General features: G+C 41.7%; 1 protein-coding gene and 1 pseudogene across 2 annotated transcripts; both read left to right on the top strand.

The window, feature by feature from the left end:
- The first annotated feature begins 19,881 nt into the window (after positions 1–19,881).
- On the top strand, positions 19,882–20,740 carry LOC118578506 (myosin regulatory light chain 12B-like). Of its 2 annotated transcripts, XM_036179508.1 has the most exons (2): positions 19,882–20,113; positions 20,261–20,422. In XM_036179508.1, exons 1-2 carry the CDS (start codon positions 19,901–19,903, stop codon positions 20,420–20,422), a joined length of 375 nt encoding a protein of 124 aa, XP_036035401.1. In that variant the 5' UTR covers positions 19,882–19,900. The 2 variants fall into 2 exon arrangements, with proteins under 2 accessions (XP_036035401.1, XP_036035400.1); XM_036179507.1 differs by having other exon boundaries at positions 19,882–20,740.
- Positions 20,741–23,223: 2,483 nt separating this feature from the next.
- Positions 23,224–26,444, top strand: LOC118577836 (annotated as a pseudogene).
- Positions 26,445–72,089: the final 45,645 nt, after the last annotated feature.

The following is a 72,089-nucleotide window of genomic DNA, read 5'->3' on the forward strand; positions in this document are numbered from 1 at the left end:
TGATATCGATTGAGAAAAATGTCCATTTCTTTTAGATTTTCCAGTTTTGGGGAGTACAGGTTTTTGAAGCATGACCTGATGATTCTCTGGATTTCCTCAGTGTCTGTTGTTATTTCTCCCTTTTCATTTCTGATTTTATTTATTTGGATTTTCTCCCTCTGCCTTTTAGTTAATTTGGCTAAGGGTTTGTCTATTTTGTTGATTTTCTCAAAGAACCAACTCTTGGTTTCATTGATTCTTTGTATTGTTCTTTGTTTCTATTTTATTGATTTCAGCCCTAAGTTTGATGATTTCCTGCCATTTACTCCTCTTGAGGATGTCTGCTTCTTTTTGTTCTAGATCTTTCAGGTGTGCTGTTAAGTCAATGGTGCGAGAATTCTCTAATTTATTTAAGTAGGCACTTAGTGCTATGAACTTCCCTCTTATTACCTCTATCATTGTGTTCCATAAGTTTGGGTATGTTGTACATTCATTTTCATTGGATTATAGGAAGTGTTTAATTTCTTTTTTTATTTCTTGTTTGGCCCCATGGTAATTCAGTTGAGAGTTGTTCAGTTTCCATGAGTTTGTAGGCTTTCTGCTATTTCTATTGTTGAAATCCAACTTTAATCTATGGTAGTCTGATAGGATACCAGGGGATATTTCAATTTTCTTGTATCTGTTGATATTTGCTTTATGACCAAGTATGTTGTCAATTTTGGAGAAGGTCCTGTGAGGTGCTAAGAAAAAGGTATATTCTTTTGTGTTTAGGTGAAATGTTCTAAAGATAGGTTAGGTCCATTTGAGTTACAATATCTGTTAGTTTGTTAGTTCTCTGCTTAGTTTCTGTCAAGATTACCTGTTCTTTGCTGAGAGGGGGTGTTGAGGTCTCCCACTATTAATGTGTGGGGTGTGATGTGTAATTTAAGCTTTAGTAATGTTTCTTTTACTAATGTGTGTACTCTTGCATTTGGGGCATAGATGTTCAGAAATAAGATATAATCTTGGTGAATTCTCCCTTCGATGAGTATGAAATGTCCTTCTCCCTATCTTTTGGTTAATTTTGGTTTGGGTTCTATTTTATTGGATATTCTGATAGCTACACTCCTTGCTTGTTAGATCCATTTGATTGGAAAAATCTTTTTCCAACCTTTTACTCTGAGTTAATGTTTCCCTTTGATGTTGAGGTGTGTTTTTTGTATACAGCAGAAGGATGGGTCCTGTTTTCATATCCATTCTGTTAGACTGTGTCTTTTTATTGGCAAATTGAGTCCATTGATATTGAGAGATATTAATAACCAGTGATTGTTTGTTTCTGTTATTATATTTTTGCTGGTGGTGGTGGTAGTGTGTGTGTGTGTGTGTGTGTGTGTGTGTGTGTGTGTGTGTGTGTTTCCCTTCTTTTGGTTTTGTTGTTGTGAGACTATCAATTGCCTGTGTTTTTATGGGTGTAGTTAACTTCCTTGTGTTGAAGTTTTCCTTCTAGTACCTCCTGTAGGCCTGGATTTGTAGATAGATATTGTTTAAATTTGACTTTGTCATGAAATATCTTGGTGATTGAATGTTTTGCTAGGTATATTAGTGTAGGCCAGCATCCATGGTCTCAGAGTCTGTAGTGTGTAAGCCATCTATTCAGGCTCTTCTGGCTTTTATAGTCTTCTTTGAGAAGTTGGGTGTAATTCTGATAAGTCTGCCTTTTTATGTTACTTGACATTTTTCTCTTGCAGCTATTAACATTCTTCCTTTGTTCCGTGTTTTGATTGTTAAATATCATGGCTATTTTCTTTTCTGTTTGTTGTGTAAGCTTCTTGTACCTTTATAGGCATGCACTTCTTTATGTTAGGGAAAATTTCTTCTATTATTTTGTAAATATATTTTCTGAGTTTTTGAGCTGTGATTCTTCTCCTTCTTTTATTCCTATTATTTTTAGGTTTGGTCTTTTCCTGGTGTCCAAGATTTCCTGGATGTTTTGTATTAGGAGTTTTTTGGCTCTAATACATTCTTTGACCATTGAATCTATTTCTTCTATCATATCTTCATTGCCTGAGATTCTCTCTTCCACCTCTTGAATTCTGTTGGTAATGCTTGTATCCATAGTTCCTGTTCATTTATCCAGATTTTCCATTTCCAGAATTCTCTCCATTTGTGCTTTCTTTATTGCTTCTATTTCAATTTTCATGTCTTGAATAGTTTCCTTCACTTGATTGTTTTTTTCTCAGCTTTCTTGGAGTTCTTTAAAGGATTTATTGATTTCCTCCAATTTTTTGGTTGTCTTTTCCTCAATTTCTTTAAGGGGTTTTTTCATATCCTCTTTAAGGACCTCTATCATCATCATAAAATTAATTTTAAGGCTCTTTTCTTATGCTTCCACTGTGTTGGAATATTCAGGATTTGCTGTAGTAGGGTCGGTGGCCTCTGGAGGTGACATATTGCCCTGGCTGTTATTGTGTTCTTACACTTATGTTTAGGCATCTGGATTTAGAGTGATTATAGGTCTAGTTGCCAATTTCCAGACTTATCTTTGTTGGATAGGTGGTTTCTTCCTTAGTTTCTGTTCCATCTCTAGTCTTCTGGATCCCATGGCCTGTAGTTGAGTAGAGGATCTGTACCTGGAAGTTTTCCTGGTCCTGCCCAGTTCCCATGACCAACAGCCACTCAGACCCAAATGAATACACAGAGGCTTATATTATTTATAAAGGCTTGGCCATTAGCCCAGAATTATTATTAATAGCTCTTTCACTTAAATTAGCCCATAATTATTATTTATGGTTAGCCATGTGGCTTGGTACCTTTTCTCACTCCCACCTTCACATCTTGCTTTTGCTGTGTCTGGCTGGCAACTCCTGACTCAGCTTTCCTCTTCCCAGAATTCTCCTTATCTGTTTATCCCACTTACACTTCCTGCCTGGCTACTGACCAATCAGTGTTTTACTTATCAATCAATCAGAGCAACACATATTCACAGCATACAGAACATCCCACAGCACAGGTCTCCACCCATGTTGGTGACTGGACTTCTGTTGGCCTGGATGGGTTCTGGTCTAACTGCCCAAGTTAGGAGCTGAAGTTCTGGCTATGTATGTGTGTGGCCTCTGATGTGGCTGGAGGTCCTCTGGGGTTCAGATGCTGGCCTGGCTTCTGGTAGTATAGGAGGCTTCTGCCTGGTTCTCAGAGAGTTGGCCTGGCTTCTGGAGTTCAGGATACTGGTCTGGCTTCTGGGGATCAGAACTCTAGCCTGGACTCTGATGGGGTGGAAGACTTCCACCAGAGGTGTGGGAACAGATGTGGTGCTAAGGAGAGGAAGGGCAGTTGGAGTTATGCTAGGCAAGGAAGGGAGGGAGTGCAAGTGGGGAGGGGGGTTATTACCTGGGCTTTAAGATGCTGGCCTGGCCTCTGTGGGAAGAGGAGGCTTTTGCCAGAGGTGTGGGCCTTGGGATCAGATAGAAAGGAGAGGAGGGGCATTTGGGAGTTATGCTGGGAGGGGCAGGTGGGTGTTGGGTGGGGTGGTGCTTTACCTGGTTTTTAGGAAGCTGGCCTGGCTTTTGATAGGGTAGAAAGCTTCTGCCAGAGGTCCAAAAATCAACTCTTAGGAAAATAGTTCCATGTTTCATATATATAAACTTTAAACAACATGTTAAGTTTTAAATAAAATAAAATAAAAAAAAAACCACTGTCTTTTGTCCTAGCACTCCAGCTAATGAAGAACAGGCTGCTAGAAGGTGGTCCTCTGCTTTCAGACATGTCAGCTGTTTTAAAAGCAGCTCATGACTGTATAGTTTCCTAAGAGCTTTTCTCTCCCCTAATTGCCTTTAAAAGAAGCAACAGTGAAGGCCAGGGGAGGTTCGGAAGCCCTGGGCTTCACCCCAGCACAGAGCAGCCCACACTTACTTGCATCAGCAGATCAAGTTACAGGTGAGCATGAGAATCCCTTAAGATCTGCTCCTGTGTCTTCTGACCATGCAGGGGACTGCTCCCTCCCGTTTCTCACTTACTGGCTTCATGTCTTACTTTCTGGGTCATCAAGATTAAACTCGCTCTGAGGAAGGTAGCACAAGGCCTTAGCAAGCTGTAGAGCTTCCCTTTCACAGGACTAGGTAAGTTGTTCATCGCATCTGTAAAACTGGGATAATGCTGGTGTGAAATTTAAGCAAGACCTGTTGGCACATGTCTTAACCCCAGCAATTAAAATGGATAAGAGAAGAATCGTGAGTTCAAGACCAGCCCAGGCTATGTAGTAAGATTCTGTCTCAGAATTAATAATAGTAATAATAATAATAATAATAATAATAATAATAATGGCTTATAACTCAAAGCATTTGCATGAGGGCTCAACTGATATAAAACAGGAAAACTACAAAGCTCAAAGCTGGAACATCATATGTGTTCAGAAACCACCTTATTTCTAGAATTAAACATGGCCTAAAATTTCAGTTCAATATCAAAATGTAAGGAAAATACATTTTTGATAGATGAAAGAATTTGTCAACAAGAAACTTCAGTAACAGTCCAAATTTACCCTCATTGACTTTCATGGCTCTTGTTGTCTAATTTCTTCTTCCCCTATACAGTAAAAAAAATAATGATAGAGACATCTGAGGGTCACAGAGAAGATCCAATGAAATAACATAAGGAAACCTGTTTTATAAATCCAAGAAGTATCATTTTTTCAGCATTATTAACCAAAAGGAGACTGAGACTGTACTGCACAAACTCAAAGTCTAGCTTCTGCCTGATTTGTCCAGGACCAAGCTGCAGTTACATGCACCAGTCTGGGGACCAGACTAGAGGGCCAGAGGGCTAGAGGGGCCTCCTGGAATGCCATGGGCTACACTGGCCTCTGCTTGCTATTCTGCATTTTATTCTGGTAGCTTTGAACAGGGATCTCCTCTCACAACATGGGATCTTCTGCCACCTCTCCTAGAAGGAAAATGGTCAAGAGAAGGGGGAGCTGGTATAACAGACACCTGATGCCCATAAATCCAAACAAAAGAAATATAATCACTTTCTAAAGAGATACCGTTGGTAGTATAAAGAAATGGGAATACAATGGGACCACAATGAAGATAGTAAAAACACAAATGGTTGAGTGAGATAATGAGCATAATTCAAGATATAAAAACAGGATTTAATGAAGAGGTGGGTCTCCAAAGAGAAGCCAAAATGAAATAAAACATGAAATAAGAAATTCAGGACTGCAAACAAGAAACTAGAGGAAAAACTCACCTATAGACTGGATCAAGTGAAAGAGAGAATATCAGGTCTTGAAGAAAAGGTAGAGGAATGAATCAGTCAAATAAATTATCAAATCCAAACCTATAGAATATGCAGGAACTCTGGAACACTACAAGAGAACTTCCCTAATTTGAAGAATGAGATGGCTATCAGTCAGGGAATACAAAACACCAAATATACAGGACAAGAAATGAAATTCTCCACACCATATAATAGTCAAGACACTAAATACAACAATGATATTGGAAGCTGAAAGACAGAAAGATCTAGTCACATATAAAAGACTGGCCCATCAGCCTAACAGTTGATTTTTCAAGGGAGACTACACCCTGAACAAAGGAGCACCCAATGTAATAAAAGAAAAACTACTAGAGTTAGAGCTACAAATTGACCCCAACACAGGGAGAGTGGGTAATTTCAATACCCACTCTCACCACTAAACAAACCATGTGGAAAAACACTAAATGACACCACCAATCAAATGAACCAGCAGATATCTACAGAGCATTCCACCAAAACACTAAAGAGCACACATTCTTCTCAATATCTCATAAAAAAAATTTTCAAAATTCACCACATATTAAGATATAAGTATCAACACATATAGGAAATTAAACTCACTTTTTGTATTCTATCAGACCAAAATGAATGAAAGCTGGGTATCAACAACAGAAAGCACACAAACTCTTGGAAACTAAACAATATATTACTTCATGGCAACTGGGTAAAGAAAGAAATCTAGAAAGAAACTTTTCATAATTTTTAGAATTGAATGAAAATACAACCTAACAAAATCTATGGGACACAATGAAGGCAGGCCGAAGAGGAAAATTGATAGCTCTGTGGTAGTTAGGGTCATTAGCACTGTGATAAAACACCATAACCAAAAGCAACTTGGAGAGGAAAGGATTTATGTCAGCTTACAGTTCATATCACAGTTCCACATACCAGTCCATCACTGAAAGTCAGGACAGGAACTCAGGCAGGGCAAGAAACTGGGGTTAGGAACTGAAGCAGAAGACGTGGAGGAGAGCTACTTCCTAGATTGCTTTTCCATGGCTGGCTCATCAGATTTCCTCTAAACTCCAGGACCATCAGCCCAGAGGTGGCATTGTTCACTATGGAATGGGCCCTTCACATCAATTGCTAATCAAGAAAAGAATCCATAGGATAACTCTAGCTTTGGTTAAGTTTAAAAAAAAAAAAATAGGACAAGCACCATGTGCATACATCAAAAATTGGGGAGATGGGAAGTGAATAATTTAATGATATACCTAAAGGCCTCAGGAAAAAAAAAACAACACTCAAAAAAAGGAGATGGAAGGAGATTATCAAAGTTGGGGCTGATATTAATGAAATAGAATTTTTAAAAAGTACAATGAATCAATTAAAAATAGTAGGTTCTTTGGAAAGATTAACAAGATTGCTAAACCTTTAACCAAATTAACAACAAAACAAAAAAAGGGAGTGAGAGAATCCAAATTAATAAAGTTAGAGATGAAAAAGGAGCCATACAACAGATATTGAAGAAATACAGAGAATCATAAGGACATACTTTAAAAACTATATTCCACCAAACTGGAAATTCCAAAGAAATGGATTAATATCTAGATATATGACCTAACAAAGTTAAATAAAAGTGAAGTAAATAATTTAAGTCGATCTGTAGCACCCAATGAAATAGAAGTGGTAATTTAAACGCTCCCAATTAAAACAATCCCAAGGCCAGATGACTGAGTGCAAAATTCTACCAGGCCTTCAGAGAACTAACACCCACCATCCTCAAACTATTCTGTAAAACAAACAAACAAAAAAGGAATATTTACAAATATTTTACCCTGATACCAAAACCAAAGATCAACAAAAAAGAAAATTATAGGCCAATATCTCTAATGAACCCAGATGCAAAAATTCTCATACTTAGAAACCAAATTCAAGAGCACATCGAAAAAGATTATCCACATGAACAAGTTGACTTCATACTAGAGATGCAGAGAGAGCTTAACATATGAAAATCAATAAATGTAATCCACCACATAAACAGACTACTGGGCAGAAAGAACATGATCATCTCATTAAATGAAGCAAAAGGCCTTTGACAGATCCAATATCCATTCGTGATAACAGTCCTGGAGTATCTAGGAAGACAAGAGACATGCTCTAACATAATAAAGACAGTATAGAGCAAACTCATAGCCAACATCATTCCAAACAGAAAAATTCAAAGATTTCCACTAAAACCAGGATGTCCATTTTCCACACTCCTGTTCAACATAGTACTTGAATTCTTAGTTAGAAAAATGAGATGAGTGAAGGAAATAAAATGCAAATTAGAAAGGGAGAAAATCAAAGTATCCTTATTTCTACACATGAAAGACTCTAGACTCTACCAGAAAACAACTTCACTTGTTCATCAAAGTAATAGGAAACAAAATCACACAAAATCAAAAGCACACAGAAAAGAAGCAACACCATTCACAATAGTCTCAAAAATATTTTGGAATAAATCTAACTAACCAAGGAAATAAAAGGCTTGTACAATAAAGATTTTAACAGAAGCCAGGCAGTGGTGGTGCATGCCTTTAATCCCAGCACCCAGGATTCAGAGCCAGGTGGGTCTCTGTGAGTTTGAGGCCAGCCTGGGCTACAGAGTGAGTTCCAGGAAAGGCACCAAAGCTACACAGAGAAAACCTGTCTCGAAAAACAAAACAAAACAAAAATTTTAACAGAGGAAAAGAAAGTTGAAGATACCATCATAAGATAAAAAGACCATCCACATTCATGTATTGGCAGGATTAATATCATTAAAATACCCATCACATCAAAAGCAATTTACAAATTAAATGCAATTGCCATTAAAATTCCAATACAATTCTTCACAAAATTGAAAAATAAAATTTAAATTTCATATGGAAACATAAAAGATCCAGTATAACCAGAACAATAAAAAAATAACTGGAAGTATTACCATCTGAGATTTCAAATTATACTGCAGAGCTATAGTAATAAGAACAGCATGCTACTATTTAAAAAACAGATCCATTGATCAATGGAATAGAATGGAGGACCTACATATAAGCCTACATCTTCTGCATCCACCTGATTCTTTTAAAAAGAGGCCAACAATAACACATTAGGCAAATGACAGCATCTTAAACAATGGTGCTGGTCAAACTGTTAAGAATTAAACAGGTTTCTTATCTCTCACCCTGCATATAATTCTACTCCAAATTGATCATAAATCGCAACCTAAAATCTAATTCTCTGAATCTGATGGAGCAAAAAAATAGGGAATACACTTGAATTCATGGGCGCAGGGCCACAGAGGCAGGCATGGTTCCCCTATCCGAAGCTTGGGCCCAGATGTCACCAAAGCCCTGGGTTTCAGCATATGCCACCCACATGTGTATGGCCCTGGTGACAGCATGACCCTCAGACACCAACATGACCTCAGGTGTCATCCAAGACCCCTGACATCTGCATGGTCTTCGGTGGTTAACAGGAGCCATAGATATGGACACAGCCACAAACCCAGACCCAGCCCTTGGCAGGAGCCTGGGCCCAGATGACACCACATAGCCCCTGGTGGCAGTGCAGGCCACATAGATCATCAGCCTTCTTTCTATTTTTCTTTCATTTTTCTTTATTAAAAAATTTTCTACTCACTCTACATACTATCCACAGACCCCCCTCCTCCCATCCCCAGCCCCCAGCCCTCTTTGGCAAGCCACCCCACATCCTCATATGCCCCAAATTGAGGTCTCCCATGGGGAGTCAACAGAGCCTAGCACACCAAGCCCAGGCAGGTCCAAGCCCCTTCCCACTGCACCAAGGCTGTGCAAGGTGTCATACCACAGGCACAGAAGCCTGCCCATAGACCAGGGACAGATCCCAATCCCCCTGCCTGGGTGCCCCCCAAACAGTTTGAGCCAAACAACTGTCTTCCGTATCCAGAGGAACTAGTCCAGTCCCATGGGGGCTCCACAGCCACTAGTCCACAGTTCATGGGCTTCCACTAGTGTGGCCCGTCATCTCTGCACGTCCTTCCATCATGATCTCGACTTCCCCTGCCTGCAGAATCCCTCCTCTCTCTCATCAATTGGATTCTCAGAGCTCAGCCTGGTGCCTGGCTGTGGATCTTTGTATCTGCCTCCATCTGTCACTGGACAAAGGCTCTGTGATGGCAGCTAGGTTATTTGCTAGACTGGTCACCAGAGTAGACTGGTCCAGGCACCCTCTGGTCCACTGCCAGCAGACCAAGATGGGGTCAACCTTGTGGATTCCTGAGAGCCTCCCCAGCACCCTGCCTCTTCCTATTCCCATGATGTCCTCATCTATCATGGTATCTCTCTCCCTGCCCTCCCACTCTGTCCCTGTTCCAGCTTGACCCTCCTATTTCCCTATGTTCTCATCCTCCACTCCTTGCCCTCTGCCACCACCACCCACACCCAGTCCACTCATGTATATCTCATCCACTTCTCCTTCACTGGGTCATCCATGTGTCCCTCCTAGGGTCTTCCCCTGTTAGCTAGCCTCTCTGGAGCTGTGGGTTGCAGTCTGGCCATCCCTTCCCTCCCATTTAGTATCCACTTATGAGTGAGTACATACTATGTTTGTCCTTCTGAGTCTGGGTTACCTCACTCAAGATGATATTTTCTAGATCTATCCATTTGCCTGAAAATTTCATGATATCATTGTTTTTTACTGCTGAGTACTACTCCATTGGGAATATGTGCCATATTTTCTTTGTCCATTCTTCAGTTGAGGGGCATCTAGGTTGTTTCCAGGTTCTTGCTATTATGAATAATGATCAGCCTTCTTTCTTATAGAACCCAGGACCACCAGCCCAGAGATGATCCTACCCACAATGGAATGGGCCCTCTCACATCAATCACTAATTAAGAAAATGCCCTACTGGCTTGTCTACAGCCTGATTTTATAGAGGCATTTTCTCATTTGAAGCTCTTTCCTCTCTAGTGACTCTAGCTTGTGTCAAGTTGACATAAAACTAGCCAGCACATAGATCTACCATAAGATCCGAATATACCATTCTTTGGTATATACCCAGAAGGCTCCATATCATGCTATAGAGATACCTGCTCATCTGTCAGCATTATTTCTCTATTTACAATGGTCAGGATATGGAAACAGTTTATATGTTTAAGAACTGATGAGTGGATAATGAAAACATGGTACATTAACACAATGGAATGTTATTCAGCTGTTATGAAAAACAAAATTATAAAATTTGCAGGTAAGTGAATGGAACTAAAAACTATCATTCTGAATGAGGTAACCATACCCAAAAATTCAAATGGTGCATATTTTCTATCATTTGTGAATTTTATGTTCAGAGATGTGTGCTTTGTGTTGGTCATAAAGGTCAGGAAAGTAGTAAGTATGGGAGGCACGGAGGTCCTTGTGCTCACAGATAAGCACTAGAGGAAGCAGAAACGTTAAACACTCAGGATTGCCCCTTCAAAGGGATGGATGCATAACCTGTCATCCACCCCAAAAGGCTGCAAGGATGTGATTAATAGTCTAGTGGCTTGTGTGGCCAATATCACATTGGATCCTCCCCCAGACCCTTGTCATGAGCTTGTCAATCTATAGAACCTATTTTTATGGAAGGTGTCACATGAACTCAATCTATAGAAACTCTCTTTATGGAAGGTGTCACATGAAGTCAATCTATAGAACCTATCTTTATGGAAGATGTCACTGGTTCTTTACAAAAAGTTTCTGTGTAGTGATATCTTAAGCTTTATTGTGCACACGGGATTGAGTTAATTCTCACCAGGAAAGTTTTCACCAAATTGTGCTGTGCTTGAATATGCTTAAAATAAACTACTTGGTGTCAGACTCCCAAAGTTTTAACCAACCCTGAGTAGTGTTGAACCAAACTACCTTCTTGCCTTACGCAGATCATTACTCTACTGGCCATAATGGGTCCCATTGACCCCTGCAAGTAAGGGGCTTTCAAGGGAGGATAGAATGCAGCGGTATAAATGGAAAAGGGGGAATAATACGAACAGAAATGCTTAAATTAGTCTTAGGGTAGATGGACTAGGTAGAGGAGGTAGAGAGTAGTACTAGGAGGGATAACTAATACTAAAGTTCTTTTGAAAAAGACATATAGGAACATTTCTGTGTGGCAGCATGGGGGAAGGAGAGATGCATAAATGCCTGAGGCAAGTGGAAGAACTGACCTTGAGGTCATAAGGGCAGATGAACTGCTCCTGCTTGCTACCAGCTGCAACACTCAGGAAAGCAAGCCCTGCATCTTGCATGGACAGCACAATAGGGCCAACTCCATTGGCAGAAGTGTGGGTGAGCCATCCCCAAAATTGTGAGTATGGAAGAGCTGTCCCCATTATTCATCTGTCATGTGTCAGCATGGACAGGGAAGAGATTACTGCCCCCCACCAATGCCTGAGGCAGGTGGGAGAGCTGGCCCTGCACCTCATCAGCTGCAGTACTCAGGAGAGTGGCCCCTATGCTACACCAGGGCAACACAGTAGAGCTAACCCTGAAGTTGTAGGTGTGGGGGATCTGACCCTGAGGACATGAAAGCAGGAGAACTGGCCTCACCCCTTGCTCATCACTGCAAGGGATGAACTTGCCAGGACAATGTAAGAGATTTCACCCTGGTGGTGAGGACAAGGGAAAGCTAACAGTCTGACCAACCCTGAAACTACCCAGGCCCAGAACCAGGGTTATGTGTTGGCCCACCCTAACATCCATCCCATCTGTGATCTACTGGAGCACATGAAGGGACTGGTCCTGCAGACCCAAAGCCCCAGGATTTCCACAACATAGGGCTACAATAGGATAACCAAGAGAAATTCCAGTGAGGGCTCAGTATCAATAGTGTAGCAGAAACTAGAGGCCCCAAACCAGACCAATGGCTCTCCTCAATGAACACCTGCAAATAAAGATATGTGAATAAAAGGGTTTACTGCATGAATCACCATGTCACACTACAGCTTCCATGATGAGACTGATTTTTTCCTTCTCTCTTTTTTTCTTTTTTCTCTTAAAATTTATTTTATTTTATTTTGGTGGGGAGGATGGAAGGGCAGAGGGTAGATATGAAGGGGTGGGGAAATGAATAGGATGGAGATTCATGATGTGAAAAACACAAAAAATAAAGAAAAAAGAAAAAAAGAAACATTACCATAGAAGCTTCCAAAAATATATACTTACACACCCATAAAAGGAATTAAAATGTAGTTACCCTATAACAGGGCATCAATGCCCCTACTAGATAATATAGGCAATTAAAAAAAAAAAACAGTAGCAGGAATGGATTACCTCTTTTGGAGCTGTTGACCAATGAGATCTGATAGACCCACAAATATTACAAGCTATTGCCAATGATCCTAGTTACTTCCCAGAACTTGATGGTAAAGCCCTGTTGCTGAACACATCGCAAACTTGAGTCATAGAACATTAGAAAATCAAGTACTGGTCCTGACACATAAGTTTTATCCCTACTGACTAGTTTTCATAGTGCTGGAAGGTGCTATGCATGCTACCAGAGAAGAAAAGCAATCATCAGTCTTACCCAGCTATGAACCCTGTGAGCCTATAATAATGACTGGCAAGATATATCCACTGATGTAATAGTGATACAAATGTCATGGAAGTAACCAACCATTTTATGATTGGATTTAAATACTGCTCCATAAGATGAAATCCATACCCAGCAATATTATCAGGCCAAGAACATGTAGCTTAACAGCCCTAAGGAACAATCTACTAATATCATTTTTATAAATAGGTGTACTATTAAATCAACTCATAATGACTTATTATACCCATAGATTAAGGTATTTCTCAACCTTCATCAAAGACACTTCTATTTGTAGTAGTATTGATTAATACAGAGACCTACAATTTCCCCAAGTGCAGAGGATAAGAGACTGTGGGGTGCTCATCCCCAAATGGGACATCTATAACACACACACACACACACACACACACACACACACACACACACACACACAAACACACACACAAACACACACATACACACATCTGCCAAGGCTCAGGGATCATTTCAGAAAAGGAGATAGAAAGGTTGTAAGAGCCAGAGGTGGTGGGTAACTACAAAAAAATAGCAGCATCTTCTAGACAAAGCAGGTCAGCTGCACCTATGAACTCACAGTGGTTATTACAGGTTATGGACAATATGCACAAAACCTGCAAAAGCTCAAACCAGACCTATTGTAGCCTGGGGTACCAGCCTCCAGGAGCACAGGATTCAAAGGGAAATCCACAGCATCAGCACATACTGAGACTTTTTAATCTCAGGATGTTAGGGAAAAAGATACTCACACACTCTCTTGATGGTTTCCTTCTTTATTTTCCTATGATCTCCTGTCCTCCTTTCTCCAGATACAGCTTATATACCCCAATAAAATCTTTCAGGCAACACAGAGATCACAATGAAGTTACATTCCATTTTTCAAGTAAATGATTATGATGAATACGGGTAATAAATATTTTTCATCTCCCTTACATGATTAAAAAAAATCATCTCAATAACCCACATTCAATACATCAAAGCGACTTGTCATAGATTAATTGAACATGAGTGGGCAAGGGACATTTTTTTTCTCAGCCAACTCTTTTGTTGACAGGCTGCAAATTGTGTTTGCAAAGAATCAATCACTTAATTATTTGTCTTGAACAATAATCTTATAAGGAATTTTAAGGGAGTTGCAAACCTAAACTTTTACACACACACACACACACACACACACACACACACACACACACAAAGTCAGTCAGCTGAACTTTGAATCTTCAGAGTACATACCCATTCATCAATAGTTTCCTATATCTGTAAATTGAGATCAGGAATGGGTATAAGGGGTTAATCATCACCTTTGATCATCAACCAGATCTAGAAAGGAAAGTATGTCAGCTAGCAGCAAATGGGCTGCTTTGCATTTTCAACATTAGCCTAATGAACAGACAGCTCAGCTATGTGTCCTTGTGAACTTTAGGTTGTTTTCTGGGGTTATTTATCTTAAAACTATTAACAAAGCATCTGGTCTAACCTGAAGTTATTTTGAAGCTTTGTTTCAGATAATGGTGCACACTGAAACCTGTGACTGCATCATTCAGCATTAAGAAAATTAGAGCCGTCCTGGCTCCTAGGGATTCAATTGTTTTCCTTAATCATTAACCTGAGCTATGATTTAAAGCAGCTCCTTAGGTGAAATTCATAAGTCTTTAGCTATGACACATTTTCTTGTATTTATTTTTATTCATCAAATCTCTGTATACACTAACATTATTATTATTATTATTATTATTATTATTATTATTATTATTATTATCAACCAGACAGTACATCCTAGGAAAGAATCATCTTCATAATAATCCACAGGTAAAAGTGCCCAGTAGAACAGGATGTTTCCATGAAACAAACATACTAAGTTACAGTCAGTGGGGATCTCTCTACACCCATTCACACCATGCCAGGTACTGGAGAAAGATGACTATAGCTAACATGTAAAAGCATAGGAGAAGCAAAAGACATTCCAGGGTCTACAGTCTCGGGCCTTGCCTAAATGAGATTCACCCATCAGACAATTGCCTCCTGGTGGGATGACACCTTGAACTTCAACTGCCACCTGCTGTTCCTCTGACGTGACCACTGGAACAGACAGAAATCTCAGTATGGAGAAGGGAAGTGAGCATGAAATACTTCTTCTCCCTAGTCCAAGAGCTACTGGCATTTGATAGCTGCTGGAAGAATGAAAGCCACTTTTCTTTAGGAGTGTATCTCCTCCTCCCTACCCCCACCGAGTGCATCAGTGGAAGGCCGTATGATAAAGAACATTGGAGCAGCATGAGTTGCACCTGATGGGTTTAGGAAAACAAAAGAGGACGAAGTTGGCTAGGTATGAAGAATGGGTACTTCTGAAAGGAGCTTGAGAGCTGTGAATATGATCAAAAAACATTGTGTGAAATTCTCAAAGGACTAGTAAGAAAAATAACCCTAAGACAGAAATTATTTTGGCTCAGAGAATTATCTTGGCTTATTTATAAGAGATTTATACTGGTGGCCACTTGGTTCTGTTGCCCTGGGCCTCATGGTAGCATAGGGCATCTTGGCAGAAGTGAATGGTGAAAGGCAACTCATGGGACCAGGAAGCAAAAAATGAAGCCAGAGCCAGATCCCCTTTAAGACCACTCCAGCAGCCTAATTTCTTTCTACCACCTTTCCAATAGTACCAGGGAATGGAGACTAAACCTTTGGAGGATACTTCATATCCAAACCTTAGCAAGGATCTTCCTCAGGCTCTAAGAGGAACTATCAACCCCAAGTTCACCCAGGACCCATAGTGGCTGGTCCTCCACTCTGTTTCACTATCTTATTTTAAAATCTCCTTGTGTCTATATAGTTCCTAACAATTGGAAATGAGAATAAAATGTGATAATATAACATAGGTAATAAGTTCCAAGACCTCAACTGATGGCAGAAACCATACATAGTATAGCACTAAACCCTGTGTCCTTTAATGATAGGGACATGTTCTGAGAAATTCATACCTCCATCATGTGCTATGTGTACCATAGTATTCATGTGAGCACATGTGCATGCACACACACATAATAACAATAATAATTTTAAGAAATTGCTCTGATAATACCAGATGAATATTTTATAGGACTACTATTGTATACATAGTCTGTAATTGGCTAAAATGTCATTAAGTGGAGCATGGCTGTATTATTCTTTTCCAATACAAACATACCCATGATGAAGTTCAATTTACAAATTAGGCATAGTATATTACATAGTTAAACAATAACAATAATGAAATAGAACAATTTTAAGTCATGGGTGAGAGTATACACACATAATCCAGCTACTCAAGAGACTGAGGAAGATCATTGGAGCCCTCAAGTTGGAGGTCAGCACAGGCAATATAGAGTCCATCTGGCAATAGTTATTACTACAGTAACATGTTATAATAAAGATCATATGAATTTCAAAACATCTCAACTACTGTACATTCTCATCTATTTCCATAACTTCTAATATGGCTTAACTTTTCCCTTTTCTTTTCCTTTTGAATAAAGACCCAAATCCTCAGCATGTTTTTCCTGACTCTGGACTTTCTCACTAATCCTGCAAAGCCCCCTCCCTGCCATTTCCAACAAGCAGCTGCGTGCTTACTACTGAGCCTCCCTGCTTTCTTGGACCCTAATTCTACAGGCATGACTTGCTGCCTTCTTCTCCATCTTTTTCCTCCCAGTACTACCAGGCTGACAGCTTGCCTGCCCTGTTGTTTTTCTCTTAAATTCCAATAAAATTGTTCTCATGTTTTCTTTTGAACATATTTCTAAATTCTTTTATTAATGAGAATAAGGTTCTTAGTAAGCCTAAATAGGGAACCCTTCATTTTCCCAGTAACATAAGTATATTCTGTGATATGGGAACAATGGCAAATGACTTAATGACATGTTTCTTAGAGCATATACCCATCATTAGGCAATGTATAACTGAATCAAATTAAGTGTAGTGCCAAGTGTATGATAAACATTCAACAACTGTTGATATTTCTGTTTATGTCTGAATGTGATAATGCCCTCAAACACAAGAAGTGGGTCAGATCCCATTATTGTCATAACAATAATAACGAGGTGGCATTTTCTTACTCACAGCCTAATGTGACATCCTCAAGTTCAACGGGACACTGTTTGAGACAACTTGTTAGCCTGCATCTTCCTAATCCAATCATGTACAACTAACATAAACTCCAATCCTGTACAGCTAACATACACCAAAGCTGGTTGACAGAATTTGTGCTAAGTGCTAATTGAGCTACCAATCATATGTGTGCCCATGAATGTATTCTCATGTCCCCATAACTGAGAAACACTGCAGGAATCAGTTGCTATGGTTTCTTGGAACATCACCTGCTCCACACCCACTCAGGCATGGCCCCTAAGAGCTCTTCAGGTAACATCTCCCAATGGCTTTTGTTAGAAGCTTCTGCAACCCCAAAGGACAACCAAAACAGGTGTGACACCTAGCACAGAGAAGAGCTAAGCAAGGAGGTGTCGGAGCTAGAAGTATCACCCCAAATTCTCTAAATACCACAGAAAATCGGCAAGGTGGGAGCACCCATTGGTTGGTTTCACAAGGAAGATCCTTGGAACAAAATAGACTGAACTTGCAGTCAGGATTTGTGTGTGTGTGTGTGTGTGTGTGTGTGTGTGTGTGTGTGTGTGTGTCCCCAGCTCCAAACACAATAGATCCCATCCCCTAATTGCTATGTATTGCTTCAAGTGCAAGAAACACAGTATGTTCTGTTTTTATGGTAATTGATGGTCTTGTTAAGAAAATGTAAAACTCCAGTTGCTGAAGCGATTGTTCAGTTAAGCTGTCCCCGGGTTTCCCATCTGGGTGGCTCAGCTGTGTCACACAGCAATCCCTCTTGCTCTCACAGTGAGGTCTTGTTTTAGCTGGCAGGACAATTGCCTCCCACGCTGTGACTGAAGAGTCCATGTCACAGTCGAAAGGAAGGAAACGATGTTGTTGGGTTCATTTACTTCTGCAGACTAGGATTCTCTGCAGTGAATTACAAATCCACTACTTAATGGAGATCAGGATATAATTAAGTTTTTGATAAATGCATCTGCATATGTGATGAAAAGCTAAGCAGCTGCTTTCGAGTCAGGGTTGGAAGAAGCTGAAAGGCCTTTGAATGCAGAGAAGCGTGTGCGTGGAAAGTGGGTTTTGTGCCTTCACTCCAACCAACTGAATGCTTGATTGACCAGGTGTCTCTTGACGAGTCTTTATTGGGAATCCATGGTGCATAAGCAGGCATGGCTCTCCTGACTGCAAGGTGATAGGCAGCTAAAGAACTTGGCTACACTCTTTCTTCCCAGACTTGAAACCTACAAGGCCTGAAGATCTCAGCCCCAGGACATAGATCTCTATCCGAACCCTAGCAGGAGTACAGGGGCAGGCAGAATGCCGCTTCCATAAAAATATCTTTAAGTAATATACAGCTCTAAGTGTAGCTTGGACTAGGTATTAATTCCTACCTTTCATGGTAATGGTGTCAGGAAAACTTGAATGAAATATAGAGAAACATATCTCTGAGTGGTTTCCTATATCTTAAGTCTTATTTTTAATTTTTTAATCACATTTAATCAATATAGTGTGTGTGTGTGTACATGTGTACATACATGTGTGTATGTATACATACATTCGTGCATACATAGGCACCCAGGATGAAGCTTGTGTTTTCAGGCCTGTACACAAACACCCCTAACCACTGAGCCATCAGTCCAGCCACAGGCTGTTTTGTTCTTCATCCATTAGGTTCTATGAACACATCACAGTCCTCATCCTAATAGGCTCAGCTTTCTAAGCTCTAAGACAGGATCGCAAGTTGCCCAGGCTATACACAACCTTGAACTTATGATCCTCCTGCCTCCACTCCTAAGTGGAGATTTCAGTTGTACACCAGCACACACTTTTTATGCAATGCTGGGGATTGAACCTAGAGCTTTGGGAATTATAAACAAGCACCCCACCAACGGAGCTATGTCCTCAGTCTCCTTTCTGATTGCATCACTTCTACTTCAGACACTGCATGGCAGTGCTATCTCGGTGCTTCAGGGAACTGCCCACCAAGCAAGTGAGGCCAGGCCCTAAATGCTTTTGCCAGTGTAGAAGATCCTCCCCACTCCACACACTGTCTCCTGTCAGCCTCACACTCTGCCCTCTCCTCAGACTCTCAAGCCCAACCCGTAGACACAGTCTTCTGACCTGGTCACTATATATCATTTTTTGATGAATTATGCTTTGCTCCTTATAGTAAGGAGGGTCCATCCCCACTGCAGCCATGCTGACTGCAGCCATGCTGACTGAAGCACAGTCCCAGCTACGGGTCTAGATGCAGTAAGTGGCAGAAGACTTTGAGAAAGGTGTCATTCTGGGGTGTACCCATCCGTGGTCTCCAGATACGGTACATGGAACTGTGTCTCCTCCAAATACACCAACACTAACCCAGATATCACAGTAGGGTGACAACAGTTCACAATAAACTACATTTTGTGAATTAGAGGCTCCCGAAGGCTCCCAACACAACATCATGATAAGGTAAAAATGCCATCTACTTTGATTTGATCAGCATACATTATTTACATTTATTGAAAGAGTACCCTGTGCCCCATAAATATGTGTAATTCTTACATGTTAATAGAAAGTCCTTTCGATATTTAAGAAGATAGCCATGCTAACTATTCTGATTTGATTATTATATTTCATTATATTTGATCATTATATCTCATGCATATGTATTCAGTGTTGTCCCTTGTGCCCATGAATTTAACCATTAAAGTAATATTGGTTAAAGATAAGAAAAATGTTGCATATGACATTATTTGGAAAGAGCTTCTTTGCAGATATGAGGTCATTCTGGAGTGGAATGGGCCCTAATCTAATATGTCTTGTGTCTTTATAAGAAAAGAAAACACGCTTGGGCTGCTGGCGATTTGTTAAATCGGTGGGAGAGGTCGGGGGGCTTCGCGGAGACACTCTTTTTTTTGAGTTGAGGATCGAACCCAGGACCTTGCGCTTGCTAGGCAAGCACTCTACCACTGAGCTAAACTCTTATTCTCGATGCTGAGCAGGGATTTAACCACCACCATGTCAAGCAAAAGGGCAAAGACCAAGACCACCAAGAAGCGCCCTCAGCGCGCAACATTCAATGTATTCGCCATGTTTGACCAGTCCCAGATCCAAGAGTTCAAAGAGGCCTTCAACATGATCGACCAGAACCGGGATGGCTTCATCGACAAGGGGGACTTGCACGACATGCTGGCTTCTCTAGGGAAGAATCCCACCGACGCCTACCTGGATGCCCTGATGAATGAGGCCCCGGGCCCCATCAACTTCACCATGTTCCTCACCATGTTTGGTGAGAAGTTGAATGGCACAGATCCCGAAGATGTCATCAGAAATGTCTTCGCTTGCTTTGATGATGAGGAAGCAACGGGCACTACCCAGGAGGATTACCTGAGGGAGCTGCTGACCACCATGGGTGATGGGTTCACAGATGAGGAAGTGGACGAGCTGTACAGGGAGGCCCCCAGTGACCAAAAGGGGAATTTCAACTACATCGAGTTCAGACGCATCCTCAAGCACGGAGCGAAAGACAAGGACGACTGAAGAGCTTCAAATCCAGCCAAATGTTCCCTGTTGCCACTGGGTATTTCTGAGATTTTCCTCCTAGAACCTGTTACATGCCCTAGCTTACTGCTTTTTTCTTTCTTGTTTTGTATTTATATCATCTCAGCCTCTTTGGGCCACATGTACCTTTATAATCAGACTGGAAAGGGGACTTTCTGTCATTATCAGAAAGTAAGGTCATTACTTACAGGCAGTCTTGTCCCCCTTGTGTATAGCTGCAGCCCACACAGAGTCAATATATTTTTTCAGAGAAAGTTATCCACTCAATTTTTTCTGAATGATAATTAAAATTTCTGATAAAATTAAAAAAAGAAAAAGAAAAGACGATACACAGGACAGAGGACAGAACACCGCCATGTGACAAGAGAAGCAAAGAATAGAGTGACGCCCATACCAAGCCAAGGAGCACCAGCACCCAGCAGAGGCTTGGGGAAGAACAGGAAGTACTCCTTCTCTGAGGCCCCTGGAACAAAACACATCTGCTGACACCTGAGTCAGGCTTCTGCCTCCTCAGCTGTTTTAAACCACACAGTTTGTGGAAACATATCAATGCAGCCCCGGAAGTGGACACACTGGTGAGTAGGACATGTTTATCCCTGTCTCTCTGTCAGGGACATCTCAGGTTTCACATCCAAACAAATACACTCGAGATCTCAGGGGCCCTCCCTTTTTCAAGAACTTGTTGGCTGTGGTGGTATTGTGTTCCCCAAAATATTGTGCACCCTAATAAACTTACCTAGGGTCAGAGACAGAACAGCCACAATATTAAACATAGAGGTTAGGCAGTGGTAGCACACGCCTTTAATCCTAGCACTTGGGACTCAGAGCTAGGCGGATCTCTCTGTGTTCAAGAACACAGCCAGCATGGCAGACACACGCCTTTAATCTCAATACCAACCATGGAAGACCTGGAGGTCTGTACAGACAGGCAGTGACTAGGAGGTCATGGGGTTGGGTTTACAACCAATGAGAAGGCAGAACAGAAAGTCAATAAAAAGGACAGATACACAGGAAGAAGGTCTCTTTGCTGAGGGGAAGGACAGCAGCAGCAGTGAGGGTAAGAAAAGGTTTTTAGCTCTCAGCTATTGCTCTGACCTCTTGGGCTTTTTAACTCTGAAATTGGCTCTGTGTTTCTTATTTAATAAAAGTGTTCATCTAAATTTCTAGATTTGATGGGTTCACCTCCTCTGTCACTGTCACTCAACCAGAGCTCCCCCTGACTCTGCACAGGCTGCTCCCCCTGACTCAGCAGAGGCTGCCTGACAGCTGAAGAAGGTGAGGCTCAAGGCCTCATCAAAGGCCTTCTAGTTCTCACACTGTGCTTGGGGCTGATAGTTGGCTGGTCAGAATAAGTCGTCTTCATTTAAGATTTCTGTGGCCATTAACAGCAGTCACCCACTTCCACAGCCTGTTAATCGCCATTTCCCACATCTTTGGGCACCATGACTGCCACATAGGCCAGTGTCTCCCCTTCCTCTGGCACCCCTGGTGACACTTCCAGCAAATGTGTTATCAACACCCATTAACCACAGCAATAGGACACGTATTGCCCTCTGCCCGACTTCAGGATCCCATCCAAAGGACTTGTTACCCTCAGCCATTACTGACACCAAGCCTGGAATCTCCAGGGAAATGTGCCTGAGACATAGACTGAATGAATACAAGGAGTTTATGGGAAGCAAACACAGGAAGTGATGGAAGGAAGCAGTGAAGAGAAGCCTAAGTCAGTGTGTCTATGAGCTGATTTCTTCATGGGTACTTCTGTTTTGTCTATGAGCTGATTTCTTCATGAGTACTTCTGTTTTGTCTATGAGCTGATTTCTTTAACAGGTATTTCTGTTTTGTCTATGAGCTGATTTCTTCTATGGGTACTTCTGTTTTGAAACCCTGGGAGGGAAGCTCTGGAAAGACTTGGAGGAGGAGAGGAATATGACCAAAATATATTTAAATTTCAAATTGTTTTAAATAATAAAATAATCAAGACTAATATAAAAGACAAGAAGGAGAAAGTCTTTGAGGGACTGGAGAGATGGCTCATCTGTTAAAAACTAGGCTCACAACCAAAACTACAATAAAGTCTGGGAGAGTTCACAGACTCACCCCAGGATATTTCTATTCAAGGGCTAAAGAAGCTGTGAAATTAGCTACTAGCTCCCCCTCTGTCACTACCAGAGAGCTGCTCCTTAGGAATATGAGCTTCCTACTACTACTTCTGGTAGCTTGTGCATGGGTCAAGATTCTCCCTGTGGATACAGAAACACCATACAATACAAAGAATTTGCCCATTTCACATCAGACACACTAAATAGAGGCAGGCCTGAGACATCAAATAAGAGACTAGCAGTTAAAATGCAGGGCAAAGGTGTGAGCTAGATAAAGCACAGGAGGGCTGTGGCCACTGTTCCTTCCATATATACAACAGGACGCCAATTCTTTCAACAGTGAACAGGCTCTTAGTACAGTGGGTTGAGCCATATAATACCTTTTACTACAAAGTTGCAAATTCCATGTTGTCTAAAGTAAAACTCAAGTGGGATTTTGTGAACTTCCTTAGATTCAGCATACACATTAAAAATAATTAGTGACAACTGCAAGAAAAAATCTTTAAAGAATTATGAGAAACTTGTAGTTTTATGGTATCATAATGCTGGCATCATCCCTTTCTTTCTTTCTTTCTTTTTTTCTTTCTTTCTTTCTTTCTTTCTTTTTGAAAAACCACCCCCAAAGAAAAGGCAATAGGTAATGGAAATCAAACTACATCATCAATGAAATCAGAACGCATGTATCAGTCCCCAAAAGCGAACTACGAGAATGAACTGACAAATGGGCATAGGGGGGTTGCTGAAAAGAGGTACTTATGACTACAGATGTCAGAAGCCCTGCAATGCAGACAACACCTACAGAAGAGAAATACCAGTAACTCCTGATTAAGAGCAACAGGACTGGGATGGTTGATTATCAACTTGGCGTAATACTGAATTGCCTAGAAAGGGAGTCTCGAGAGGGAATTTTCTTGGTTAGGTTGGTCTTTGGACCATTCCTGTGAAGGTTTTCTCTCAGTTGAGTTAATGGAATGCCCTGAATGTGGGTGACTCCACCTCATGGGCTGAGTTTTGAACTGGGTAAAAAGAAGACAGCAAGCTGAGCTCTGGCATGCACACAGCCATTACTCTCTGCTCCTGATGTTGGATGTGATATACACAACTCTCTCCAGTTCTTGCTGCTATTACTTCACTGCTATGATGGACTGGAACCTGGAACTACAAGCTAAAATAACCCTTTCTCTTCCAAGTTGCTTTTTTGGGTGTTTTATCACAGGAATTGGACAAGAAACTAAGACAAAATTGAAGGAGGATGGAGTAGGTGAAATGAACAGCAAGTCAGTTGTCTCATTGCACATGCAGGAGCAACCAGTCTGTGAGGCAAAGCTCATTAACCAGAACATCATAACCAGACCACAGCAAGCAATGGGGGAAAGAGGCTCCACATGCTTAATCTGAAATCTATGACATGTGTTGTGGGATGACTCATCCCTAACAGGCTTGAGAGCCAGCCGGCCCAAACAAGTAAAAATGATACTTTCTGAGAGCCAACTTGGGTCTGCCTAAGGGCCTTAGCAACAGCAGCTGAGACATGATCTGGAGATGACCTGGACCAATGACAGGCAGCCATGTCACACCAGCATATGCATGTTCATTAGACTTCCCCCTCAGGGTGGGGTGGAAGGTATATAAGGCTTGCCTCTTCCTGAATAAACTGACCTTGCTGTTTTGACATTCTCCCAGAGTCTATGTCATTGACTCTGTGCCTACTTGGGCCCTCCCCCAAAGGGAACAACAGCACAGGATCCTGCTACAATGTGTCACTTCTCATAAAGCTCATTCAGGTTGACTAAAAGTGATTTTCTTCTATTGCAAGATTTTGATAAGAAATTTACAAAATTATTTTAATAAAGTAACTAAGAGTATGCAGTAGCCTATACACAGAGAAAACTCCTACAAAGAGCTATTCTGATAAAATCCCATCTCTTTGAGAAAGATTAATAATTAAAAGGATCATTCCATAAAAGATAACCGACATTGTTTGTAAGGGAAGAATGCTTGAAATACAGTTAATTAATTACTATTCTTGTCATAAAACACAGGTCCAAAGCAACTTATAGAAGAGAGGGTTCATTTTGACTTATGGTTTTAGAAGGATAAGAGTCCACCACCAGTCCAACCTGCTTACATACACAAATGGTTTGTCCATCTCCATACTCTGTGGCCTGGCATAGCATCCATGTCCCTCAGCCAGTTTGCCCTGTCCAGTGTCTTACAAAACCTGCCTCATGGAATTTGCCAAAAACCTTGTGTCTCTTGGTTCGAGTCTTGTGGCTTCTAGAGGCATGGCAAAAGTGCTCAGGGATGTTAGCCTGGCAGTCAGAGATGTGCCTGAGCTAACAGGGTTTCTTGAAATATTGGGAGGAAGGGCCGCATGTGAAAACCTTGCATCCTGCCATCCATGCTGCAATCTTGGCACGCAATATTCCAGAAAATATTGCTGACATGGCCAAACTTGATTTCAACCCTATGAGTTGTTGCCTATAACCTGCCCCCAATTGTGAAGAAGACTGTGGCTTCTCCAGATGTAACTATTGAGGCAGCTGTTGAACAAATGGATATTGGTGGAGTGACCTCAATGAGAGCTGCAGCCAAAAAATCATGCTTGAGTGACAGTCATATAAAACCCAAGGACTATGTGGTGGTGGCTGCAGAGATGTAGAGCTCTAATAATAAAGACAATTCCCTGAAGACTAGGCACCAGCTGGCTTTGAAGGAATTTACTCATAGTGCACAATATAATGGGGCAACTTCAGATTACTTCAGGAAGCCGTAAAAAGAAATTTCCCAGATGCCACTGAGGTATGAGATGAACCACCATCAGACTCCTGCCTAGCTATATAAGCTGAAGTCCAAGCTTCCCATCCCAGTTCTCAACAGAACCCCTGAATTCATAAACCTGTGTGTTGCTTTGAACACCTGGCATCTGGTGAAGGAACTCAGAGAGGCATTAGCCTTCTAGCTGTGATTTCTTTTAAGCATGTCATCTCAGTAGATGCTGATGTTGGGAGTCCATTCAGTGAGGACAAGACCAGAGTCTGTGAGGTCTATGACTTCTATTCTATCCTCATGCCTACTTCATACACAAGAGCAAAGTAGTCCAATAGGATGTCTTCATTTGGGGATTTTGTTACATTATCTGGTGTTTGTTATGCCCCGACTGCAAAAATTATCTCTAGAGAAATGTTGGATGGTATTGTTGCCCCAGGATATGAAGAAGCAGCCTTGAAAACACTTTCTAAAAAGAAAATTGGATGGACCAGTCCTACAAACCAGATGGAAATGAAGTTCAAACACTCTTTGACCTTGGTTTGAGGCAGAAGAGAAATAATGGTGTCATTGAGAAGTCCTTATTTAGCAATATTGTCACCAAGAATAAATATTGGTCAGAGTCTACCCTCAGAGACCTCATTGTAGTCATCAGTCTAACTTCATATGCTACACCAAGGGTGGGCAGGTTATTGGCATTGGAGCAGGACAGCAGTCTTGGGTACACAGTACACTGTACAAGACAAACTCTTGGTGACTTTGGCACCATCCACGAGTGCTCACCATGAAGTTTAAAACCAGGGTGAAGAGAGTGGAACTCTTCAATGCCATTGATCATGTGACCAGCACTGTTGGTGAGCGTGAAGCTCTGGTGAAGTGGAAAGCTTTGCTCAAGGAAGTCCCTGAGTTACTCACTGAGGCAGAGAAGAAGGAGCCATCAAGATGAGTGGTATTTCTATTGGCTCTAATGCCTTTTTCCTTTCGGGGATAATGTAGCCAGAGCTAAGAGGAGTGGTGTTGTCTACATTGTCACTTCATCTGGATCTGCTACTGAAAAGGTTATGAGTGAGGCATGGGATACACTGGAGATTGTCTTTACTCACGTGGATCTTTGGCTTTTCCTCCACTGATTGTAGTTTACGCCATTTCATAGTTTGCTTGTGTGTAATGGATAATCTTGTGTGGGATTTTTAAAGCACCTCTTAAAAAATGATTATTTGCATCTTGATAATTGGGTCTATGGTTCTAGTTTTTTGTTTGTTTGGTTTGGTTTGGTTTTTTTAAAGGAGTCCACCACCATCATGGCAGAACTGTATGGCAGCAGCTCAGAGCTTACATCTCCAACCAACATAAGCAGGAAACAAGGGGGCACACTGGGAATGGTTCATGGATTTTTAAACTTCAGACCTTTCCCCAGTAATGTGCTTACTCTATAAGGTCACACCTCCTAAGTCTCCCAAACAGTGCCACCAACTTGGGGCCAAGACTACGGGGGCATCTCATTCAAACCATATACTATATATCCCTGAGTAATTGAAAATGGGCATAAATAAATCCTAGGATATCTAAATAACAGATCTCCATGCATCTGACAAAAAGAACAAGGTAGTTCTATATTTATATTAACATAGAGCCATCTTTATAATCAATCACAATAGTCCAAATTATTCTCCAATAACAAAAAATCCCAATGCCCTAGTAGCTCAAGTCAGTAAAACTTTTTTTTTGCTAGTATACAAGTATTCATGGAACAGGATACACCCCACATCATATTTTCCTCATTCAGGGGCCTGGGCCCTTGCAGAGTTCAGAACCTCAGCAAAGTAGAAAAGCGAAAGGAGACTTTAGGATGCTTTATTCTTTAACCCAGAGATAACACAGGCTGTTTCTTACCACATTTCATTAGTTGAAGGAACTTATATGGTCACAGAAGTGCCAAGGGGCAAAAGCCCTCCTGCCCTAGCCAAAGGGAGATGCAAAGGTGTTAGTGGAAATTATGATGATTCTATGAAGTCATAGGAAAGAGCATAGTCAGTCTTTATAATCAAAATATATTACAGGGCTGGGGAGACTGCAGGCTCAGCAGTTGAGAACTTGTTGCTCTTTCAGAGGACCTGGATTTGGTTCCCAGCACTCACATGGAGCAATTCACAACCATCTGTAACTCCAACTCCAAGGGATCCAATGTCCTCTTCTGGCATCTCCAGACCTGTGCATACACACTCATGCACACAATAAATAAATCATTAAAATATGTATATTACATATACCTTATATTCTTAATGTACACGGAACAGCTCTGGAAGAATGGATTAGTGATGAAATAATTCCATATATCTGTAGAGAAGACTAAATGGTTGTTTTTCATTGTCTTAGGAATTTTATATTATATGTACATATAATCACTTTAAATGTATAAAAATAAAAAATAAAAGGCATATATTTTATCAAAAAGATATATCATAAAAATACAATACAGAGACTGTCTCAGTTTGCCTCTCCTTGAATAAAATTATAGAAGGGTTTGCTAGAAGAAATGTATAGTAACCTGAAAGACTTTTTTAGCTATTTAATTTATAACATTTTAGTATGGCCTCTGACCTATCTAAGCAGGGGACAGTTTTAAACTCAGAGACAAAGAAAATAATTTTTGACAAATGGTTATGAAAAAGACAACCAGGTCACCACATACCAAATCTATTCATCCTCAGCCCAGATAGAGGAAGGCTTAGTTTTGAATAACTGCATACAGACAGATGATGGTTTAGGCACAATCAAATCTGTGTACTACCAAAGAGCCCAAGCTACTTTGAAAAAAGCAGTAGAGACTGTATCATGGGTGCAGCGATGTTCTTTCCTTCAATAAATGCATGTCTAGTAAATTTCCCCAGCTCAGGATCATTTTTAATGTAAACGTCATCTTGTTACAGAACACTGTGTCCTTTCAAAGTTCCTTACTCACTCATTAGCCATGCCACATTAATAGCAAGTTCTAGGCTCTCTATCTTTCCATAGTTATTGATAGTCTTGTCAGGGGGAGGGTGATGAGACTAGAAGCCAGAGAAGCCATTGGTACTTTTCCCTAGACACTTACATACCACCCTCTACCCAGCATGCTGGCCCCTTGCTACATGTCCATTCCAGGATGACAAGAGCCAGCACTGAAATGACTGCTGCTTGTGCCTCAGCCTGGGACTCCTAGAAGAATGAGACAGTGTCTCTCACCAGGATCCACCCCTCTCTGTTGACAAAGGTTGGCCCAGAGAGAGAGAGAGAGAGAGAGAGAGAGATGTGTGTGTGTGTGCATGTGAGAGACAGAGACAGAGACAGAGAGAGGAGACAGAGAAAGAGAGAGATGGACAGAAAGACAGACAGACAGACACAGATATACAACAAGAACAAAGAGACACAGAGACAGAGAGTCAAAGAGAGAGAGAGCAACAGAACAATTGGACACAGCAGGTTTGTCGTAGGACAACTTCAGGTGTTGATCTTCAGCCTCCACTTTGTTTGAGACAGGATCTCTCTTGTTCACGTCTGTGTACACCAGGCTAGCTGCCTTATGAGCTTCTGGGGCCTCTCCTGTCTTGACCTCCCATCTCTGTAGGATGCTGGGATCACAGGCATGTGCTACTGCATGCCCTTGGGTTCTGGAGATTCAAACCCTTTCTCTACCGAGCTGTCATCTAGCCTGAAGAATCGTCAATGCAACCTCAAGTCATGGTTTGCTTCCCCCCACCCCCGAGACTTGGATTCCATTAGGGTATGAACAATACCAGTCCAAAGGGTCACAGTGCTGTTTATTTTGGAAGTTTCTCTGTATCTTTCAATTGAAATCTTAATTTTTATGACTAATATGTAACTAAAATATCTTAATTTATCATAGAAATTCCCTATTACAGGGAGATTTTACCTGATTTGAATGTTAGATCATGAATCCAGTTACTGATACTCTTATACTTATAGTTTGCTGAATGTTGAGAGACAAATGTGTAATTCACAGCTACTCAAATAAACAAAAGATGAGCTATTGAAGGTGTTGTAGAATGCTGTCCTCCAGGCATAGCTATTGTTATCTTGAAGTCAGAGATGCTGTGATTAGACCCTATAATTCCCTCATGGAGGGAGACAGTATTCAAGTAGCACATAAGGTGCTCACTTACCAGCAGCAAAAGGCGACTCATGAGTCACTCACCAAGCAGCTCACCACATGACCCATGGGACCACTCAAGAGGTACCTCAGCAAATGAAGTCAGCCAGGCACGCAGAGACAAATACTACAGAAGCTCACTTAGCAGCAAAAGTGGAACAGTGTGGTGTTTTCCCAAGGCTGGTAGCAGACAGAGATGAGAGGGAGAAAGAGACACACTGGTCAATGGGTACAAAGATAAGAGGAACAGACACTAGTATTCTATTGCTCAGTAGGCTAAGTTCAGCCAGTAAAAATTTATATATTTATTTTTAACTCATAATATTTTTCTCTGTTATATTTTTATTATTTAATTAAATTTAAATACATTTTGGTTATGTTCTTCTCTTCCCCCAAGTTCTCCCAGGTCTTCTACCCATCCAACTTGAAGTTTTCTCAAAAAACAAACAAAACCCAATACAGTAACAATCCCACCCCCCAAAAAAATCCAAGAAAATAAAATAAAACAATATCCAAAAAGAAAAACAAACAAAAAAACCCACCAAACGGTAACCAAATAAAAGCGCATAAAAAAGTACAGTCTGTTATGTGTTGATCAACTGTTCCTGAACATGAGGCCTGCCCTGGAGTGGTTGATATACCCAGTGTCACTCTGTTGAAGAAAACTGATTTTCCATCTCCCAGCAGGTATAAATGACAGTTCAGGTGTTAACCTTTACCCTTGTGGCTAGGTTTTCATTCATGGTTTTTAAATATAACAAAATAAAATATAATAAGATAAAACAAAAACTATCACATGAAAGTTAGACAAGACAAACCAAAGAAGGAAAAAGAGCCCAAGAGAAGGCACGAGAATCAGAGACCCACTTGTTCACACACTCAGGAGTCCGATGCAAACACTAAACTGGAAGCCACAATATATACTCAGAGGACCTAGTGCAGACCCACACAGGCTTGTACATGCTGTTTCAGTCTCTATAAATTCATATGAGCTTTGGTCAGTTGATTCAGAGGGCCTTGTTTTCTCGGTGTCCTCCATCCCTTCTAGCTCTTAGACTCTTTCTGCTTCCTCTTGCTCAGGGTTCCCCAAACTATGAGGGGAGGGATTTGATGGAGACATCCCATTTAGGGCTGAGTGTTCCAGGACTTTTCACTCTCTGTGGAATGTCTGGCTGTAGGCCTCCGTATTTATTCCCATCTGTTGCAGGAGGAAGATTCTCTGAAGCTTGGTAAGCAAGGCATTGATTCATAGGTATAACAGAATGTCTTTAGGAGTCACATAATTGCTATATTTTTTAAGGCCAGAAGTATTTGGTTTTACCCTAGTTCTCTGGGCTATATAGTTTCTGGTTTTTGGTCACCCACACAGTACTGGATATGGGTTCCATCTACTGCAGTGGGCCATAAGCCAAATCAGTTATTGGTTGGTTACTCCCAAAAGCTTTGTGCCACCATTGCCCTAGTATGTCATGGAGATTAAGGGTTTGTGGCTGTCTTGGTGTTTATGTTTCTTTTTGTGGTGCAGAGTGTTCTCCACGGTCAATGAGTCGTGTAGGTGTTGTCTTTAGCAATGGGTTCTTACGGTCAGTTTGTGGAAAGCAACATCCTTGGTTGTTTGGGGATGCCTGTGGGGCCCCTTTGGCCAAAACTCAATTAGATGTAACCCAATCCTGGTACTAAATGCTTCATTTGGTGATAAGAGAAGGAATATTGCCCAGTGCATTTTATAAAGCCACAGTTACCCTGATACCCAAACTACATAAACACCCAACAAAGGAAGACAATTATTAATTTCCCTTATGAACATAGATACAAAAATATTCAATAAAATACTTGCAAACTGAATCCAAGAACACATCAAAAAGATCATCCACCATGATCAAGTAGGCTTCATCTCAGAGATGCAGGGATAGTTCAACATACATAAATCAATAAATGCAATTAACCATATAAACAAACAGTCAAAAAACACATGATCATGTCATTTGATGCAGAAAAGGCTTTTGACAAGATCCAATACTCTTTCGTGATAAATGTCCTGGAGAGATTAGGCATACAGGGACATACCTCAACATAATAAAGGCAGTTTACATCAAGCCCATCAGCTTAAATGGGGAGAAACTTGGAGTATTTTTACTAAAATCAGGATCAAATCTGTATGTTTCAAAATAGCTAAAAGAGACCATTTTAATGTTTATATCACAAAGAAATGATAAATGACTGTAATAGTTATCTTAATTACTTTTCTATTACTACCAGGCCTTAGTATTCTATTTCTGTGAAGAGATACCATGAGCACAGCAACTCTTATAAAGGAAAATATTTAATTGGAGCTTGCTTACAGTTTCAGAGGTTTAGTCCATTATCATCATGGCAGGGAACATGGAGGCAGACATGGTGCTAGAGAAGAAGCTGAGAGTTCTACATCAGAATCCATAGGCAGCAGAAAAAGAGAGAACCTCTGGGCCTGGCTTAGACTCTTGGAACCTCAAAGCCCACCCCGGTGACGCACTTCTTCTAACAAGACCACACCTACTTCATCAAGGTCACACCTCCTAACCCTTTCAAATAGTGCCATTCACTGGTGATGAAGCATAGAAATCTATGAGCCAGTGGTGGCCACTCTCATTCAAACACCACACACTGTGACCAAATCAATTTGGGAGTAAAGGATTTATTTTATCTTACAGCTTGTAGTCCATCACTGAGGAAAGTCAGAGCAAGAACCTAAAGGCAATAACTGAAGTAGATAGAGGTTAAGAGGGAACATTGCTTATTAGCTTCCATAGGCCCACCTTCCCAAGTGGATGGGGTTCTTATGCATCAATCATTAATCAAGAAAATCCCTACAGACCTAATCTATAGGCCAATGTGATGAAGGTATTTTTTTCCACCAAAACTTCTTTTTCCCAGATATGTCTAGGTTTGTGTCAAGTTAACCAAAAATAAATAAATAAGAGTGATAGATATGCTAATCACTCTAATTAGATTATTACAAATGTGTGTCAAAATATCACAATGTATTCCATAAACACTTACATCTATACATCAATTAAAAATAAAGTTAAAACTGAAAAAGAAACTCACCATCCCAGTGGTTTGGAAGTTTATCAGTTAGGCAGGTAATAAATAACTCAAAAACCAGTGGTATCAATTAGACATAGAAATTGAGTATTTGTTGAAAAATAAGTTTTATTGCTGGGCGGTGGTGGCGCATGCCTTTAATCCCAGCACTTGGGAGGCAGAGGCAGGCAGATCTCTGTGAGTTCGAGGCCAGCCTGGGCTACAGAGTGAGTTCCAGGAAAGGTGCAAAGCTACACAGAAAAACCCTGTCTCAAAAAACAAAAAAAAAAAAGAAAGAAAAATAAGTTTTAATTTTATGAATAATAGAGACCTGTTTAAAAAAAAAGAAAGAAAGAAAGAAAGAAAGAAAGAAGAGGTGGAGAGAATGGCTATGCCTGCACTGGATTTCCAATAGTCTCAAGGAGTGATATGTGAACTCAGAGTTCATGGTGCCATCCAGCCTTGACACAGTCTATTTTCTAAGGACACATTCTTTAATGTTTTTAAATGCTGTGTGTAAAAAGCAGCACATCAGAGCCTTTTAACTACCTTTGGAGACAATGGAGATTTTCCAAGGAAAAGAGAAAAGTAGAAGCAACTCATGATACAAAAGCAAATGTGTGTGTAACTTTGGATAGATCACAGCATATCAGGGATGTGGCAAAAGAGGAGGCTGGAAATGAGAGAAAACTCAAATCTCCCCCTCCCCCGCCCCCCTCCTGCCCTGCCCCGTCTGTCTCTTTTTGAGACACACACAATACACACACATACAACACATGACACACGACACATGACACATGACAAACACCACAACACACACTCCACAACACACCCCATAACACACAACATACACAGCCTGAGGAGTTTACTTCTTCTGGAAGCAATGAGCTAGATGAGATTTCACTTGAGTAACAGTATGGTCATAGTTTGGGAAAATCTCCCTAGCAAACATCTGGAAAGGGAAGTTGAGCTCAGAGGTGAGCATGGGGACTGGAGCATGTGAGCATGTAGCACAGCGGTAGCATGCTTGCCTGGCATTTGCAAGGCTCAGTGTTTGGATCTCAGCACTGTACACATAAAAGAGTCAACTGACACAAGGCAGCCAAAATAAAGAGAGAAAAGGGCTTGTGGGGCCCCTGGCAGTGGGACCAGGATCTGTCCCTGGTGTATGAACTGGCTTTTTAGAGCCCATTCCCTGTGGAGGGACACCTTGCTCAGCCTTGATGCAGAGGGGAGGGGCTTGGTCCTGCCTCAACTTGATATTCCGGACTTTATTGACTCCTCATGTGAGGCCTTACCCTCTCTGAGGAGTGGATGGGGGGGGGGTGGAGTAGGGGGAAGGTGAGGCAGAGTGGGAGGAGGGGAGGGAGGGGGAACTGTGGTTGGTATGTAAAATTAAAAAAACTTTTAAATTAAAAAAAAAAGCATATGAAAACAGGCCCCTGCCTAATATTATAGCTTTAAGAAAATTCAGCATTGCAGAACTCCACTGGGTCCCTAATAAATGTTTCTTCTTGTATAAAAAGAAAAGAAAAGAAAAAGAAATTCTTCGGGAGACAGAATCAACAAGGCAGGTGTGGTGAGAACCCTAGAATCTGAGAAGTAAGAAAGAGCAGGAAAGATACCTCCAAAGATACCAGGTAGGAGACTGAAGTAAATACAAGTCTGACTGGGGAGATGGTAAGTCTAAAGAACCTAGGATGAGGCAATGAGATCAATGTTGACTATGGGATTAGTTGGAACCTGATTTAAAAAAAAAAAAAAAGTCCAATAGGCTGTGGGAACTGGTTATGAGGCCAGGAGATGACCCAGACTAAAATTGGAGGGTCACAATTACCAACACCAGGAGCTTCTGATAATCTGAAACTAGTTACTGTAAGCAAAAACTGTTGACGGTAAGACACGCCAGGCACTGTGCTCTGTGCTCCACACAAGCTGCATTCAATTCTCATAACTCCACAGACAGACAGAATTACTAGTCCCACTTTTGGAGTGCATGAATCTTTTCCTAATTTATTTTTAAGTCTTTAATCATCCAAATCCACTTCAGTGTCCCGCTGGCTCTTTGTACCCAAAGAGAGAAACACCATGACGCCAGCACCCTCACTAACATGCCTCTCCACTGCCCTGAGTGTTCTGGGAACGAGTGCTGAGTGCGGACAAGCAAGGCAAGCTGTTGTGACAGCATCCAGGGAAAGCCATTTGGTAGGAACTGAGACTCTGGTCAGCATCAGCTCAGCATCAGCAAGCACACGGGCCTTCTGGAGTACCAATCACTGGTCCTTCCATTTTCTGATGCTAATGTTGGAAGCTTTGCCCTTCAAGAAAATCAGAGAATTAACAAGGAAGGAAAAAACTATGAGAATTATAATGATGAGACCATTGATGAACATGTAGATGGGGACACATGGAGAGGCAAGTGAGAGTTATTAATAATTCTATCAGGCCAAGCCAGCAGGCATAACTAGAGTCCTGAGAGAGCCAGCAGGCAGACCGTCTGCAGGCAGCTTGCCTACTGCATTTATCTCCACTTTGTATGTGAGTCACTGAGACACAAGAGTGCATTATTTGTCATAAGTCATTAGCCATGGCACCTAGTAAGCCAGGCTGCAACTAAGATATTGCCTTCTCTCTATACCAGAGTGTGTCTAAATAGGACACTATCTCCAGAGTCCACCAGAAATGTGTTCTGCTAGACCTGCACAGTACACCTATGAATGAAACTGGAACACCTTTGGCCATTACCTGCACCCATTTTCAAGTTCCCCAGTCTCCCCAGCAGATGAAGAGCCCAGCTCTCTGACCATGGAACGAACCACTTACTCCAAACATCTGTGAACTCCTTTAGGGTTTCTCCTAGTTGAAGAGTTGCCTGCCCCAAGGTCACACCCACCAGAGGCAGTCCATCTCTCTTCACAGAGGAAGGAGGAGTTAAAGGAAAAGGAACACAAAGGTTAGACCATCTGAGTTCAATAGTCAACACTAGCAAGCCATTCCCACTTCAGAGTCCTGTGGAGGTCGTGGAGGTCGGTCAAGGCCTTGAGGCATGCATTGCAACTCAATTTCTGCCCTGACCCATTTCCACTGGTGATTCTCCTGGGGACTTCACAGTAAGCCTTCTTACTGTACTCCATCGTAGAGCTGCTTCCTGAAGAACTATGTCTGTTATGGTTTCTACTGCTGTGATAAAACACCATGACCATAAGCAACTTGGGGAGGGAAGGGTTTATTTCACTTCCATGTCACAGTTGATCATAGAAGGAAGTCAGGGCAGGAACTCAAGCAGTGCAGGGATCAATGCAGAGGCCATAGAGGGGTGCTGCTTACTGGCCTGCACCTCATGGTTTGTGCTTCCTGGCTTCTTATACATCTCAGGACCACATGCCCAGGAGTGGGACCAACTGTAATGGTCCAACCTCCCCATGTCAATCACTGATTAAGAACATACACAACAGGCTTGCCCATGGGCCAATCTGGTGGAGGCATTTTCTCAGGCGAGGTTGTCTTCCCAAATGAGTCTGGCTTATGTCAAGATGGCTAACATTAGCCAGCACAGGAACCCAGCCTGGGATACATGCCAGTCTGTGCCTTGAGTACTTAATTTAAACATCCACAAAAAGACAAAACATTGGTCTATGGGTTTCCAAATCTGGAGATTTACCAGAACCTTAATGGGTAAGAAATTTGATGGGCCTCAGCTCTCAGGGAACACACAATGACTCATGTTCCTGTTCAGACAACAAAACCCACTAGGAATCCACTCCAGGATTAAGCCAGACTTCACTTTTCCTGTTTGTTTTTTTTTTTTTTAAATGTCTGCTGTGCTATCTGAATTGTAAAGCATACAAGCAACATTTGAGCCTAGTCCCAGGCTGCACAACAGAGGCTAATAATTTCAATTTACTAAAAACCAAGAAAATATCCTCTGACCATTGAGCAAGCTCATTTCTCTCCATGGCAAGCAGAAGGGAAAACACAAACCCTGATGGGATGCCTTCAGTTCTTTGGGTTAGAACTTTTCCTACCTCCAAAATCCTGTTAAAGTGCAAATAAATTTAGCGTATCAATCTATTTTCAATATCTATGTCTTAATAAAAAGAGGAGAAAGACTCCAACCAAAATTCAAACAACGATGTCCCTGCACCACAGAATGACTGGTCTTTTCTTTCTTTTTCTACACACATATTTTCCAAAAGGCTGAGGTGCGTTTACAGTAAGAAAACAAGGATCCCAAGCAAGCCTGTAATTCCTCCCCACAAGCCTGTAATTCCCAACATTCGGGGAAGCTAAGGCAGGGAGATTGTGACTTTGAGATCAATCTGGTCTACAGAGCAAGATACTGTCTAAAATAAAATTAAAGACGTTAATTATTTTTGGAAACAACCTTGGGAACAGAAGCACATTAAGCCAAGAGCTTGAGAGAAGGGACTAATATCTTCCATTAATCATTTAGAGAGACAGCCAGCTGCTATCAGAGCCCTGAGGAAATGAAACATTGGATAAGTGGGGACATGGTAGAACAGTTCTCCATGAAACCAGTCAAAGCATGGGTCGCCATCTTAGGAGTGTAACCCAAAGTCAACTAGAAAGGGAAGGCTTCGCACAAATGGACACGGAGACGTTGCCACTCACCTCAGTGCACAGCTCTGCCAGCCTCAGCATTCACCAGCCATTCTTCTGGTTTGGGTTCTGTTGCTGTGATAAACACCATCACCAAAAACAGCTTGGAGAAGGGAGTTATTTCAGCATAGGTTCCCAGGTTGCAGTTCATCACAGGGAAAGTCAGGGCAGGAACTGAAGCAGAAACCACAGGAGTCTAGAGAAACACTGGCTCACTCCCAGACAGCTTTTCTATACATCTCAGACCTGTCTGCCTGAGCAATGGTCTGCCCACAGTAGGGAGGGCCTTCCTAGATCAGTCAGGAATCTAGACAATTCCCCACAGACATGGCCACAGGCTAATCTGATATGGGCAATTACTCAGTTAAGGGTCCCTCTTCCCAGGTGACTCGAGGCTGTGTCACACTGACAATAAAAACTGACCAGCACCACTCTCCTGCTCACGTCTCTTTTACTAGGCCCCAAAGCAGACAGAAAGGGAGCCTACAGGAAGATGCACTGACTCTGCGCCTAGAACCATGGTCAGTTTGGTCCCTCTTCCTCTGATTTTTAAGGTGTACTTTATCTCTTGCCCTTGAATTTAAGGCCAGAGTATTCATTTTCTTTGGCTTTTATGGAAGTACCATTCCTCTAGACTTTGCCCAAGTCCTTCACATTCTTGAGAACAGAACACTCTTAAGATTTGAAAGCCAGGTAGTGGTGGCAGAGGCAGAGGCAGGTGGATCTCTATGAGATCAAGGCCAGCCTGGTTTACAGAGTGAGATCCAGAATAGCCATGACTGTTTCACAGAGAAACCTTGTCGTGAAAAACCAGAAGGGGAAAAAAAATATTTGGGAGGCCTTGGATTTGAACTTGACACCTTTGCTGAGCCCAATAGACCAAACCAGTATAAAGTTTAATCGTAGCTACTGATCACCGCTTGGATGCAGAGGCCCCGAGTCCGGTAAGTACCAAAGCTATAAACAATTAACTAGGGAAGTTGAAGTCAGTTATGAGAGTCTCTATTTCTCATCCCTCCCTTTCTATAGATACTGTCTGATAATGTTTCTGGCTAGAGTTCTCAGAACCTGCTTGGTTCTATTGAGTGCTGCCCAATTTTCAAATCATGTTTTGTTTGGCTTAGCCCAAATAAAACTGACCAAATTTAATTAGTTAAGAAATATTTCCTTTTAAGAGAGCCTTCCAAACAGAAGGCGATAAACAAAGATGAGAAGAGAACCAGGCCTTGGAGATGGTCTAGTAATGCCTTCCACAAAAACCCCACATGACCTTAGGACCTCACAACCTTCCCTGGCCAACAGCTTGTTTTCTCATCCTTGGTTCTCACAACAGACACAAGGAAACCCACCTGAGATCCACAGGCCTGATGACCTATTGACCCTCAACCTAGTGCAGTCCACGAGTGCTACACATCTTTCCTTCCACACAGAAGAGAAACGTGACTCAGAAATGCTGTCCCCACTCCTGACCATGCTGAACTTCCGGAGACAGTGTGGCTAGCCTCATGTTCAGATGCTATCTGAGCCCCACCTCGTCCACTCTTGACTGGAAAGGTGAGAAGGCAGGGAGAAAGTGCAGAGCCCAGGCACCATCTTTCTGTTCTTCTCTGAGTTTTGCCCAGGTCTTCTCAGTCCCCTCTTTACCGTTTTGAGGGGGTCCTGACCTTCCCAGGGTTTTGTCTTCAATGTGAAACATGTAAGGATTTTTTGATCTGCTACCAGAGTCTCCTTTGTTTGCATCAGTGGAAATTGGAAGTTTCTGGGGCTTTGTGGCCCCAAAGTCTTCCTCTTTCCTTATCAGTCCTTAACCAATGGCTACAGGGACTGGAAAATGAAAGGTTGGGACAACTCTGGGCCACAACCTGTAACAGGCCCTCAGACTTTAGCACAACTGACTCCATTATGGAAGTACCATTCACAGGCCATGAAACTCAGCATGTAAACAACACCACCTGGAAAAATGAAAACAAAAACCTAATACCCCATAGTCCTGGGGAAGTCTCTAAAAGCATTTTTGCCTTCTGCGATTATGCTTCTGGTTAGCTGTTCTTGTTAACTGAAGCATGTCAACTCAGGTTATGGATTTTGTGCTTTAAAGCTCACCCTGAGAAAGGCTCAGGGCTGCACTGGGATTCTGAACACCCAATGGAGTCACCAGTGGCTAATATAGACTTTGTATTGGCTTAAACCTGAGTCCAAACAGTCTTCTCTGGTGGATACACCACAACAAACCCATGGTGCAGAGCTCTCAAAAGTGTCAGAGAGAGACTGGCCCTGGACTCTCCCATCTGCTTCTTACCCACTCCTGCTCACTAGTCCCCCTGGTTACCATGGTGATCACATCACTTGCACATTAATCTTCCTTCAGGGTCTCCAGCTGGGGAATGCCTCTTAAGTAACTCACCTTTCTTCTTCAGCAAAAGGTAAGTTCAAACACTTGCTACGGTCTGTGTTCCTTCTGAAATAGTTTCCCAGTCTTACTTGTTATGGTAGAAACTACCACTTTTGAATGTATTTCCAAATAAATGGTTTAGAAATCTTCTTTTTATTTTATTGGTTTGGTTTTGTTGTTTGTTTGTTCGTTTGTTTTTGAGACAGGGTCTTTCTATGTAGTTCTGGTTGGCCTGGAACTCAGAGATCCTCTTGCCTCTGACTCCTGGGTACTTGGATTAAAGACCTGTGCCACCATGCCAGGCTAGCACAGTCTTCTTCCAGCAAGACAAACATGAGGTCTAGAAAAACAAAAACCAGCCACTTTCTTGGACTTAGTGGGAAAGGATAGCTAGTAAAAGTCTTCGGCTAAATTAATTTACCTAAAATTTTTAGACATAGAATAGCCCTGACCCGTTTATTTTATTCCACGTCAAACTTGGTCAATTATTTTCAACTAAATTACAAATTATCCTCCAGATGCTGAATCTGACCTGCTTTTTAAAAATGGGTTAAAGACATTCATTGTGCTGCCTCTGACATCGTTCCATAATTAACATTAACTTACAAATCTGAGTCAGCCACCTTTGCAACCAACTGTCAATACAATGTAGAGGAGATCTCACTGAGTTTATTTCAGGTTGGCTCTGAAAGTTTTTTGTTTTTTTTTTTTGTTTGTTTGTTTTTTGTTTTTCGAGACAGGGTTTCTCTGTGTAGCTTTGCGCCTTTCCTGGAACTCGCTTTGGAGACCAGGCTGGCCTCGAACTCACAAAGATCTGCCTGTCTCTGCCTCCCAAGTGCTAGGATTAAAGGTGTGCACCACCACCACCGCCCGGCGGCTCTGAATGTCTTTAACATGACACAGAAGAGCTCAACATTGAGCTAACTCCTGCTTCGGAGCAATGCTGGTATGTGGCGGGCATAACAAGGGAAACCCTGAGGTTAACTCATTTGAGAATGAAACCTGTCCCATTGATCAGAGGCAGAGTCCACAGCTCAGAAGGAGGAAGGTGGGATGCTCATCTTTCCAGCAGAATTATAGATTGGTCACTTTACAATCTAGAAGTAGAATCAGTCCAAGCAACACCAATTATCCCATCAGAATAATGTCCATCTGCCTGTGAATTCCGTCACATTCTACAAACTAACATAAAGCAGACAGTCATCAAAATCACAGGTAATTTTGAAATTTGAGGATATAATTAACCTTAAACAAACTTTGCTAATAAATTACTCACATACCTCTGCTATATACCTGTGTGTGTGTGTGTGTGTGTGTGTGTGTGTGTGTGTGTGTCCCTGTAGCCAACTGAATAGTAACAACTGGCTCTCAAGTAGCAAGCAGTGTATTGGAAGTAACAATGTATGTGGCATGGAATAGGCCACCCAAATAGTAGCTTTGCTTTTCAAGCATTTAGTACATGTATCTGTCACTCCCCCTCACTATAACAAATACCCATAAGAATACTGACACTTATCAGGAGAAAGGGGCTCATGGTTTCAGAGGTTTTAGCCTGTCCATCATTCATTGGTTCTGCCATTTTAGGCCTGCAACAAAACAGAACATCATGGTGGGGATTGTGAGGAGAAGCAGGTTTCCCACCACAGCTGAGAAACAAAGAGAGAAAGAGGAGGCTAGGGTCTGATTATTCTATTCATGGTACTCCATGACCAGAAGACCATCTACTACTGGGTGTCATGCCTACGGCCTCTGGGCTTCAGACAGACCAACACATTTGTAAATGACAACATTGTGTCACAGTGTCAAAGGATTTGACACCCCTAAACTTGCTTCTTAAAGACCTTACTACCTCCCAACAGCACCAGGGACTGGGGACCAAACTTTTACCATGTGGCACTTCCAAGAATATTTATCCAAAGTACAACACTACTTGCCAAGAACTACTTCAGAGGTTTTTTCTACATTCAGCCATTGCAAACTCCTGACAGGTCAGAGGGAGAGAGGTACCATTATTATCCCCATTTTCTAGAGGTGAATACTAAGGCACAAACTCACAAATGGCAGTGTCCTGATTCAGAGACATATCTTTCCTGCGATGCCTGTACCCCGACCAACACCACTTCCCAATGATCCCAGGGCTGGTGAACCACACAGGACAGGCACCATTCCCAGACACTTCAGTGTGGATAGTGTTGCATGGGAATGTGAAACTCTGGAACAGAGTAGTTAGAAGTCAGTCAAGCATCAGAAGGATTTTAGATTTTAGGTCAACAAAAAAGAAGGAAGCCTGCTGAGACTTCTGGGCCATCAAGCAGTTGCACAAAGGCCACAGGTAACTAGTATAAAAATAAGTCCCACCCTCAAATGAAGCTGGGTTCATTCTTGGGTTGCTCTTGACAGATTGGAGATCAGCACTAAAATGGGCTCCAAATTCCTAAGTCCCCACTAGCTCCTCTCAGACAAATGCCCACAGGGATTCAATGGAGAAGTACTGCAATCACCTCCCCAGCATCCTCTGCTCCCACTCCTTGTTTGATCCTCTCCTCTTAGCAGCAGCCACTGCTTGGCAACACAGTCTTGGGCGTGATTCTTCTCTGCTTTTCTATGTGTCCCCTCCCCTACCTGTCAGGTTGGAGAAAAGGTTCTGCAGTGAAGAGCAGTTGCTGTTCATCCCACAGAGAACCCAAGTTAGGCTCCTGGCACCCATGATAGGACTTCACAACTACCTGTAACTCCAGATCCAGTGACGTGTTGCCCTCTTCTAGCCTCTTCTGCAGACAGACAGGCAGACAGACACAGACACACACACACACACACACACACACACACACACACACACACACACCACTGAGCCATCTCTACAGCCTTGAACCACAACATTTTAAGATGTAGTGCTTCACTATTTCATATACTGGATCTACAAAGCATCAGAAACCCAGGGCTAACAGTGCTATTTTTCATTGAAAGGCAACTGAACCTTTAGCACCAAAAAACAAAAACAAAAACAACAAAACCCTCAAGATGAGTATGCTAAAAAAGACTAAACTAATTTTCCCTCTGACAGCAGGTATCAATTGCAGATAGCTTTTTGAGCAGGAGTGGGACCCTGTGTCTATTTCCCCTTCAGTGCTGAGACCCAATCTAGCTAGAATCTGTGCAGGTCTTGGGTAAGCTGCCACAGTCTCTTTGAAATCATACACATATCAGTCCTGCTTTTTCTGGAAGATACAGTTCCCTTGGAGTCACTCATCACCTCTGGCTCTTATAATCTTTCCATCTCCAGAAGAAAACATGATCAAAATATATTATATGAGATAAAACTTAATAAAAACAAAAGTGGCAAAAAAAGAGACTAAGCTGTACTGTCAACAGTCAGGAGGAAGAGGTGTTGTAAGGAAAGGAACAGAAATTTGCAGGGGTAGCAGATAAAGGACACAGCATTAGCAATCAAAAGCAACAAAAACAAAATCACCAGCAGCAAAAGGTGACAGTGGGTGTGAGAATCTATCACACACACACACACACACACACACACACACACACACACACACACACACACACACACCAGTTAGAACAGCAGGACAGTTTAAGAGCAAACAGAATCTCAATAGCTCATTAAGAACCTGTCTTGGTCAATGTTCTATTGCTGTGAAGAGACACCATGACCACAGCAACTCTTATAAAAGAAATCATTTAATTGGGGCTGACTTACAGTTTCAGAGGTTTGCTCCATTATCATCATGGCAGGAAGCATGGCAGCACGCAGTCATACATGGTGGCAGAGAATTCTATATCCAGATCCACAGGCAGCAGGAAGACAGCAACACTGGACCTGGCTTGGGCTTTTGAAACCTCAAAGCCCACACCCAGTGACACATTTCTTCCAACAAGGCCACACCTACTCCAACAAGGCCACTCCTCCTAATCCCTCTCAAGTAGTGCTACTCCTTGATGACCAAGCATTCAGATATATGAGCCTATGGGAATCATTCTCCTTCAAACCACCGTATTCTAACCCCTGGCCCCCATAGACTTTAGCCGTATCAGAATGCAAAATGCATTTAGTCCAACTTCAAAAGTCCCCATAGTCTAAGACAGTATCAACACTGTTTGAAAATCCAAAGTTCAAAGTCTCTTCTGAGACTCAAAGCAACCTCTTAACTATAAACCCTGTAAAAATAAAAATGAAAAAGCAGATCATATACTTCCAATATACAATGGCCCAGAATATATATTATCATTCTAAAGGGAACACAGTGAAGAAATGCTTGAGCAAAGCAAGACCAAACACCAGCTGGGCAAGCTCCAAACTCTGCATCTCCTTGTCTGATGTCAAAAAGCTCTTCAAATCTCCAACTCCTTTCAGCTCTGTTCCCTGCAACACTTCTCTCTCTTGAGCTGGTTCCACTCCCTGTTAGCAGCTTTCCTTGGCAGGTATGCCAAAGCTTTGGCATCTCCAACATTTTGGGGCCTCCAAGGCAATCCAGACTTCAACTTCATAGCTTCAGGCAATGGCCTCTCTAGGCCTCCTTTTAGGAAGACCCCTGACACACACCTGGCCTCAGTGGCTTTCCTTAGACATGGAGGCAAATTCTATAGCCCCTTTCTTCTATCCTTAACTCCAGAAATACGTGGCTGAAGTGTCCAAGTTCTGTTGCTTGTTGGGGCTGAAACATGGCCCCTCATTCAACTACATTTTCACCAGCTTTGTCTCCTAACCTGCCTAAGCTTGGCTGTCCTGAAACTGGATCTCTAGGCCAAGCTGGCCTCAAACTCAAAGATCTACCATCCTCTGCCTTCCCAGTGCTGGGAATAAAGGTGTACACCACCACATTCAGCTCTAAGAATTTTTTTTTTCAATTCCTTTTCGCAAGTTGGAAATTTATCTGGGTGGGATCTTGCCCTGAGGTCACCACTCTCTTTATTCCATTTCTTAATCTGTTTATCTCCTTGAATACAGGACCTAGCTCCATTCCACTTTCTGGTCCTCTTTTTTTCCCTCAAATATTACATTTGATCTTTTACCCTGCTTAGGCTACTCCTTTTCATTATATATCTTCAATAGAGGTACCACTAAGAACTACCAGAGTCTATACTAGACTGTTTTGAGATTTCCTCTGCCAATGGAATTAATCTAAATCTCTTTACTTTAGCCTCAGGTACACTTTTTGGACGAGGAAAAAAGGCAGCCACACTCCTCACCAAAATATCACAAGAATAATCTCCAGGTCACATATTAATATTCTCCTCTGAAACTTCTTGTGCCTGCCCCCACAGTTCATCAAATCACATTCAGCACCACTGTCTCCCATGCTTCTACTAGTATTGACCATTAAGCAGCACAAGTATTCAGCTGCTTTTCTAATCCACAGTCCCAAGGTCCATATTCCTTCCAACAAAAACATGGTCAGGCCTATCACAGAAATACCTCAGTCCCTGGTGTCAACTTCTGTCTTAGTTAATGTTTCTATTGCTATGAAGAGACACCATGACCATGGCAACTCTTATAAAAGAAAACATTTAATTGGGATTAACTGTAACTTCTTAGAATTCAGAGGTTAGCCCATTACTATAATGGTGGGACATGAAGGCTTTCGGGCAGACATGGTGCTGGAGAAGTAGCTGAGAGCCCTAAATCCTGAAGGCAATGGGAAGTGGTCTGAGGCATTAGGAGGTATCTTGTGCATATATGAGACCTTAAAGGCCACCTCCACAATGATACACTTACTCCAACAAAACCACACTTGCTCCAACAAGGCCACACCTGCTAATAGTACCACTCTCTTTGGGCATCATTTTCTTTCAAACTACTGCATATCCTATGGTTCTGGCATCTCCAACATTTTAGGGTCTTCAAGGCAATCCAGGCTTCACCTTCACAGCTTCACACAATGGCCACTCTGGACCTCTATATAGGGACACCCCAGACACATGCCTGGTCTCAGTGGCTCCCCTTAGCCACGAGGAAGATTCCATAACTCCTTTCTTGAATCCTTGACTGTAAAGGCAGAACTACATGGCCAAAGCTTCCTAGTTTTTCTGCTTGCTAGGACTGGAACTTGGCCCCCTTGTTCAACTACATTTTCATCAGCTTTCTGTTTTTGATGACTTCCTTCACTGTTGAGCATTTTTTAAATTCCTTTTCACAAGTTGGAAGGTTAGCTGAACAGAATCTTGCCATGAGGTTACCACTCCCTTTATTCCATTTAACATCAGGCTTTTCTTTAAATTTTCTATCTCCTTGAGCCCAGGACCGAGCTCCATTATACTTCCTGGTGCTCCTTTTCTCCTTAAACTGTACATTTTGTGTTTTTCCTTGCTCATCTTGCTCCTTTTCATTATAGATACACATAAGAGTGGCTACATGACACAGTCAATACTAGGCTGTCTTGAAATCTCCTTTGCCAATCCCAAACTCTTCAATTAAGCCTTGGGTAGATTTTTTTTTTTTTAGACAAGGGCAAAAAGCAGCCAGATTTTTTGTCAAAAAACCAGAATAATGGTCTCTAGGCCACTTACTAATATTCTTCCCCTCTGAAACCTCTTGAGCTAGCCATCATAATCTACATAGCTCTCAGCACCACTGTCTTTCCTGCTCTTTCTAGTATGGCCCATTAAGCCCTGCTTAAAGCATTCAACTGCTTTCCTACTCCAAAGTCCCAAAGTCCACATTCTTCCAGCAAGAAGCATGGCCAGGCTTGTCACAGCAAGACTCCACTCCCTGGTACCAACTTCTGTCTTAGTCAGTATTCTCTTGCTGTGAAGAGACACCATAACCATGGCAACTCTTGTAAAGTAAACCATTTAGTTGAGGCTTGCTTATAGTTTCAGAGCTTTAGTCCATTATCATCATGATAGGAATCATGGCAGTATGCAGGCAGACATAGTACTGGAGAGGTAGCTGAGAATTCTACATCTGGATCCACAGGCAACAGGATGTCAGTGACACTCAACTTGCATGGAGTTTTGAAACCTGAAGTCCTACCCTCAGTGACACATTTCTTCTAACAAGGTCCCACCTACTCTGACAAGGCCAGACCTCCTAATCCCTCTCAAGTAGTGCCACTTGCTGATAATCACACATTTAAATATATTAGAATGTAGAGGTCATGAGGAATTTGAAGAAGGGATGAAAATAATATTTAATTAAGAACATTTAATTGGGACTGGCTTACAGTTCAGAGGTTTAGTCCATTATCATCATGGTCAGAAACATGGCAGCATGCAGGTAGATATGATGCTGGAGAAGTAGCTGAGAGTTCTACATCTTGATCCACAGGCAACAGGAAGTAAATTGTGTACCACACTGGGAGTAGCTTGAGCATATGAGACCTTAAAGCCTACCCCTACAATAACACACTTCTCCCAACAAGGCCATACCTCCTCCAACAAGGCCATACCTCCCAATAATGCCACTCCCTATGGGCCAAACATTCAAACATGTGAGTCTATAGGGGCCACACAAGTCTATTCAAACCACACAAGTAGGATGGCCATTTTCACTATATTATGCCTACTGACCCATGAGCAAGGGATATCATTTCATCTTCTGATGTCTTCTTCAATTTCTTTCTTCAGTATCTTAAGGTATTTATTACACATGTCTTTCATTTGTTTCATTAAAGTTATTCAAAGATACTTTTTGAGACTATTCTGGAAGGTGTTTTTTCCCTAATATCTTTCTCAGTCTGTTTGTCATTTGTATATAGGGAGGTTACTGATTTTTGTGTGTTAATTTTGTATCCTTCTATTTTTCTGAAGCTTTTTTATCAGTTATAGAAGTCTCCAGGAAATAAAGATACTTTGATGTCTTCCTTTCCAGTTTGTATCCCCCAATCTCTTTCAATTGTCTTATTGTTCTAAATAAGACTTTAAGTACTATATTGAACAGATAGTAAGATAGTTAACATCCTTGTTTTGTTTCTGATTTTAGTAGAAATGGTTTGAGTTTCTCTCTACTTAGGATGATAGTGGCTGTGGGCTTGCTATAAATTGCTTTTATTTTGTTGAGAGGAATCCATCATATCCTACTCTCTCCAGGACTTTCATCATGAAGGGTATTTTGTCAAAGGCATTTACTACATCTAATGAGATGATCCTGTGGTTTCTGTCCTTCAGTCTGATTATGTGATGGATTACTTTTATTGACTTACATATACTGAGTCATCTCTGGGATGAAGCCAATTTGATCATAGTGGATAATCTTTTTGATGTGTTCTTCAATTTGGTTAGCAAACTGAGAATTTTTTTCACCTATGTTCTTAATAGAAACTGGTCTATGATTTTCTTTTTTGTTAAGTCTTTGTGTTTTGAGTATCAGCATAATAGTAGCTTCACAAAAAGAGCTTTGAAATGTTTCTTCAGTTTCTATTTTTGAAATAAATTGAGGATTATTGGTGTTAGGTCTTTGAAAAAATTTTAATTTAGAAAACTGGTTGTCTAGATACAGAACATAAGACTGGAAAGCTAGGATCACTTGAAATCAATCTGTCATGACATTAATACCTAAGAAGTCTGATTATTTTCTGTAAGAAAAGTGGAAATGGGTGATGATTTTAAGCAGAGGAGAGGCATAATCTATGTTCTCTGGGCAACAATCAAGCTGATGAGCCTATAGCAAGGGAGATCTTCTTAAAACCATTCCAAGAGTCTGAGTAGACAATGACAAATGTGTGAACTGAGCTCATGTTGCCAGAGATAGAAAAGAGGACCCCAGGAAATATCTGGGTATAGAGTTCCTTACTTGAGTGATAAGGTAGCTGTGAGGGCACATGAATGTGTGTAATTCTGGCACTTGGTGGGTTGTAGGAATATGCCTCTCCCCATATTTCCTTATTCCCCTCCCTCCTCCTCCATGCTTTACTAACTTTATGAATAACTGCTAAAAATCTTTTCCCATTTATAACCTGTCTGAATGATGGTGTTGTTTTTGCCATATAGCAGCATTTATTATTCATTACTCTAAACAAAGAGTTTTCCAAAGATGAAACACAAATGGCTGAGGAACACTAAAAGAAATGTTCAACACCCTTATTTATCATGGAAATGCAAATCAAAACTACTTTGAGATTTCATCATTCACCAGTAAGAATGGCCAAGATCAATAAAACAGATGACAAATCATGCTGACAAGGATGTAGGATAAGGGGAACACTAGTTCATTGCTGGTTGGGGTGCAAACTTCTACAGCCACTATGGAAATCAGTGTGGTGTATCCTTAGAAAGCTGAGAATAGGTCTACCTCGAGGTCCAGCTATACCACTCTTGGGCATAGAACCAAAGGACTCTACATCCTACTATAGAAGCACTTGATCAACCATATTTATTCCTATTATATTCATAATAGCCAGAAATTGGAAACAACTTAGATGTTTGTCAACAGAAGAATGGAAAAAGAAAATGTGGCACATTTATATGATGGAATATTATTCAGCTATTTAAAAAATCATGAAATTCACAGGTAAATGGATGGAGCTAGGGAAAAAATCCTGAATGAGACAACCCAGACACAAAAAGACAAATATAGTATGTGTTCATTTATATGGGTGTTAGCTATTAAGACTTCAATAAGCAGGCTACAATCTGTATAACCAAAGAGGTTAGGGATAGAGTAAGGGACTAGTGGAGAGGGATGGATCTCCCTAGGAAGGGAAAATAGAATAGATAGTTATGGATGGAGAGGGGTAGGGGGACTGGAACCAGAGCATAAAAGGGGGTAGAGGTGGAGGAGATGGATGGACAGGGGTAGGGGGACTGGAACTGGAGCATAAAAGGGGGTAGAGGGGGAGGAGAGGTAAGGGAGGGAATACGGGGAGGGACAGCTAAAACTAAAGGCCATTTAAGGGGTTGTATGCAAACATAATACAGTAGAAGCTTCTTCAAATATATACATATATGAAAAAATATAAATTGAACTCCCAAATAACAGGGGCAACAAAGGCACTTACTAGACATCCCTTACTGCCAAATGAAACCTCCAGTGCTGGGAATGGGTTACGTTGAATTGAGTTACTGGCTAGAGGGCCCCTATGGAAACCTCCAAACAACTCAGACTACTGTCAAAGATATTGGTTGCTCCCCACAAACCAATGATAAGGCCCTGTTGCCAAAGACAGCACCTGCACAACTCAGTGAACATGCAGAAGTTGAGCTGCTCTCTACTTGGTACCTTCATCCCTACTGACTAGTGTTCATGGAAGGTATTCTGCATGGTACCATAAAAGAAAGGTAAACATGAACTTAGCTACAAACCCTGCAATCTACAATGGTGACCTGTCTGAAAGATAGGCTGATGCAATAGTGGCACAGACATGATGGGAGCAACCAGCCACTGTCTGATTGGAAGTAAGGCCCGTTCCATGAAGTGGAACCCATGCCTGACATTGCTCAGGTGGTCAATAATCTCAGACTTGATTGGCCACGGATCTAGGGGGAAACCATGCACTATTGTTCTGCTAAAGGAACATAGCAATAAAATGACTCCTAATGACATTCTGCTCTACTCATAGATCAGTGTCTTGTTCAGCCATCATCAGAGAAGCTTCTTCTTTTCAGCATATAGTAATAAATAGAGAAACCCACAACTGTACAATGTGCAGAGAGTGAGAGTCTAAATGTTATGTCTCCAAAAGAGAGCTCCATGGAGAAGGAGTCAGAAAGACTCTGAGAGCCAGAGGTGATAGATTACTCCAAGGAAGCTACGTTTTCCATATCTAACAGAAGTGTCACACTCAGAGAAACTGGAGCAGCACACACAGGCCCTTCAAGGTCTAAGTCAGATGGGACCCCATTGCTGAGAGGAGAAGTAACACAAGCCCCCATCCTTAACCCAGAAGCTATCACTAATTGATAACTTCCCACAAAGGAAAATTAGTTTTCTTTAATAGACTCTCACTGGATATACAGATCACAATTAAGGCCAGGCTCCATGCCCAGGAGTAGATGAACAACAGAAAACTAACTCAATGGTATTCTTGGAGGGATTTGTCTCATAATGCTTTGCCTGGGCAGGGTTTTGTTTGTTTATTTGTTTTACTGTTTTATTTGTTTGTTTGTTTGTTTTACCTTTCAAATCTTTTCCTTATATAGTATGGTTTTCAATTTTGTCTTTATGAGTTTTCTGTTGTGTGCTGACTATAGACCTTCACATCTCCTTTTATTCCTCCACTCCAAATCCCCCTAGTCCCATCCCCAACTCTGTAGCAGAACACCTGCTGTAGGCTCCCTTTCCTCTCTTACCCCATCCCCTAATGGATCACAAAGACATTCTCCTACAACCTTCCTTCCACAAATTTATCCCATTATCCCATCCTCTAACACCAGCAGGGTTCCCTGAGAACACACCAGCTAAGCAAACCAGGGAAACAGGAACCAAGGAACAAAATGTCCACCCAACAAAGACAAAACCTGAAATAAACACCTACACCTATAATCACCACAAAACCAGATGCCTAGAAAGCAACATAAAAACACAATCAACAGCTAGAGCAATATATCTCCACAAGAGCCAAGCAACCCTACCACAGCAGGCCCTGACTATTCCAATAGAGCTGAAGCACAAGAAAAAGATACCAAAATGGCCTGTATGAAGATGATAGAGGTCTTTAAAGAAGAAATTAATGAATCCCTTAAAGAAATCCAGGAAAACACAAACAAATAATGGGTTGGGGGTAAACAAATAAAGCCATTCAAGATCCAAAAAGGGAAATAGAATCAATAGAAAACCCAAACTGAGGGAATTCCGGAAATGAAAAATTTAGAATCCAAACAAACTACAGAGACAAGTTTCACCAACAGAATACAAGAGATTGAAGAGAGAATCTCAGGTGTTGAATATACAATAGAAGAAATAGATACATCAGTCAAAGAAAATGTTCTATCTAAGACAACTCCTAACACAAAACATCCAGAAAATATGGAACACTATGAAAAGACCAAATCTAAAAATAATAGGAATAGAAGGAGAAGAAACCCAGGTCAAAGGCACAGAAAATATTTTCAAAAAAGTCATAGAAGAAAAATTTCCTAACCTAAAGAAGGAACTAGGTGTCAATGTACAAGAAACATACAGAACGTTAAATAAACTGGACCAGAAAAGAAAGATCCCTCAGCACATAATAATAAAAATATTAAATGTATAGAACAAAAAATGAGAAAAGATTTTTGCTAACCCCCACATCTGGTAGAGAACTAATATCCAAAATATATAAAGAACTCAAGAAACTAAATACCAAAAACCAAATAAAACAATTTAAAAATGGGATACAGATCTAAACAGAGAATTCTCAATAAAAGAAACTCAAATGACTGAGAAATACTTAAAGAAATGCTCAATATCTTAGCCACCAGGGAAATACAAATCAAAACTACTTTGAGATTCCATCTTATATCTGTCATAATGGCTAAGATCAATAAAACAAGTAACAGCTCATGCTGGCGAGGATGTGGAGTAAGGAGAACACTCATCCATTGTTGATGGGAGTACATGGTAGTTTGAATAAGAATGGCCCCCATAGGCTCATATATTTGAATGATTGATCATTAGGGAGTGGTGCTACCCGAGAGGAATTAGAATAGTTGGCCTGGTTGGAGTAGAGGTGGTCTTGCTGAAGGAAGTATGTCACTAGGGATAGACTTTGAGGCTTTCAGAAACCCAAGCCAGGTCCAGTGGCTCTCTCTCTCCTTTCTAGTACCTGCAGATCCAGATGTAGAACTCTCAGCTACTACTCCAGAACTATCTGCCCACATGCCACCATGTTTCCTGCCATTCTGATAATGGACTAAACCTCTGAAACTGTTAACAATCCCTAATTAAATGCTTATATTTATAAGAGTTGCTGTGGTTGTGGTCATGCTAACTTCACAGCAATAGAACATTGACTAAGGCAGAGTACAAACTTGTACAGCCACTATGGAAGTCAGTATTGCATTGCAGTTGCTCAGAAAGTTGGAAATCAAGTTACCTCAAGATCCAGCTATACCACTCGTGAGCATATACCTGAAGGACACTTCATTCTACCACAAGAACACTTGCTCAACCATGTTCATTCTTGTTCATAGTAGCCAGAAACTGTACACAACCTAGATGTCCCTCAACAGAAGCATGGATTTAAAAAATGTGATTCATTTACACAATGGAGTATTACTTAGTTCTTTTAAAAAATGACATCATGAAATGACAAAATGACATCATGAAATGACATGCAGGCTAATGGATGAAACTAGAAAAAAATCATCCTGAGTGAGTAATCCAGACTCAGAAAGATAAATATGGTATGTATTCACTTACATCTAGATATTAGCCATTAAATAAATTATAACCAAGTTGCAATCTATAGACCCAGAGAGGTTAGGTATATGAAAGTTTCTGTACTCCAATATTCAGCTTCTCTGTCAATGCAGTAATCAGATCAGGCAAAATTAATAAGTCCAGGTTTAATCAGGGGAAGAGGAGAAACCATGAGGGAAAATCATGAGGGAAGTCTTGAGCCAGACCTTAAATCCCCTCCAAGGCTGGAGCTGCTGCTAGGTGGGCTCTCTCAGAGGCAGGTTTGGAGAGGGCAGCTCCAGGGGAGATCCCCAACAGCACAGAGGAAGTAACTAGAGGAAACACATGGATCTCACTGGTAGGGGAAACAATATATTTTATAGGTGGACATGAGTAGGAGAGACAGGAGCAGGAGGATCAGTTGGGGAGGGAGAGGGGAGATGGGACCGAGGAAGGGAATACATGGGAGACAGCTAGAACTGAGGGGAATTTGAGGAATGGCATGGAAATATCATGCAGTGAAAACTTCCTAAAATGTGAAGGTGATCTGTGGTGGTTGGAATGTAATTGGCCCCCAAAATCTCATAGGGAATGATACTACTAGGAGGTGTGGCTTTGTTGGAGTGGGTGTGGCTTTGCTGGAGTGGGTGTGGCTTTGTTGGAGGAAGTGTGTCACTGTAGGGGTGAGCTTTGAGGTCTTTTGCTTAAGCTTCACAAAGTGTCAGTTAGTCAATTCCTGTTGCCTCCAAGATGTGGGACTCTCAGCTATTCCTCCAGCACCACATCTGTCTGCATGCCGCCATGCTCCCTGCCATGATGATAATGGACTGAACCTCTAAAACTGTAAGCAAGTCCCCTCAACTAGATGTTTTCCTTCTCAGAGTTGCCATACTCATGCTGTCTCTTCACAGTAATGAAAACCCTAACTATGACACGATCCTAAAGAAGTCTTCAAATAATGAGGGAGACAGAGTCCCATCTGGCCATCTCCTGTCACCAAACAAAGTTTTCAGTTTGCAGCCGATTGAGTTACTGGCCAAAGGGGTCCCATGGAAATCTCCAAACAACAAAAATTGTTGTCACAAGAAGTTGCTCTCCGCAAACTGGCAACAAGGTCCCATTGCTGAAAACAACACCCACACAACTCATTAAACACAGAGAAGGCAAGCTGGTGCCTATATAACCTTCACCTCTACATTCTAGAGTCTGGAATGAGAAGGCGTTCTGCAGACTATCAAAAGAGAAACATAAAAACCAACCCATCCACAAAATCTTTCCTCTACAATCTTCCTGCCTGAAAAATATACTAGGGCAATGGTGGCACAAAGCTTGTGGGAGTCACCAACCAATGTCTGATTGGACTTAAGGCCCACGCCATGAAATAGAACCCATACCCAATACTGGTTGGGTGACCAAGAACCAGGGAGTAGAAAGCCCAGAGACCTAGGGTAAAATCAATAATAGTGTTCTTTTGAAGAGAGAAGAAGAGACAGAAAAGGGGGAAGAGAGGAGGTCCAGACACGTGTGAAAGGAGAGGAAGAAAAGAGGGGGGAGGGGTGCCCTCAACAAGGGGATTTAGCACATGCATATAGAAACTACACATCCATGCAGCATATATTCACAGACTATGGACCTGGGCCATCTAGGTATTTGCCTGAATGTTAGCAAGTACATCCTGCCAGGTCCCAGGCACTTGGGAAGCAGAGGAAGGCAGATCTCTATGAGGCCAAACTGTTCTACATAGTGAGCTTCAGGCCAAGGAGTCAGTCAGTAATGTGGACTTTCCTTATTTCCCTACCTATTTTGAAGAAAATTCTCATCAGCTGAGCATGGCGGTGCATACTAATAATCTCAACACTCCCATGGCCAAGGTAGAAGAATCATGAGTTTGAGTCTCAATCTGGGTTATATAGTGAGATTTTCTCCTTTTTTTTTTTTTTGTTGTTGTTGTTGTTGTTGTTTTTGTTGTTCTTGTTGTTGTGGAGCTGAGGATCAAACCCAGGGCCTTGCGCTTGCTAGGCAAGCACTCTACCACTGAGCTAAATCCCCAACCCAAGATTTTCTCAAAATAGAAAGGAAAGGAAGAAAAAGAAAAATCCTTTCCTGTGTCAAGTCATTCTAATATAAATTATCCATAGCTGTTTTATTCTCAAGTCCTGCCAGCTGGCCAGGAATGCCTGCCAGCATTTGTCAATTATAATCACACTCAGAGGTCAAATCTGGTTCATCCCTCTGTCACAGCACATTTAATTTATATGCTAGTGCTTGGCTACAGGATTTCAAGTCCCTGGAGACAGGAATCATCTTCTTTATCCCTTGGGTCCTATTGCAGTTTTTACACTTTGAAGGTACCTGATATTTGGTGACTGGGTAGCTGGGTTAATTCAACCTTGAATTCTCCATTAATTCATATGAAGAAATAGAAAGTACTCTTCGAAGATAAGCCATGCCAAAGAGCTCAAGCACAGCAAATTATGTATCTACCAAGAGTGGGTAGCGGAAACTCAGGGTGTAACTATATTGTATAAGTTCAGGGGCTCAATACCAAGCACTAAAACAAAGGCATGAGAAGGAAGCTCTCATTTCTCTTAGTTGTGGACAGCAAAAGTAAAGTAGCTAATTATTAATCAGCTAATTTACTAAGCAACTGGAAATGTTGCTTAATAAAAAGATACAGGGGTGCTATAAATTTCTTGGAAAACTGGAGACCAGATACAAAGCTTACTTTTGAAAAACAAGGCCCAATTTGCAACTACACAGCTGGCCAGATGAGGAAAGCCTCACCTTACCACACATGCAAGAAAATGCTGGTATAGCCCATATAGCCATCAAAAGTGGCAGCTCTGTTCCCAGCATGTTTTCTCACGGCCTTCAAAGCTAAACGGCAGATTTGCATAGGAATATCTAAGTGGCAGGATCTGGGTCACATACTTGTGTCCTAGTTACACAAGGGTTTGGAGTTTGAGTCTGCCTCTTCACCAGGGAGGAAAAATCTATCATAGGAATGGTTTCCCAGAATATACAAAAAGTACCTGGAAGTCATATCTACCACTTAGATAAGTCAGCTGGATGAGGTAGAGAGGTACAGTGGAGGGCCTTCCTAGCATGCATGAAGCCATAGGCTCAACTCCAAGTACTGTAAAGAATAAACAACAAAAACGTCATCTGCATGAGTGATTCCCATATCACCTGGACCAGAACAATCCTGAGTTGGCTCTTCGGACTGTTTTCCTGTGGTCTGCTGCCTGGCATTGACTACCTGCACTGACCTGGGGTGGGAGTGACTAGAAAGGGGTTCGGGTTTCCTGCCTGTAAGAAACAACTCAAACAATGATTTGCCAGACGTGAACACAAACAATTTGTTGTTTCCTGTGACCTTGTGAGGTGGGCGGTATGGCACCCCACTCTATGCCAAGGTAGTGGAGAAGCAGGGTGTTCAGCCTGTGAAGGCCAGTGCATATGGTCTCTGACTTACAATGGTTTGACTTCAGAGTTTTGCTATTTTTATGATGATACAAAACTACCTGTTCTGTTTTATAATTTACAATGACTTTGGCTCAACAAGATAAGGACTATGTTCTGCTCTTCACCTTAATACATCATTCAGTAAATTACACAAGATCTTTAATATTTTAGTCTGAAGTAAGCTTTGTGTGACATGCTTTTGCTCAACTGTAGGCTAATGTAAGCATTCAAAGCATATTTAGAGGAGGCCAAGCAAAGCTGTCATGTTTGCAGGTGTGGCACAGCCAATGTATTTTTGACTTGGGACTTTTAAAGTTATAGGTTTATCAGGTTGTTAGCCCAGTACGTCTCCCAGGGCATTTACACTAGGAAACGGTGCTTCTGTTGCACATTGAACAAACGCCATGCTGCCTGCCTTTTCTAAAACATCTCATGGCATTCTGACAACACTTTTTATTTTTAAGTCCTCTGGAACTTATGTGTTTAAAACTTCCCAGCTAAAATTCAAAATATTTTGTATTTCTATGTACCTCTTTCAGTTTTCCAACTGTTTATTATGGTAGATTTTCCAAAAATGCTTCTTACACAAAATAACAGAGATTTTACAACATCTTAAACCATCTCTACTCTGTGCATTTATTGGCCTTGAATCCCATATATCATAATTGCTGGGAAATATTTTTGTAAGCAACTCTAACAAACAATCATAGCATGCTCCATACTGTATGTGATTCTCCTTAACCAGCAGCAACATTCACCTTCAGAGGCACTTGATTTTGGTAATTACTGCTTATATCAAAATAAACCTCAGCTGAAAGCTACAAGGAAAATCAGTTCAAAAGAGAGCCTGCAACTTGCCAACACTGTGGAATGTTTACCAATATGTACATGCCATTTATGCATACAGTCAACTGAAAATATACACTAATGCTTAAGAAATTGCTCTTACAATAAATCCTATTGACAAGGCAACAAAATGAAATTGAAAAATCCAGTCAGCTTGATGATTTGTTGCCAACGTATCCCTCTTAATCAGTAGTTAGTGGTTTCGTTATTTGCTGGGAGTGCTGGACGTATTTTGCTGATATCCCACAGTGAAGACATTACTCATTATTATTACCTTATGTCATTGGATTAAAGGCAGCTGCTGTCATGGCAAGACAGAGACATGGGTCCTTGCTGTCTCCTGCTATCTGTTGGACTGAAGTAAATCACCTCTCTGAGTTTCTGTTTTTCCATCTTACAAGCTGTTCATCACAGGCTGTGAAGGGTCACACACGCTAAAGCACAACCCAGCAGCAGTAGCCTGGGTGTTGCTATGGTACCAGTTTCCACTTGCATCAATGAGTGGAACAAACACAATTTGCCAGATAAACTGAGAGCCTTCCTTTAAACTACTTGAATATGCTTTGTAACAGATCATCAGGAGATGAGATCCAGTCTGCAAACTAAAATCGCCCATCTCAAATCCCCATAAATAATAAGACAAAAAATTGAAATAGCATTAAAAATTAAGGCTTGATGCCCTCAATAACCAGCTATTACAGAAATGTGTAAAAAACATTAAAGACAAGTGATGTTATTTTGACAAAAGAAGAAGAATAGTCAACTCAGATGTAAGAAAGGACTAATAGAGACAGTAAAATTCTTTGGGTTCCATGCTGAGAGATAGAAAAGGAAAGAACAAGAGAAGGAAGACCTAGGCTGGTCAGGTCAAGGTGGTGGCATGGGAGAATTTTGAGCCCTTTGTCCCTCCCCTTCTGGTATGACAACAGATCCAGTAAAGGCTTGTTCCCCAAGATAGAACAATGCACAACCATTGTGTGTCCAGAATTCAAACTTAAGACAATATTCGCTGGTGTCCGGGTAAAGGGGAAGCTTTCTCCAGAAAGACGACAGTCCACAGCACAGCCTGGAAGCCTGGAAACAGAGCAGGTAACCAGATGAAGTAGAGACCAGGATAAGAGCTCAGGTTCCAGGTGAGCACACAGCCAAACCCAGCAAACATGTAAGTTGAAATGAGGCACTGAAGAAGGTGTGTCCTCACAATATGCACAAACCAGCTGTACTAGTCATGTCCCCTGCTGCTGTGAGTAAATACTTGACAAGATAAAGATGGAAGGGATGAAATCCATCATAAGGACAGTACGCGTGGTGGCGAAAGCAGAAGAAAGCTGGTCACATTGCATCTACAGTCAGAAATCAGAGAAAACTGAAAGTGTGGCCAAGCTATAAAACCGCAAGGCCCATTCCCCAGTACCCACTTCATCCCACAAGACTCCATCACCAAAAGGCTCCACACACTTCCCAAGCAGTACCACTCTCTGGGATCCTAGTGTTCAAACACACGAGCCTCTAAAGAACATTTCCCACTCACACCATAACATGGTCATTTGAAGAATCAAGTGTAATGGAACAAATCAGATTTTAAAGCCTGCTTGATGCATATAGTTACCCTCAGAAGAATAAAAAAGGATAATGGCTCCTTTGATTAAAACAAGTTATTAAGAACAACAGCTAGAGATCTTGGAAGCAGAATGTCAGTCATTGAAAAAATACAGCAAGTGTGTTTGTTAACAAAAAAAGAAAAAAGAAAAAAGAAAGAAAGAAAGAAAAGAAAAGACTGAGGAATATTTACTTATTTCGATGTCATGCCTGTACGGTTCTCCTGGGACACAGCTCAAAAGTGGCAAATACAAAAATATTTTAAAGATCCTATGTCTGCCTAGTAAGGTTTGCAAAAAGAGGGACATATTCACAGAAAGGAAGAGGGAAAAAAAGAAGAGGAAGTAGAGGAGAAATATCCAGGGAAAAAACAAAACAACCCGTGGCAGTGGGCTCAACACGTGTCCAATAGGATGAAAACAGAGAGGTCCCTCAAAACACCACGATGAAGTTTAGTAGCTGGGAATAAAAATCAAATCTCATTCATACCCTCATGGGTAATTATAGATTCTAAAATACAATGAAGCAGTCATGACCATGATTTTAAAATCCCACAGGCATTCACAGTGTGCTTAAGACATAGAGACATTTCAGACACACAAAAATTTAGGTGTTTTCTACTCTGGCTTTAGAATGAAACTAGCCCTGACCAAACTAAATGAAAATAAAACAAAAAAATCTAATTAAAGAAAAAAAATATTCTAACCAAAACGGTGGCAGAGAAGTGGAAATTCTTACCATTAACTCTAAGTAAGTGCTGATTCAAAGCCAACAACACAAAATGACGTCAGCTCCACAGTGTGTTGACATAGATGACAGCAGCGATGGGGAACCGATGAGGTTAGGCCTGCTAGAAACATTGGGAGAGAAGCAAAACTGACTGAATTCCAATAAAGAAGTACATAGCTGATTTCACATGTTGGTTTAATTCTATGGACACAAACATCAGTGGTTGCGGGAAAAGCCTAGAAAATTCAGTCTTCATCCAGAAGTCAGGAATGGGGTTCAAAGTAGAGATTGGGGAAGGTAAAAGGAGAAATAAAAATTGTGATTGCCATAATAAATACAACACATAATATTCATAATAAATGTGAATATAGGGCTCAGTAGCTCTTTGGTAGAACATATACAAGACCCTGGATTCAGCTTCCAATGTCACAAAAGAAAAACTATGTTTATAATTTTAAAGTGTGAACATTTTAAGTAGTTTATTAAAATGCGGAGACTATTTTTTTAATCTAACCACATGTTGTTAATAATAAAAAGATGTTAAAAAAATAACATCTTGGGACTAAAATTAAAGGACATACTAAGCAAGTGCTCACAAAAATAAAGTAAAAGGAACAACATTAATCTTCAAGAAAAGTAAGTCCCAGAGAAAACTCTTTTCAAGAGAGAAGGTACAGAGAGGATTCTATTTTTATTCCATAAATACTTGTTGTTCACCCATTATGTGGCAATTTTCTAGGTTTGAATACAAACTGAAGACAAACAACAGGCAACACTCATGGATGTGAGCAAGATAAAAATGCTCAGGTCTAGCCTTTACACTTAGAGAACTCAGAAAGAGTGCAAATGTAAGCCTATGCTTTAAAGCAATTAAGTAGTAATTCAAATGATAGCACCTGACAAATTCTTACCTAAAACTTTCTTGGGTGAAAGATGTAGCACACTGATAGAATACTTATCTACCATGCAAAAGGACACAAGTTCAGTCCCCGGCACCGTCAAAGCAACAAGAAACTTTTCTCCTCTTGCCTTAGCAAATATTCCTTCATCATAGCCTAGGAAAGATAGCTCTAACTCAGAAACCTCAAGTCTCTCCGACTGTCAGAATCCAGGTATTAACTCATAATCCTCTTTCACTTACAAGTCCCAACTCTGACCACATCACAAGTGGTCCTGAGTACATATGCTCTCCCTACTGGATCCAAGTCCATCCACATCTCCTGCAAACACCCCAGACAACTATCCCTCAGCCCTTGAAATGTATACAGACAGGTCAGTTCACACATGGAAAAAAATGTTCCTAGGAAGGAGGGCCATGCCGCTATTTAAGGCTACCTCAGTGCAATTAACTCTGGGAATTCTAAGATATCAGTTGCTCCTAGATTAATCGATACTTGGGGGAGGAAGTAGAACAGGCTCTGGAGAAGGGAAACTCATCCTTCTGCATCATGGATGCCTTGATGTCTAGGGCAAGGATGAGTCCCAAAGGACCAAAGTGGAACCCTTGAGTGAGGGCACTTCTCAGCCAGGTTTCAGCTACCTTCAGGCTGTACTGCTGACAATACAATCAGAACATCAATAAACAATTTATTTCTCTTTTTCTTTAATGGTTTACTGTTGAGAGAGAATGTGAGGGGACACTGAAAGTTGAAGAATTGAGGGGAGAGGGTAAGATGGAAATGATGTAAATACAGTATGGCGTCCTCAAAAATGATAAAATCAATGTAAAAGAACAACATGGAAAACCTCAGACTGTTCGATGCTGTGCACAGACTGGTAAGAGGGTGACAGAAGAACAGGTGGCGGAGTGGCTTCTCCGGCAGTAAGGAAAGGATTCTCAGAGGAACAACCTTCTTAAGCCAACAAAAGAAAGCTGCAAGAAACCTAGACATGTCTGTGGGTGGCGTGCTCGTTAAAACTTTCTAGGGGTATATGCCCATGAGTAGCATAGTCAGCTCACACGGAAGTTCTACTTTTAGTTTCTTAAAGAACCTCCATAATGATTTCCATAGTGGTTGGACCTGTTTACACTCCCATCAGGAATGAACAAGAGCTTCCTTTTTCAAAGTCCCTGCCGATATTCATGCCGCTATCTGTAGGCATTGTAGGATCAGGGTGTGTCCATCAACAGGTGGGCAGACAAAGAGACTGTGTGTCTGAATATATATATATACACCCTGAAACTTATTCAATTAGAAAGAAGAATAAAATTATGTCATTTGTAGAAAAATGGGTGCAAATAGAGATCGCCACGTTAAGCAAAATAGCCAGACTCAGACAGATCAGTAGATTTCTCTCACTTATTGGTCCTAGATTTTATATAAATTCATAAAATCATCCTTATGGCTGAAATTAGAAGTGCAAGGAAGGGAGGAGGGAGCCAGCAGGGAAGCTAAAGAGGGGACAAGGGAGGTAAATATAGTCATAGCACGTGATACACTTGTATGAAAAATGCCTTTATAAAATCCGTGATTGTGTACAACAGACACATGATCAAAAAGCATAAGAAAGGAAGCTAATCATTGACTGTTCGAAACAGGAACATAAAAGCAAAGATCCAGGGAAGATGTGAAACTGACATGTTTCGGGTACTATAAACACTAATAAAAGTAAAAAACACAAGTACAGAGGGGAAGAGGAGAGCTTTGTGAGTTCCGGTAAGTGTAATCCGGGTTGTACCATTTTGTAAGCAAAAGCCGAGTTTGGACTTTATTCCCAGAAGGACAGGAAGTTTGGGGAAGATTTTAGAGAAAGAGCTAATGTGATGGAATCGATATATTTTCAGCTGGCTCTGGCTGCTGAGTGACATGGGTAAATGTAAGAATGAAAATGGACCAGCTGGGTAGCCACGGCACTAGCTGTGACGCAGAAGGAGTTTGTCTTCATTCCAAAGATCTTTCCTATGGACCTCTACCAAGACAACCTGGGAGCTGGGAAGCTCAGAGAGTCTCTTACCAGTGAGTAGATGGTGATGGGGAGCTGTAGGAGGGATAGGCATGGAGTTGTAACCATACATTCAAACATACATGCCTACACATACAAATTCATAGACCCATACACCTAAAACAAAATAATCATAATAATTTTAAAAAAGAAGAATTTCTTTCTTCTTACTTCTAAAATGCTCAAAAATGCCTGAAGTTGTCCAAAAAGACTTTTTTTTTTTTTGAGCTGAGGATCAAACCCAGGGCCTTGCACTTGCTAGGCAAGCGCTCTACCACTGAGCTAAATCCCCAACCCCAAAAAGACTTTTTAAGACTCTGAGCTGGGCATAGTAGTGCACTCTGTGATCCCAATAATCTGGAAGCAGAGGTACAAGGTCCAGGTGTTCAAGGCTAGCCTGCACTTCACAGCAAGACCCATTCTACTCTTCTGAGTCAACACACACACACACACACACACACACACACACACACACACACACACACACAGAAAGCAAAAGAGTATCAAATGTATTCAGCAAATGGAAGCTATAGATAGCAGCAAGATTCCTTTGTTCATTCTTGCTTAAAGTTCTGACAATTTATATTCTGATATTTTTTAACATTATTTCTTTATTGATTCTTTGGGAATTTCACATCATGCACCAATTCTACTCATTTCCCAGTCCCTCCATATCTGCCCTTCACCATTGCAGCACCCACCCCCCAAAATTTTTTTTAAAATTCACTTTGCTGCTCCATCTTTCCTGCCTCTCCAACACCTCTTCATTCATTTCAGCGGCATTGGGAGCCTCAGTGTGTCACACGGTACACCCTTTTGTCTTGTCTACTTTACTTGCAAATGCTCATTGCAAGAGTCATTGGTCTCAGTCAAGGCTTCTGGTTTCTGGTACACCATCATCACTGGACCCAAGTCATGGAGATCCTGCAGGTATCATTCCACAGCTGGGGACACCTCCCCCGCCCCAACCAGACACAGGGCAGAACCAGTTGCCCTATATCAGGGCCAGCTCTGTCCCATGCCATCTCTCTTGGGGCAGTATCCAGCTTTCCCAGGGCCAGTGAAGGGCAAGTCCAACTCAGCCTGGCCCTCAGATTTCATCATGCATGGTTCTTATGGCCCTATGGTAGCATGGGCCACAGATATCAACACAGATGCCAGCTGTAGCAGGACTATGCACTCAGACATGGATGGCCCTCAGCAACAGCTCTAACCCAGACATCACCATGGCCCCTGTGGCAGCTCAGGTCACACAGATAAGTATCTCCCCAGTGGCAGTATGGCTCTCAGACACCAACATGGTCTCAGGTAGCTGACCAGACCCCAGTCCTTCATACTAACAGGAGTTGAGGACATCGATTCAGACCCTGGCTCTGTAGGGATATGGACCCTCAACAGCAGCTCAGGCCTAGACAATACCATGACCCCGGGTGGCAGTAATCCAGACCCCAGACATGTGAATGTCCTTTAATAGTAACAGGAGCCATGATCATCAACACAGACCCTGGCCAAAGCAGGGCCATGGACCAGACATGGCTCTTGGCAGCAGCCCAGGCCTGAACATCATCATGGCCCTGGGTGGTGGCTCAGGCCACCCAGATCTGCATGGCCCAATGGCAGCAGGGCCCTTGGACACCAACATGGCCTCAGGAGATGGGTCAGACCCAGGGCATCCCCATGGCCTTTGGTGGTAACAGGAAGCAAGGACATCAACACAGACCCTGGCTGCAGTAGGGCCATGGATACATTCTGTTATTTAATTTTTCTTTACATCCTAGACCTAATGAGGAGACTTATAAACACCTAAAATAAAACTGTTTGATTGGTGTAGCTGCCTGCAGATCTACAGAGCTCCAAACATACTTAGATAAACAGAATATTGATATGGTGACCTGAAAAAAAAATGCCTTTCTGTTGAATAAAACAAAAATAATAACACCACAGTCAGTAGATGACAACAATGAATCCTGGTTTTTCCTTGACAGGGATATTAGGACAGAAGATTGTTTTCCTCTTCTTCCCTTTCCTAGCCTCTAAGTGAACTGTTGGTTGCAAGGCTGGATGTTTCATCAGATGTTAAAAGAACTGGGCTAGCTCTGCAAAGACTCCCTTGCCAAGAGTCTATTTTAAAATCAGTAATTCAAGCTTACTCAATATTTCTAGATGCTGCCTGAAGAAAATGGTGCATGCTTAACCATCGCTCCGTTTAGTTTTGAAAACACAACCCCTGACTCATGTTCCTGAGAACCCTCCCTTACTCTTAGACTAACATCTTGTTTCTAATGTGAAGTGTGCTTATTACAATAATATCGGGGATTGAAATGCAGTTTGGACAGCCTTAGGAGAGCTGGCCAGCTTTGCACTTGCAGCCATGCAGTTCTCTGGAGTGTAAGGGAGTAAGATGGAGGTGAACAGCAAAATAGCTCATCCTTCCCCCCCTTATGAGGACAACGTAAGAAGCCCTCAGTACCCAGGGGCTCAAACTCATTCCCACACTGGTTGAACACCACCTGCATTTTCTCAGAGTGCTTATACCGGGGCTCCAGTCCTGGAGTGGTGGTCAGTTTCCTTCTCAAATTCAATCACTTTGGCCTTCTCCTCTGGTGACCCAGTGCTCCTCCGTGCATCCTAAGGCCCACTATCATCATGTTCCACCATCTACAAACAGATCCAGGCACGGAACAGTCTTTGAAATCAAAGGAACATCATCTCGATCCAAACTTTGATCTGCCATTTGTTCTGCCTCCCCTCTCTCTGGGATCCTGGCCCAGATGGCACTTTTGTTTGGTAGCATGCCCTGCTCCTGTCAGAGAACAAAACTTTTCATTTCTAAACATGGAAGCAAGGGCTCACAGCGGATGGTGCTTCACTGCATAAGATAATCTCATTTTCACACAGTTTCAGGTTTGGGTCTGTTGATGCCATCTGACCATTCTTGAAGTTTGTGTGTGTTGACTAAACTGTAAATATTTTAACAACTGTATCACTCATGTTTTAAAAACACCATGCACTTAGAAAAGCACAAGGCTCATTATCTATGAAATATATCATGTAACTTAGGCAAGATACCTTCATATGTATAAAGGGAAATAGAAAAGTTTTAAACAGATGGCAGATATCTGCATTAATGTCTCAAATAGCTGAAGAGGTGCAACAATGTTTCTTAGGAAGTTACTTCACAAAAAATCCACATAGGTTCAAAATTCTAATGATGAAAATCAGGGCTAGAGAGATGGTTCAGCAGTTAAGAGCATTAGCGGCTCTTCCAGAGGACCTGGGTTCAATTCCCAGCACCCACATGGCAGCTCTCAACTGTCTGTAACTCCAGTTCCAGGGGATCTGACACCTTCACATCAATGCCCATAAAATAAATAAATAAGTTCTTCAAAAAAATGATGAAAATCAAATTGCCAAACAAAAGCCACTTCTCACTTCAGGGCCTCTGAGCACTTGAGGAAGAACAGAGAAAGAATAATCTAGATGTACAGAGAGAAGACCTGGTCTGAAAAAAGACATTTTTCTCAGAGATGGCAAACTGGAGGAGTGATAGAAAAAAAGTATGACCCTACTATGAGAAATAATACAATATGTAATCATATTTTCAGTTAAAATTCTAACTTAAAAATGTGTATGCGGGCTGGAGAGATGGCTCAGAGGTTAAGAACACTGGCTGTTCTTTCAGAGGTCCTGAGTTCAATTCCCAGCACTCATATGGTGGCTCACAGCCATCTGTAATGAGATCTGGTGCCCTCTTCTGGCCTGCAGGGATACATGCAGACAGAACACTGTATACATAATAAATAAATAAATCTTTTTAAAATGCATATGAAATTGTATGGTGAAGGACTTGCACGAAACCAGAAGATACACAAGTATATTTCCTTAGAGATCTAGGACAACTCTCCCCAGAATAAATCATATCAGTAGCTTCCTCTGAGTTCAAGGCCGTGCAGCAGTCCCCTCTCAACCCACTCACACCAGACTACTTAGTTGCCTGCTTCCATTCCTCATCTCTTTGATCTTGCCGGTCCATGGCTTTCCCATCTGACTGCCCTCTTCCAAGCCTGCCTCAGTTCTCGCCTATTCCAGAAAAGAATCTGCAGATGAGATCATCCAGTCCGAACTACAAATGAGCCTCCAGCAAGTAATACCGGTTGAAATACAGCTCCTGACTTGTGCCTTAGCCCTGGTAAACTAAACATGGGCCATCATAAGACTTCAACCTTAAATGCCTGTCATCAAATAGGTCTTGAAGATAAGTAGTGGCCATCCAATGATATTTTAATACTCATTGATGTTCTACAGGGTAGAGCAAAAATCATAAAATTGATTTGCACACTAAGTGAAAAATGATGTGACGGAGGTGAGCCGAGCACATTTGGAAGGCACAGATGTGGGAGGCATGAAGCCCCACAGTACCCACTCACGTCTTGCTGTCTCTTCCTCTATCCACCCATGGTGTCCTACGGAATCCCTGTGACCAGGTAAGACAGAAGGAAAATGCCTGGGCCTGGCAACGCGTGGGTCTGCACTGTGTTTTCCCAGGCATCCCAGGAAAGCATTCGTTAATGTAAATCTCTCTTGAAGGCAGAACTTTGAGAAGTACATCTGATCATTCACTTGACAAGAAAGGGAAAATGATTGAATTCTAGATCTATGCTGATCATAGTCAGGAACTAACATCACAAGGGCTTGTGAGGGAAAAGACAAGAACAAAATCAGAAACCTGCTGAAAATGTTGAGTCTCCAGAGAGGGATTATATCACCAGAGTGGATATAAAGCATGAAGACACCCCCAAGAAGGACCAGTTCTGAGGAGACTCTCGGTAGTCAAAAGGATACATGACCCTTCACCCAGTGTTTACTTAATGGACCCAGGTAAGTACTGCCATGAAGGTCACACACCCATCCCCAAAGCTTACCGAGCTGCCCAACTAATGAGTGACCAACTAGCCAATAATAAAGGCAACACCAATTCCCTGATATGACACAGTTCTCCAGGGGTCCAGAAGGTCACCAGAGGCAGGTAAGTTACAATGGATCCCTTTCATGGTAGAAAATGTTTACATGTGTCCGTTTAGTTAGGTTCATATTCTGGGTACCAGTTGCCTTTCGCCTAGAGGGTTTTCCATTCATTAATTTACAAGATGCTTTTGTTATTGCCAGTGATTTCCTATAGATAGAAGCTGTTAAGGCAAAGAAGATAATACATCCATGCTATTTACCAGTCTTAGCTTCCCAGCCCAATCCATGTGATAGAAATATAGAATGACCTCTAAAAGATCAGCTACTGCAGACATCTGGGGAGCCACACAAAGTGAGGCTGGGGGCTAACCTACTGGATACGACGTGTACCCCAAACCATGATAGGGCCTATCTCCTCCACAGCCAGGATGTGTAGGTCCAGGAGCAGAGGGAAGGGAAACAACATCTCTTCTCGTCATTCTGCCTGGTGATTGTTTTTTTCAGTCTGTGTACACACTCCAGAGGAATTCTGTAGTCTGTCAACATGACTCTGACCTCGGTCGTAGGTCTGGAACCTTAGTGCCAAGGGAAGCACATCTACCAGGAAACACAGTCATCACTCTGATGAATTCTGAGGCTGTCCTTTGGCCCTTCCAAAATGCTCGTGCCTGTGAATTAACAGAAGAGCAAGAAGGTCATTGTGCTGGCCAGGGTGATTGAGCTCAATTATCAGGAGGAAATTAGATTGTGGTGTACGAGAGGAACAGAATTGACTATGCCTGAAAGATAGGGGTTCACTAGGACCCTCTAAAACCCGCCTTCCCAATAGCCCTGGTCAAAAGAACACTGCAACCCAATTAGAACAAACAACCCAAGGACTCAGATCCCACCAAAAAAGAATGTTTGGGTCACTTTCCCAGGTAAAGCACTCTGTCCATGTGTATAGCTTAGTTCTGGCTGCTCTAACAGAACACTAGAGCCCAGTTAGCTTAGAAGTGGAACTGCATTTCTCAGAGTTCTAGAAACTGAAAGTCTGATACCAGGTGTCAGCATACTCATGTTTCATAGACAGCCCTGTTGCAGAAAGACAGCTGACTTCTAGTTGTGTCATTGTTCAGCAGAAAGTGTGGAGCTGAAGCACACTCTTTCACCATTCTTAAAATGGCAATAATACCTTTCACAAAGATGCCCCCCTCTCAGAACCTCACCTAATCCTAACTACTTCTCAGAGGCCCCATTTCCTAATATCATCACATGGTGGCCAGGATTGAACACACAGTCTTAGAGCGGAGACACAATCATTTGATCCAAACCATCAGGGAGCAAATGGCTGCTGAATGAAAACAATTACGGTTATATGGTAAGTCTTGTGAAGATCAGTCAAGAGAAAAGTACAGCAGCTACATTTTGTGATAATAAACTTCCTATCTCTCCTTCTTCCTTCATGCCCTCACCACCTCAAAGGAAGGGTAATAGCATAGTGATTACTAACAGCCCAGCATTTAGCTGAGAGTATGGTGAAATTGGTAGCATCAGTATCAACAACATGGTGACTGATGGAGCGCTGTATGTTCCTGGTATTAGGGCACAAACTTGGCTGCATGGAGGATGAAAGCAGATATAAAGGCAAGGGGAATAGACCCTACTTAGCCTGTTTGTCTCCTCAGATGCATGGCTCCCTCCTCCCCTCTATCCCCTGCTCCCAAAAGGCTGTCCTCCAAAGGCCAGATCAGTGACCTTCCTTATCTCCTGGCCTCTGGTGCTGTTCAGACAATGAAAAACATCTCTGAACAATGAGATCAGAGGACAGTAAAATGGAGTGGGTGTTTCTTCCCACCTCCCTCATCTCAGACTCACCACATCCCAGCCTGTACCCCTCAATATAAGATGTTAGCTCTGCTCTGCCCAGCTCTCGCACTGTCTATTCTAAAAATATTCTCCTCTCATCCATCCTTCTAAAGCCAGGCCTTTCCAGCTCCTAGATTCATCTTTTTTCCTTATGAGTTATACCCTGCCCTGTGTATAATTTTATAATTACATGCTCTTCCATATTTCCTACAGCTGTGCCATCAGCCTACTGCTGAGATACCAGTGACGCATCCATCCACTCCCCCCACTAAAACACAGTTCTCCGAAGGCAAGGTCTGCCCCTCACTTAGTGTTTCATCAATGAAAGCATATTGAGTGCCTCATATTTAATATGTGTCTGTTAAATGTTTGGTGAATGAGTGAAGGAATGGGTGAATGTAAATGTCTGCAATACAGGACAGATCCTAAGTAGTATAAAGGCAGGACCAAACTCAGCAGAGAAAGACTGGTGGCTGAGACCCAGTCTACACAGAGCCAGCACAGAACTGCTCAAATGACTGTGTGTCGAGGTCCCAATTATCAACTCAACTGAATTAAGAGATACCTGGGAAATTAATAAAGTAAACTTCTAGGTGAGTCTATGAGGACATTTCCAGAGACAATTGGCATGCTGAACAGCCACCAATGGGGAAAGACACACCCTGAATGTGGATGGAACCATGCAGTAATCTGAGAGCCCTAGGGGAGAGGCCCTAAGTGGAAGAAGGAACCATGCTTGCGCTCTCTCTCTCTCTCTCTCTCTCTCTCTCTCTCTCTCTCTCTCCCCCTCCCCTTTCTTCCCCCTTGATGTCAGGGACTAAATTGTCCTGTTCTACCTGTCCTTCTGCCGTTGATGTTCTACCTCAGCACAACCCAGAAACAACAAAGCCAGCCAACTATAGGTTGTAACCTGTCCAATTGTGAACCAAAACAAATCTCTCCAGCTTTGTAATTGTTACAATATGTTATTTGTCACAGTGATGAAGTAAAGCACACCAAAGCCCAAACCAATGGGTGCCCTTTTGCAATTAATCCAACCAACATATATGCCTTTTAGTAATATGCACAATGCAATGGATGTTTTTTTATTATGCTTTTATTTTTTTTGTTTATGTATTTATGTGTGTCACACACATGACACAGTGCTCCTGTAAAGATAAGAGGATGACATACAGAAGTCACTTCTCTCCTTTCATCATTTAGGTCCCAGGGTTCAAACTCAGATTGTCATATTTGGCAGCAAGAGCCTTTACTTGCTGAACCATCCCTCCAGCCCATAACAATATGTTCTAAAAGATGGTATTACATTGTGCTGTGTCCAGCTCAGCTGTAAGGGACTTGGACCTGACCTGGGCAGTGCAGGAATGAAGGAAGACAGACAGATGGACACATGGACAGGAAGCTGGGAATTGGATGGGCCGGGCTTTCTTCTGGAGAAGCCCCAACTCCCCAGCTACATGGCTTGCTTATTGTATAGAGTTGAACCGAGAGACGGAGTTAACGCATATAGCTGAACAAGAATGTAGTGCACACAGATAGACCATAAGGAGGAGCTTATGGTGCACACAGATAGACCATAAGGAGGAGCTTATGGTGCACAGCTAGATCAAAGGAGACAGGTTTAGCTCATCTCTTCAGGGGAGCAGTCTTCAGGCTATAAATATGTGGGGGCATCTATGGTGGACATTCACACTTGGTTCTTACCTTACCACTGCTCTCTGCTACCCTAGGAAGGCCTTGTCATCCCTCTGCCATAGCCTGAAGCTATGGGGTCCTTAACGGGGGTGGGCAGTGGGAGTGGGGCATGTTAGCAGCACACATCCACTCAGGAATCCCTCTGATTCCCGCAGTCTTCTGTAGTAATACATCCTCACAACTTTGGCTACTAAGATTTGCAACAGAATGGGTTTTATTGATGTCAAAAGACTAAAGAAAGATTGCAACTACTAGAAGTCTTGTGAAAAATTCAACACTACACAATTATTCACTACATCACTTTCATAATTTTTAATAGGTGATAAAAATGCAACAGCATTTTAGCCTACATGACCTCAAACAAACCAAAACAGAACTATTTTCAACTTCAGGCTAACCAATCAAGGGCTTAATCTATGCACACCTAAGTCTCCAAATGTTTACCACATGATATATATGTTGGGTGGCAAATCAACCTAACCAAATTTTCAAAAGTTCTGATTTAGCCACAAGTATACAAACTTCCACTCTTGAACTTGAACCCTCTCTATTAAAAAAAGAAAAAAGAAAGAAAAAAATCTGTAGCTAGGGTTTTCCTGGTCCTGCCTGTCCCACGGTCAGGACAAATCTCTCTCACCCGCCAGTCCTGCAACTGCTCAAACCCAACCAAGTAAACACACAGAGACTTATATTACTTACAAACTGTATGGCCATGGAAGGCTTCTTGCTAACTGTTCTTATATCTTAAATCAACCCATTCCTCTCCATCTATAAGTTAGCACGTGGCTTGTGGCTTACCGGTATCTTAACATCTTCTCATGGCGGTGGCTGGCAGTGTCTCTCTGCCTCAGCCTTCCACTTCCCAGAATTCTCCTCTCTCCTTGTCCTGCCTATACTTCCTGCCTGGCTACTGGCTAATCAGTGTTTTATTTATTAACCAATCAGAGCAACACATTTAACATACAGAACATCCCACAGCAAAAATCAAGAACAACAAACCTTTTTCAGGTTACAAAAGCAATATACTAGTACGGTGAAGTGCAACATTTTGCTCAACAACAAACAATGTATCGGTTATTTTCTCATGGGAGTGACAGAATGTCTAAGGAAGGTGACTTGAAGGAGGGGGGTTATTGCTTCCAGGTTATTCAGAAAGGCCAGTCAATCAGTCCATCCGTTGTGGTAAGGTAGGT

Source organism: Onychomys torridus, chromosome 2 (genome assembly GCF_903995425.1).
Source record: "Onychomys torridus chromosome 2, mOncTor1.1, whole genome shotgun sequence".
NCBI lineage: Eukaryota > Metazoa > Chordata > Mammalia > Rodentia > Cricetidae > Onychomys > Onychomys torridus.

Coding starts and splice junctions, on each gene's coding strand:
- LOC118578506 (XM_036179507.1), top strand. CDS start 19,901: ATGTCAAGCAAAAGGGCAAAGACCAAGACCACCAAGAAGCGCCCTCAG.